This window comes from Rattus rattus, chromosome 3 (genome assembly GCF_011064425.1).
Source record: "Rattus rattus isolate New Zealand chromosome 3, Rrattus_CSIRO_v1, whole genome shotgun sequence".
NCBI lineage: Eukaryota > Metazoa > Chordata > Mammalia > Rodentia > Muridae > Rattus > Rattus rattus.
Genome location: NC_046156.1, coordinates 539,503 through 611,591, shown reverse-complemented (window position 1 = coordinate 611,591; position 72,089 = coordinate 539,503). Strand labels below are relative to the sequence as shown.

Here is a 72,089-nt window from a genome sequence, read left to right as displayed (position 1 = left end):
TCTTTATGAGTAATTAGTACAGCCAAATATATACATAGCCAGTGACTATAGTGACTACAGAGCTATGGGTCCTGGATGTGGTGACCCAAAGCTTATACAGGATAATCATTCTAATGTGACTTGTAGTAGGTAAAGGTTGGAAACACCTCAAATTTCTACCAAGGAATAAATAAATAGACCAATGTAAATGAATGTCTACTGCACGAAGCAATGTGGGTGATTATTACAAATGGTCAAGAAAATAAGACGCATTTAAGACTTATTTTAGTATGAACCATAAAGTATCCTTATCTATTGAAGGCAAATCTGTCTATATCAGCACAGACAATCTATCCTGATACTTTACCCAGTGAAAGGAGATTTTAGACTATTTAAAACACGGCAGAGACTTAGGAATCAGAGTACCTGGGTTCAAATCCCAGTTTTCTCAATATCTGTGACACTTTGAGTAAGTCTTTATTTGAGCCTCATATTCTTGTTTATAAAGTGGTCATAACAATATGGCCTGCTCCTTTTGCTTGGTATAAAAAGTAAGGAACCACGGAATAGTCCAGGTGACGAGAAGATAAAAAAGTTCATGTATAAAAAAACAAACTCTTTGAGGGGAAATTACACACACACACACACACACACACACACACACACACACACACACGGAATACAAAGATAGAATTTGACCAAAATTTATAAAAGTTGGGTTGTATATACAAGAGTCAATTCCCACAAGATTTTGTTCTAAAATTAAGACAATTTATTAAATATTTTAAGGTATAAAACTATTATTATAATTACATATGTAAAATACCGCTCTAGTTAACAGTATGAGAGCAGATTACAGGAAACAGGCTAAAAGGACAGGAGACACTATTGTTTTACCCAAGTTTCTAGAACAATGACTGCATAGCATCAGCCACCACCTGATGAACTGGAGCAGATGAAGTGATAGATTTGATGGTGACCAGGAAAATAAGTTGACCAGGAACTCAGTTTTTAGTACATTCTTGTTGAGATGCTTATAACACCTGAGCAAATAGAGAAGCTGTTCAGAGTCAGAAGCTCCGGTGTGAGGAAGTGGAGACATAGGAATCTACCCTTGGTTCCTTTGATTACATAAGTAGCATACAAATTGTAAGGTGATGGCATCACCATCAGCTGAATATAGAGTATGAAGAGAACTGAACACCATGCGCCTGAGACCATGCTCCTAGAAACTTCCAACATGCCACCAAATCCAAACAATATTGTTGATACTATGAAGTGCAAGCTGACAGACGCCTGATATAGTTGTTTCCTGAGAGGGTCTGCCAGAGCATAACAAATACAGAGGCGAATGCTCGCAGACACCATTGAACTAATAACTGGGTCCCAGTGGAGGAGTTAGAGAAAGGATTGAAGGAGTTGAAGGGGTTTGCAGCCCTATAAGAACAACAATACCAAACAACCAGAGCTCCAAGGGACTAAACCACCATCAAAAGAGTGCTCATGGACAGACCCAAGTCTTCAGCTGCATATGTAGCCAATGATGGCCTTGCTGGGCATCAAAGGGAGTAGAAGCTCTTGGTTCTGCCAAGGCTTGACACCCCATGTAGGGGAGTGTCAGGGCAAGGAGGTGGGAAGAAGTGGGTAGGTGGGTAGGGGAACACCCTCATAGAAGAAAGGGGAGGGAGGATGGGATCGGCGGTTTATGGATGGGAAACTGGGACAGGGGATAACATTTGAAATATAAATAAAAAGAAATCCAATAAAAAACAATAGGAAAAGATTTTAAAAAAAGTTCATTTAAGCATCTGTATTAGGAGTGATAAGTACTACTCCAGAGGACCTAATCTGAGTATAATGCACCTTTGGGTAACTCCTTCTGCCAAGCAAATGTATGCTTTCAGTCAGATCTGAGCTCTTGTCACAGTCAGGCAAAATATGCAAGTACCAGTTCAGACCAGAGCTCAATATTTTGTGAGTCTGGGGACATACTGGGATGTAGTCAGGGTCAATGTCAGAGAGATGATGATGGGTACATTTTGTTTCGATCATGGTGATGGTGATGATGATGAAAATGAAGACAAGATGTAATCATATTAGAGGAATGCTATTTGAATGAGAATGTCCCCTAAAGCCTCATGTATTTGAACACTGTGTCCTCAGTTGGTGGTGGTGTTTGGGAGGAAGGGAGTCAGATATAGCCTTGTTAGAGGAAGTATATCACTGTAGGTGGACTTTAAGAGTTTAAAGACTCATTACATTCCCAGTTGCTCTCTCTGATTTTTGCCTGTGGTTCAAAATGTGAGGTCTCAGCTCATTGCTCTTGCTTCCATGACTCTCTACCATGATAGTAACATACTCTTATCCCTCTGGCATCATAAGCCCAGACAGTCACTTCTTCCTATAAGTTGCTATAGTCAGGGAGTTTTGTTGCAGCCACAGAAAAGTAATGAATATGGGAGAGAAGAACGAATATTCTCAGGCATAAATCTGCCAACAGACATTCTCTGATCATATTACTTTTTATTAATAATATTAGAAGAACATACCTATTTATAGCTTAGTTATTGTATTCCTATTTATTTAACCATCCTTTCATGGTGTGAATGAGGATTAAAAAAAATAGCAAAAAGCTCCAATGTTCTAGTTTGGACTGCTAGGTGAATTCTAGAGTACTTTTAGAGAGGTAAATATTAGAAACTCAGATATTTATGCTCAGAAATATATGTGTATATATACTTGAGAGTTGCTATCACACAGAAGATATTAGAGATAAGAGAGGGGCTCACATAACCAAGATCAAGGAAAAGAGGGCCCCAATAAGAACAGGATACTTTTGTTTCTCAGAGCGGAATGGCAGAGTAAGAATCTATACAAGAAACATGGAGTAAAGAGAGCTAAAAGGATAGGGAGAAAAGCTAGGCGTCCAAAAAGGAAGGATAACCAATAGACTCAAGCAATTTTAATAGGACAGTAAGTGAAGCATGACCAGAACATTTTAAGTGGCAGCTCAGGAGATAGATTAGAACAGAATAGGGTGAGGTTCTATAGAGAGGAGCTGAGGGAATGTCTGGATTCACCAGGACTGGTTTGCTACCTAGAGACAACCTGGACTAGACTCACCTGAGGACATAAGAGGCTGTAATGAAGGATGTCTTGCTATAGAATTCTGGGTGTGGGTATGCTGGTGGGGAAAAAGCAAGGTTGAGCACATGCTTCCCAACATCAGCAAAGAAGCCAAGGCTGAAGTCCAGACTTACATTTATAAGGCTTCTATGGGTGGACCTGGACTACTCATATGAGCGCCATGCCCCAGTTACAGAAGTAGCCACACCTGAGCCTTTAATGGCACAGAGGCTGAATCAAGTGCAAATGGTTGAATCAAGTCCAAATGGCAAATGCTCTTTAGGTCAGGAAGGATTCCATATGTGGCAACTCCTCATAGTTCATTTCACTCATATCTGCCTCTGTGGCTCTACTGTGTTCATGTGGAGTAGGAAGCAACTCTTCCATATTGTTCTGTAGAATCCTACATACATGATGCTTGCCAACAACATTCTCGCACACCATGTGCCACAAGCATGTGCATGTACACTCAGAACCAGTACAATGACTGGATAATGAGACCAAGTCTCCCTTGCCCTCCTTGAATCAGGCCAAGAACGTAGAATGTGTGGGCCACAGATTTCATCTATGTTGAATCAAGTCCCCCTTTCTGATGACTGAGTGATTACCATCAGGAATTCTCTTCAATGCTGGCAAATGTGTCATAGCCAAGCTCAGGAAGGTTTCAAGATAAAGAGGTAGCTATCCTTGCCTTCTATACAATAGAAAGACCCAAAGCTGACCCTAAGGTCCTGTTTGAGGAGCAAGGAAAAGCTCCAACTCAGAAGACATCCCAAATACTAATACCCCCACAAGACTTGATGTCATCTATCCCATCCATACTCACCATCACTCATTTCAAACTCTATGTTTTATTGCATAAAATATCAATAAAATAAAAATATTGGCTCACTAGTCCATACTGAAACTAACACCTCAGTCCTCAAATGACAAATGTGTTTTTCTAGTTATTTATTGACTCTTCGGCTTGAGGTAAAAATAGGGCCAAAACATTGACTCTGGACTCTAGTACTTAGATAATTACAGCTTAATTTATCTATCGTTTAAAACTATCACACAAATTTATCTTGAACCAATTTCAAATGCAGAAATTTTGGGCTCAGGAGTACAGCAGGGAGGTGGGAGGGACTAGGGATGTCGAGGGTCACACACCCCTGGAAAAGACCTGATGAAGCCACCACACTTCCCAATTCTGCTCCCCTTCCCCAACTCTGCAGACTAGGAATAAAAGACCTGAGAGGTGGCTCAGTAGGGTTGACTCATGGAAAGGGCTGAAAGAGGCGGCCTTGACAAAGAGCTTTTAACATGTTGTAAGAACTTGTCAGGTGAGAGGCAACAATAGAACCAGCTGGTAATTATCAATACTTCGGCTAGACCCTCCAGTTGACAAACACCCTTCAGTGCGTGTATCCCTAGATGCTGTTAAAGATAAAGGTAGGTGAGTATCACTAACTACTCAGTCCACCCCTTCAAGTTATGTTAAAGATCACTCTATTTCACACTACAGAATGGTAGTGAATCTGTGAAAATAAAAAATATTGGCAGCTAAATACAAAGGTGATTACTCATCAAACTGGCACGATGTGTCCAATCATCTATTCTTTCACTCAATAAGCATGTAATGGAATATTTGGCTTGGGATTCATCCAGGTCCTAGAAGTTCTGAAAATAATAACACAGTTCTCCTCTCCTTTTACATCATTAGAGCTCACTAAGAGAGGAATATACAGAAACAGAAAAAAAAAAGAAAAAAAAAGAAATGACAACGTTCTAAAAGAAAAAAAATGTCATAGCAATGTTTACTGCTTAAAAGACAGCATCAGTTAGCCTTTGCTTCATGGTAATATACATTCTGTGCTCTCAGGGTTATGATTTATAAATAAAAATTTTATTTTTTTCAAATAGAAAATTGAATGCTAAAGTTTAAACTCTCAATTACTTTCTGATTTATAAATTTTATAACATCAAAATTCAGAGAAATTACTCCAAGCCCAAAAGTACAACTTGAATCCTTTAGTTGTAGAATTAAGACAAATGTTTGGAAAGATGGAAATATTTTCATGTGAACCGAATCTTTGAAATGAAAAACAAATGATGTACTTTCACAAAGGATTTCAGGTAGAGTTCCAAGAGAGTAGGTCCCATCCTCCATTGATCATTCATGAAAGCACTTATCTGGGAAAATTCTGCCCTTTGGAAATTTAGTTAACACAACTCCATGATGCCTGTTTTTACAAGGAGGCTGACACTGGAGACAGTACGGTGGAGACCACTTGCATTTCTTCAGTAAAGGAGTGCTGAGACAAGCCAGCCAGAGCCTAGAAGAAGGTTTTGGGTTTTTGTTTTCTTTGGTTGTTGTCTTAGGTTTTTGTTTGGTTGTTTGTTTGTTTTTCTTTTGTTTCAGTAACTAAGCAACCCTTTCAGGATATTTTTTTAAGGACACAATTATCAACTAATGCTGTAAGACAGAAGACTCAGCCAAAGATTTATGTAAAGTTCCTAACTAAAGAAAACCCAGCCTTCTCTGTGGGTGGCCCCAAAGCCTAGCTCTATTCATAGGCAGATAGACTTCCTTCTTGATTAGAGCCCTGGTTTGTCTTCTTCATTTCCATGTTTGATTATCAACCTAGCCACCAACTAAGCAAATAGCCACAATAAGTAACAACTGTCTACAGTGTTCCAGGTACAAATCTGAGAGGGGAACTTCTTATTCACAGAGGCTAGAAGGTTCAGCCAAAAGAATAGTGATTACCACAACCAGTACTTTTGTGCACCTGTAGTGTGCCATCTCATTCAAGCCACACAAGAGCTGCTTCTTTGATTTTTTTTAACCAACACATCACATGCATTTATTTAAGATGTAATGTCAAGTGTTAAAATTGTCATGATTAAGTCTTAACTGCACTAAGAAAATGTAGTCATTTACGTACCTTTAAAGTTCTTCCCGCCAGATGTGTCTATCCTTCCAAAGACTCGATGTGCCAGGGTTGGGGGATACCCAGGGGTCCCACACATGCTCAAAGGACAAGGGGAGAAGGAATGGGGGCAGAGTTGTAGGACCAGGAGAGGGACAGTGAACAAGATATAAAGTGAATATGTAAAAAAATTAAAAAAAATACATTTAAAAAGTTATTCCCTCCAAAAACTGAGCTTTTCCACCACCACACGCCATACTTCCAAATAGTTCTCTTTTTGGAGGACTTTCAATTAATTAGTGACCTGCTTTGGAGACACTGAAAGACTCCTTTTCCTAAATAAAAATTAACCTTGACAAATTATATATCACATAGGTCTCTTTACTTTCAACCCAAAATGCAAATGCCATACAGAATAAATTTAACTTATTATACCACAGTAAAAACTGTCTGCCCTGAAAAGTATGATGGATATAATCTGTTATCTTTCAGTTAATAAGCATTATTTTTATCATTTATTTAAAACAAAAAATAAACCCTACAAACAACATGCCACACTACTTTAGTACTTCCTGACTCAGGCATATGGACTAGTTCCCATTTCTACCTCTACCATATCCCCCTCTTATGTAAGTGGATGGAATTTTTAACTCTTCAATATGAAGTTTGCATTTGAATGATTGGCCTTTTGCATACATTTAAATTTTAGGTTAAAATCAATGACTAGTGTGGAAAAAGATCTATGATGATAGATGATAGGGAGCCTTGACATTCTATTCAAGCTTTATTATTTGTTCCTCCTGTTTAAGCAATGCATATTCAATTGCTGTGAGCTGCCTCATCTAGAAGTTAGGCCACTGTGGTACAGACCTAGTGAAGATAGGCAACCATGTTTTGAACCCAAGTATGTTGGCTCTCAGTTGTTTCTACTAAACACTGGGCAACATAGTCTGAAGAAGTTACCATTCTGCCCTTTTAACTTCTATCTGCAGGACAAATTAAGACACAGTAAGAATGGGTTTTTGGATTTAGGTCAGTGGAATAACCATAATAAGGTCACTGTAAGACTAAGTAAGAAAAGGCATCAATGAAGAACGTGCCTTGAACAACCATGTGTTGAGTGGGAATTTTATGTAGGTCATGGTGAAAACTGTGATAAGCTATTCCTGTATAGGCCCCTATACTCTTGATGGACACTCAATACGCCTCTCTAAAGTTATGCTAACAGATGTTTCTTAGTAGGGAAAATGCCTCCCTCAAGAAAGCCAATATCCCACAATGGATTCAAATTTTCTTTTTGCTGTAGCCATATTAGAAAAATGCCCGATTTAATCATGAAGAACACTTGAGACAAATTCATGTTAAAGAACACTCTAAACTACTGAGTAATGGTCCTTAACACAGTCAAGGATGTCACAAATAAACAAAGTCTAAGAAACTGCCACAGTCTAAGAAAGGCTGGCAATTAACCCATTGTCTTAAATGGATTGCTGAAACTCAAGAAGAACAACAGGAAAAACCTAGTTGACTTCAAACAAAATATTGGCATTAGTTCACAGTAATGTGTATTTTTAAAATAAATCTTTTAAATTATTTATCTTTTTTATGTGTATGTGTGCGTGGTTATGTGAGCTTATGTGTGCCCCCATGTCCTATGCATGCAGTATCCTGCAGAGCAGAAGCCAGCTTCAGATCCCTTAAAACCAGAGTTACAAATAATTTGAAACCTTCATGTGGGTGTTGGGAGTCCAAGTCTGGTCCTCTGGAAGAATAGTCAGTTCTCTTATCTCCTAAGCTATTTCTCACAAAAATGCATATTGAATTTGATTCCAGGGCATGACAAAGTTGCCATGGTAATATAAGGTATTAGCAATAGGAAAACTATGATATACAAAAATACGCTCAACTCTACTGTAATTCTAAAACTATTGTAAAATTTAAAATTATTTTACACTTGATTAATGATAAAGAACTTCTGTGTGTATAGATAGGAAAGAATTAGCGATCAATATATGATATTTCCCAAATTAAGTAATGAATATAAGTGGACTGAAATTAAAGGACAATAGACTTTATTTGTAGAAACAGCAAAATGACAATAGAAATAGCAAATGATAAGAGGAAGAAAATATTTCTATGTCAACTGTGGTTCCTCATGCACAGTAGCATTCGATATACCAGTGTTATAAAAAACTAAAAATATGAACACAAGAAAAGACAAAGATTAATGGAGCAGGAAAGGCAACTTGGGGAGGGGCCATAAGAATGTCTGATTTAGAATAACTAATAAATAATCTAGCCAAAATGTGGAGAAACTCTTTAACATTTCAGACTAATTTTCCTTTAATCCCAAATGTAATGGTTAAAACCTTTGGACCTAAGAGATGTCCCCATGGTTATGAATACTTTCAGGTCTTGCAGAGGACCCAGCTTTGATGCCCAGTACTCACAAATGGTGGCTCACAATCATCTGTAATTCTAGTTTCAGGGGATCCAGTGCCCTCTTCTGGGCTCCACGGCTACCAGGCATACACATAATACACATATGTACATGCAGGTAAAACCTACATATTAAGTAAATAAATGCATTAAAAATAGCAATCTTAAAATTAAACATTGCTAAAAGATAGGTAATTTAAACTTAAGAGTTTCTACGTGAGGAAAGATAATCACTAACAAGAAAAACACAATTTATATGTCTAGAGATATAACATAATTGTATAGCACAGTACAGGAGGTAGGGAGAAGCTTCAGTGCCAAGAGTACTTGCTATGTAAGTGTGAGTAGATGAATTCAAATCCCTAGGACCCACATAAAGAGCAAGGCAGAGCTGTGTATGCATCTATAATCCCAGGACTTGGGTCAGGGACCACAAATGGGAGGATTACTGCTTCCCAGAAGGTCACCAGCCTAGTTTCTCTTGCAGAAGATCCAGGTTTGGTACCCAACACCCATATCAAGCAGTCAACAGCCACCTGGAACTCTAGTGCCAGGGAATACAGTATTCTTTTCTGGTTCCCATGGCAACTGCATTCATGAAGTACAAATATGGACAAACAGAAACGGAAACATGAACAGACAGATAAACAGACAGATAATAAATCTCTTAAAAAGACTAAGATAGAGAATGATAGAACAAGACACTCTGGCCTTCATACACTCAGATACACCACACAACACATTAAAAAAGATCTAGGGATTAAAAACATATTTACAACACATAAGACAAGCAGTAGAGTAATATCCCCAGTGTATCAAAAAAAAAAAAACTAATAGTAAATCGAAAGCAAGAAAAAGTAGTCAGTGAAAATTCATAAATGTACTAAAAGTTAATACCAATAAAGATGCAAAAACTGTTAATCATTAGGAATCAGAAAAAATATATTAAAGCAACAATCTGGCTTTATCCAGTTGACAAACAACACAATGAAAGGTGTTGACAAAGGCATGTGGAAATAATACTCTTATACAATGCTTGTGGGAGTCTAAACTGGGACATTCTTTTAGAGGATACATTTGTAAGGATAACAGCAACAATAATGATGATGATAGTCCAGGGATTTAGCTTGCTATGGGTCAGAGCACGACCTACGTGTTTACTAGGAATTAACCCCCTTTTGTTTCATAGCAACTCTGTAAAGGAAGAGTGGCTGTCATCCCACATTCACCAGGGAGGAATTCCTCACCCTGAGACACCTTTAAGGCCAGCCAGCCAGCAGGTGGCAGCGGTGGAATCTAATTCTAAGTGGAATGATTCCACACTGTCCTTGCTGGAACACAAAATAGGATATATGTATACTGAACTCGGTACCTACTTCTAGGAAATTGCAATAAGAAAACAATTAAGGGTCTGAAGATGGCTCAAAAGGTAAAGGTGCCTGCTGGCAGGCATGAAGAACTTAGTTCAAAAGAGAGGAGAGAACCACCACCCCAAAGTTATTTTTTGACTTCCACAAGTATGTTCAAACATATAAATGCACAAAAATAAATAGGTGAAATAAAAGTAAAGAAAAAAGGTGAAGAAAACAACTGATGTTTATTTATTAGAGCAAGTATGCAACACAGTAAGGGGAAAGTAATCACATGAACTATTAGAAGAGCATTGATTAAATATTGTATTTGTAGAATACACTAGTATTTGGCCATTGAAAAAACTATAGATAATATGATATCGCATTGTTAAATGAAAAAATATGTCTTAAAATAATAAATATGGAATTATATATATTAATGATGAAATATTACCAATGCAATCTAGCCTTAAAATTGTTTCTCTTTGATGGTGCCTATATCTTATAAATGTTCTAAACAAAAATTGCTTTTTTAATCAAAAGTTAGATATTTTATTTGTTTTTTAGATAAATGAAAATAAGTTAGAAAGCATGCTTTGATGGTGGGAGTTTCTACATTAGTTCATTTTTTAGTTAAAAAACTAAAAATTAAATATATTCATGTTCTAAATTTTAAAATGTATATCCATCATGGAATTGCTAACTCAAGTTTGATTCATTACTGATCTTTTTTCTCAATGCTGTTTTTCTTCTGTGTTTCTATGTGATAAAGTTTATAACATGCATATTTTATTATAAAGTATAAGAATGGCTTATTAATAAATAAAATATAATGAAAGATTCTTGACTCAGACATCTGAAGGAACAGGAGATGACAGTTAATTACAAACTAATGAATTATTGGTTGATCAGTGAGGTTCCTCTAATTTTCTCCATCTGCTCATGTACTTCCAGACTTTTGATCACAAGTATAGACAAAGATTCATGGCTCAGAGGACAAAGGAGATCTCTGCCCACTCTGGAACAAGAGACTGTTAGGACCTCTGTTCTGCCAAGAAGCTACAAGGCCTGATTTAAACACTGTAGAAGGTTTTAGAATATTTGGGTGACAGAGGGTGAGAGAGAAAAGGAATCTCTTCACAGCATGTGGAAATTGACTGTTAATATTATTCCCTGTCTGACTCCAGAAGCCTTGAAAGCTGATACCATTATCAGGGCAAAGCAGCCCAAGCAATAGGGCTCGGCTTTCTAGTCCACATACGGCAGTGTTGCACAATGTTTGCAACGCACTGAACCTTTACCCTTGGTAGGATGTCTATTTCTAGTGGCAGGCAGCTCTTTGTGATGAGCCAAGCACACTCATGCCCATCACCCCACTTGAGGCTGCTGTCACCAGCTTTGTCACTGTGCTATCTGTTGTCTCCTCACCATTCAAAACAGTACATGCTCATGTGAATTGGGTGTCAATGGATACAATTAGCAATGAACATAACAGATTTTTATCTGTGAAACATAAAGAATAATACCTAATTTTCTTGTCTGTTGTTGAACTTAAGTCCTGATTTAAAGTGCTTGACAAGTGACTGTCACATAACAAAGGGTAAGTGTGGGTATTTTAAGAGAGAGGCGGTGGGAGGGAATAGTTAAAATGTTGAGCTATGGAACCCCAAGAAATTATTCCTTCCTAAATGTGTGGGTTATGGCTGCCTCAGACTTCCCAAGACCCATGGGCCCCAGGTGGCAGAAAGCCTTGCAGAGCCAGGTGGGGCCACCTCGTTCACTACAGTGCCCTCCACCCATTTATCCTCCCAGCTGAGCAGGTAAGAAACCACTTTGTCTTGTCAGAAAGAACTAGAAGGGCAGCACATGGGAGAGGCCAGGTTGCTAAACCTGTTGAGCTTCACCAGCAGAGCAAGGCCTCACTGGGAGGGAGCAGTGTTTCCACAATGGGTGATGGATGGAGTGTTGCCCATCTGGCCTATCCAGTGTGATGAAAAGGAGGAGGTCACTGGCCCCCTTGAGAAGATTCGAGTTTTGCATACTGCGTTCACCCTAGAAGTGTTAATTTTAGCAGAAAATGCTAGTGCTGTTGCTTTCTTGGGTCCCTCCAACTCCAAAAGGACCTATTTATCCCTCAGGCCCCAAACAGGGATCATAGTCACTCTTCCACAGAATAAGTCCTGCCTGGATACAGAGCAACATATGCTCACAGGGTCTGCTTTCTGCAGCTATCCAGGGTGACTTGGGTTATGGCAGGAAGAACAACCTCATTTCTTTCTGACTTCTAAAGACAGTGGCTATACTGCAACAGAACTTAGAAGACAGTGGAGTCCAATGAAGGTACCAGCATTTTCATACTGCACGTACTCAGCTGGGAGTAACCACATGTCAAATTCACACTTATTTTAAGAATTAGACAAAATAACTACTGCATCTCATTAGGACTAATCTATTCAATTGCTTACTCATTTGCTTCATGTGACATTGTCCCACAGGCCAAAGTGACCTGTCAAACTCAGTCATCTTTACTAAGATCCACCTTCTGAATCTGCTGGTTTCGATGCATCAGGCTCTGCTCTCTTTCCTGGTAATAGGCCTAAACCAAGCTCAAGGTGGCTCAGTTCTTCTTTAGGATGTTGTTATTAAAAAAGAAAATACATCTATCACACTAAATCGCTTCCTTTATTTAAATCCTCATGAGTAGTCATCTCCTTTAAAGTGAAAATTAAAACTACGATCTACAGCAGTGACCTACCTATGTGATATGCTATTGTGGTAGTGGCAGGACTGTGTGCAATTAACCATAAACTCTCTGATTGGAATGAAGGACCATTCCATGAGATAGAACCCACGCCTGACTGCTTGGGTAACCAAAACCCCAAGACTGGATAGGGTATGGATCTACGGGAAAGCTAAATAGTATTGTTCTTCTAAAGGAACAAATCGATTAAAAACTCCTAACTACACTCTACTATACCCATAGATCAGAGAAGCTTCTTCCTGCAGCAATCAGAGCTGACACAGAGACCCACAAGTGGGCAATGTGCAGAGACTTTGAAACACTCAGTCCTAAATGGGATGTTTAATCAAACCTCTTCCCTCATGGTTCAGAGATCCCTGGGCAAGATGATGCGGAAAGATTATAACAGTTGTCGTCTTACTGATCTTTTGCTTTGTTGTTTCTTGTTTGGATTGTTTCTTGGTGGCTTTGTTAGTTGTATCTCTGTGTGAGTGTGTGTGTGTGTGTGTGTGTGTGTGTGTGTGTGTGTGTGTTTGTGTGTGTGTGTGTTTGTGTTTCTTGTGAGTCTTATTTTCATTTCTATTTTAATATTCTTTTTTTTTTTTCCAGAGCTGGGGACCAAACCCAGGGCCTTGTGCTTGCTAGGCAAGTGCTCTACCACTGAGATAAATCCCCAACCCCTTATTTTAATATTCTTGTTTGTCTGTTTGCCTGTTTGTTTTCTAAAGAGAGAGAAGAAAGGGTGTGAAATTGGGTCCTGGGGTAAGTGGGAAGGATCGAAGAGGAGCTGACCGGAATCCATGATTCGAATATACTATATATAAAAAGATTTGAGCGGAAAAAACCACAAAACAAACTAACAAACAAAAGAACCTCTTAAATTTCAGATCCCTCTGTGATGTGACCTACTTCATGAGGTATCTTTCCATACCCTTGCAGTGGTGTGTAAAAGTGTCTCACCACAGCCTTTCGTCCTGTGAAGACTTGATGCCCTGGTGGAGGGGAACACCAGGACAGCAAGGTAGGAGGGAGTAGGTGGGTAGGTAGGGGAGCACCCTCACAGACTCAGGGGAAAGAGGGAATGGGATAGGTGGTTTCCAAAGGGGAAATTGGGAAAGAGATAACATTTGAAATGTCAATAAAAATATCCAATAAAAAAGTGCCTCACCACTAACACATTTCTACACAGCCTTTTCCCTCCACCTGCCTTTGCCTGTTTCATCCTCTAACATATCTCTGAAGAAAACTGGCCTGGGCATTTTTTCTTTATGATACAGACAGGCCAATGAGACCATTACAATTCAGTCATCATTACCAAGATCAGAAGGTATGCTCATCTTCATTTCTAAGATGGTAACAGCTCCTAGATGTGTGCGTATATAATATGCAGTCTTGCTATCATCAAACATCTAGTATGTTTTCCATGTAAAAATGAGGCACTTGAAGACAGAAATCATGTCATTCTCTGCTTTGTAGCTACAGCTTCTTGTCCATAAAACAATGAATGAATAAGGTCATTTCTTTCTTACTCCAGCACGAGTTTCTGGATCACCCCTTTCATTCCAGCCTACCTATAATACACTACCATCCCACAGCAACTGGTCTTTACTCCAGTCCTTATTTATAAGGCTTCCCACGTTAGCTTCTTGGACATTCAGCACAACAGCCTCACTCACCAGATTCACAACAGGGGTTCTTGTGACTCTCCGCTGACAATGATATTTATATTTATGTCATATGTGAGCAAACACAAAGAATTCCAGATACGTCAGTTGTTAGTAGATAGTCCTAGTATTTGAGAATATGTCCTGGAAATAAATTTCTGTCTTACAAAGATATTGCACAGTAACATATAGATCTTCACTTATCTTTTAATTATTTCTCGTATGTACAATCGTTTCTACTTCAGCTAATGTCATCCACGATGAGACATGGAAGCCTCTTGCTTTCCTGGCATCTGGGACTTTCTGGTGGCTACCCCCAGTTTCCCATCCTCCACTGCCACAAGACTCTGTTCAGTTTCCTGACCCTTTGTATGTCTCCCCTGTCTCCTCCCACACCTTATCTGGCATCAATGGGAGCGGAGGCCCTTGGTCCTGTGAAGGCTCAATGCCCCAGTATAGGGAATGCTAAGGCAGTGAGATGGGAATGGGGGCTTGGGTGAGCACCCTTATAGAAGTAGGGAGTGGTGGTATGGGTTAGGAGGGTTGCAGAGGGGAAACCTGAAAAGGGAGTAAAATTTGAAATGTAAATAAATAAAATAACCAATAAAACATTTTTAAAAAAGTGTATCTACTTTGCCTAACTTGTATCATTTAAAACAACCATGGCAAAAAGAAAAACATTGGAGTTTTGGCCAAGAAAAAAATGTAGTTAAAAGCAAAATTGGGGAGTGGTATTTACTAAAAGGAACAAATGTGTTCTGTAACCATAGAATAGTACGAGAGATCATTGAACTAACTTGAAATGCATCTCACTATCACTTTAATGAGACAAACCAAATGACTTCTCCAGACCGTAAACACCTCATATAGCAAAGATAATGAGAATACTAGCCATTCTATAGCCCTATGGCCATCAGTTAGCCCCGGAATAACACTGACATTTGTTGAGAGTATTCCAGGCTCTGAGCAAATACTGAGTAATGCATGCAGTGACAACATTTGCAGCAGTATACAGAATCTACTGTTTACAGCTTCTATCCTTTTATGTCTCCATTTTCTTGTGAATAAAGCTGGAGAGTCAATTATGTGGATGTTCTTAGAAGAGAGTGAAGCATGTACTAAGTCTCCCAAGCTGTGGCTATCTAATATACTACCAAGTTGGTGACTGGTCCTGAGGGATTTTTTCCCTATAAGGTCTGTGGCTCAGACTACTTAAGTATCAAATTAAAAGCAACAGGAAGCAGACACTTATAAAACATTACTGCATTTTCATTTTTAGTTAATTGCTTTAGTGGTTTGTGAGAGACTGTGTGCGTATGAGTGCGTACTTGTCTACATGCACACTGAGGCCAGAAGTGGATATCCTCTTCTAACACCCCTCCTATTCCTGTGAGGCCGGGTCTCTTCCTGAACTTGGGGCATGCCTTCAGTTTCTTCTTACCAAGATTGGAACCCAGAAAGCCCCAGTGACCTTCCTGTGATGTTCCTCTCAGAGGTGGAGTTGCTGGTGTACCTGGGACACCCATCTTGTTTTATGAACCAAGGATCTAAACTTTAATCCTAACTATGCAGTGAGTGTTCTTAACCACTGTACCACCTCTCCAGCCCCACCCAACCATTGTATTTTTTTAAACTAAAGCCTTCATAGTAATATAACAGTAGCAACTTATATTGCCTCTTATGTTTTTTAAAGACATAGTCTCACAGTGTAGCACTGGCTAGCCTAGAACTCATTATGTAACCAAACTGTCCACAGAGTCAAGAGAGCCAACTGCCTCTGATTCTTGGGCACTGACATTAAAGGTCTACCCAGCACATCTGACTATTTCTTGCCCACTGTTATGAAACTACATCATTAGCATAAGGATACATTTAAACATTGGCTTGAGCTTTGTCTGCAATCATTGAAATCAGAGCAACCTGTACGCCTATCAACTTAGAAATAGCTGTGTAACGAGGGCAGATGCAACTTACATTATGAAAAAATAGTGGTAAGCAGTAATATGATATTATACCTGTCAGCACTGTGGACCCCAGTATGGCTCCAGATAAACATGTTAGCTGCTAACCCCAAGGATATAATTACACTGCAATCCTAATTTTCAAAAGGGGAAACTGGGTCTAAAAATAGCCAATACTTCAAATCATGTGACTAAGGTAACAAGGTACAGTAAGTCTATCATCTGCATCTAGTCATTCCAGCCCCAGTATCCATCCTTTTCACTGTTGTGCTAATTTATTACTGAATGAAAACATAAAAACAAACAAGGAAAATAAAGACAAAATAAGCTACTCAGGTAACATAAGATACAAAAATCATATCGCTTATAAATACATACATAGAGGTAATGAAATCAGAAAAAAAAGCCCATCAAATTATAACATTGGTAGCCTGCATGACGGTGCTATAGGACCAAGACTTGGGAATGATGGTCAGGAAGAACCTCAACTTACCTAAAATAGATTAATGATTAAAAAAGAATAAATCTCAGTACCATAAAGTAGTTTAAATTTTATCAAATAAAAATAATCAAGAAATAAAAACATACTTCTGCATTAAATGTGTTGTCTAATGTTTTTATAAAATGTCTTATTCTACTTTTGTTAAGGCATTCCTGTTTTAAGGTACCCTGTATGGGATTCACTCAATAGGGGAAAGTATCCATAACTTCCCCAATAAATTTCTCATAATTTCCTTGTAGACTTTCATCCCACTATCTTTTCCTAATTCCTTGGAAGACTTTACTTCAATGTTAATTATAATATCTTATAGCTTTTGTCCTTTTTTCTTCCTTTTGGTTCTCTACTGGTACTAAGTAATTTTAACTTTTCTTACAAAGACTTTTAATCATGTGGAAATGACTGTATATCATTCAAGTGTATCCTCTAGCTGGTTGTGATAAGCAGTGGTAGAAATAGAGGTAGCACTACCAATGAGAACAGATCATGGTGAAAATGAAGGTGATTGGGATAGTTCTACTGTCTGAGAGGGTGATTATGGAGGTAGAAGTGGTAGTGGTAGAGATGGTGGCATTTAAGATGGTGGTGGTTGATGGCAATTGTTCTAAGGAGTGATGGTGCTGAGGTTAGTCATGACGAAAATGAATCGAAGTAGCACAATAGTGATAATGGCACTGGGAATGGTGGCAGTGGAGGTAATATTGGGACAACAGAGGTAACGTCACCAAAGTGGATATTGCAGTGGAGGTGATGGTAATGATGATGAGAATGAGTGGAGGTGGCACTGATAGTCCTAGTGGTCACAGCTGTAATGATGAGTGGTGGAAGTGGCGGTATTGACAGTGATGATGAGTAGAGGAAGTAGCAAAAATCAGGTAAGAATGCTAATGATGGAGCAAGCAGATGATAACCATTCTGTGCTTGACATCTGGCATAGAATTGAAAGCAATGGCAGTGTAGACATAGTGTCGGTGATTATGAATATAAAAGTATTCAATATGAAAGGTATGCAAAGCAAAAAATAACAGTAATAACTCTACTCTCCATCTACCAAAGTGCATACAAAGTATATGAAGAGATTGGTGACCTCAAATATTATGGCTTCCAAGTTGGGCACACTACTGGACTTTACTTGCTCCTTCCTAGATTACTCTTAATCTAAGGCTTCTGTGTCCACTCAAGTTGGGGTTCATATATGAGGTTAATTTTATATTTATACTTTAAAAAAAGAAAAATTGAAGAGAGTAAGAAGGCTATATCAAGAAATCCTGCCCATAGCCAACTTGTAACAATAATGGCAATAATGATAGTGATGGTGTTTCTCTTAGCTCACCCTGCAGAAGCTATGGCCAGATCTGCTAGAGCCTGGCCACACTAATTGTCACTTCCTATGTGGGAAGGTCACCATGTAGGAGGTGAGGCTACATTCCAAGGATAGTAGCAATACTCTACTGGGCACACCTGTACCAACATTCCCACAGACACTGAGCCCTGTTAAGGACAGTTGTCCTATTCTATAACAACCATCAAAGTAAGTAATTAGACTCAAGAATCAGAAAGCAATTTATTTAAAAGAAAGAAATATAAGAAAGGGGAAGAAAAAAAGAGAAAAGAGACAGAAGGATGGAAGAAGGAAGGGAAAAGGATAGAAGAAGAAAGGAAGAGAGGCAAATCCCCATGTCTGCAACAGCCTGTGTAGGCATGGAGTAAACACACCAGCCATGGCATCTCTGGAACTCAGAAGCATTTCTAAAACTCATTTTAGCAAAGGCAAGAAGTGATTTGGACTGAAACCAGCCTAGTTATATCTTTGTCAGCAAAAGGTTTAGTTGAATCACATCCATTGTCTTGCACTTGAATCACAGGGATTAAGTAGAATAGGAGCAACAACTAATGTCACCATGCTCCTACACGCCCTCGGTTCCGTCCTCTGAATTTTATTGAGCTTCTAGAACTGACATTATGCTCAGCAAAAATGTGGATTAAATGTGACACCAGTATGCTCTGTCCATAGCCAACTTGCAATGGCAGTGATAATGATGGTAGTAATGGTAATATGTCACCATGGACTGGATCTCAAGTACAACTGGGTGATCTGGTCACCAGGGCAAGTTCACCCTCCAATGTAATTGCATCCTTGTAGGGGTACAAATGCAAAGCTCCTCCTAAAGGCATCACTCATTTGTCAATGTCTTCCTGTTTTGAAAAATCTGGCCAGCAAGCTCTCCCTGAGCTCTCTGTAGTCAATGCAATGTGTGTATGGCCCACAATTGTCTTTTTTATTTTCTCATGGAAGATTAAGAGGTCAGCTAGAATTTCAGCCTCTATGGGTCCTCAATTATCTGGATCCCTCAGAGAATTCAGCCTGGAATAACCCCAAGACTAAAACTAACTCAGAGGCTTTGGGATATAATCTTTAGAAATACTCAGCCCATATACTTGAGCATTTCCAAGCCACTGTGATTATCCATCAAATGAGAAAATGGGCTGGTAACAGATGTGTGAGGGATTTTAAGAACAGGAATATCTTGGCTTTCTGACAGGAAATTTGAAGTCAAAACTAGAGGAAACTTTAGATCAACTCTTCCTATTCATTTCTTGGTTCAAATAAGAAAAGTAAAACAGTGCTGCACAGAGTGAGACTCGGTCTTTTTTACCGTTGAACTAGAATGCGTGTTCTTAAGATAAAAAACAAAATGTGTTTGTTGTGTCTACCTAGAACAATGTACAGCAACTACATAGTTCTTAGAACCTATCTATTGACACCGATTTGATAAGAACACCATCATAAAAAAACATAGAAGTTGCTTTATTAAAACAAAACAAAACAACAACAACAACAACAACAACAACAACAAAAACAAACCTGGGAGCCCTGGATCTTGGAAAACCTGGCTGCCAACCTTATTAGCCAGGACCGTTATTTCTGAATGTGTAACCTTAACAAACTTTTACACCCCATACTTCACTCCTATCCAAAGTCTGTGGACAGCAGTGACATAGATGGTGATGAGGGTGGAATAAAGCATGGGACATATAGAAAGCACTGTGCATAAGGTACAGCATATAGTGTGAACGCAGTGATTGGCCAGTATTACCACAGGCAATAATAGCACCAAGCGACTTAAACGGGAAAGAAGGAACTAAGAACACAAAGGGAAAGGTTAAGCAGAACTTTGGTCCAACATGAACCACAGAGAACACAAACCCACCAGAGAAAGCCTCTGACCACACTCTATATCCCATAATTGACACCTGACAATTTGGCAGCTTTTTTCTTCTTTTTTTGTGCTACAGCCTTGTCCCTTATTCTTAATAGGCTGAGTATATAGAAAGCCAACTCTGAGCCATCAGATGGCCTCCCCCTAATTTAAATGAATTTAAATGAATTTGGAGTTTTAGTCATCCCCAAGTCTTTTCCAGGCTTGTCAGATTGTCTTTGGTCCTTACAGCACTTTCAAGTCCTCAGCAAAACAAGCCCCTTTTACATTTAAAGAGAAGGTTTAGAAAAGTTAAGGAGCACAATGTAGTCCTGCAGCAGGCAAGACACTCAATCAGGTTTCCATAATGCAGGGATCATCTTTAGGAATGAACTGGAAGCATAATGGAAGAATCTGGGACACTCCAGGGTACACCAGAAGCCCTCAGATACTCTGCCTAAGCATGCCTTTGTCCTTGTCCAAAGAGGCCTTGTCAGTGTCAGCTGCTCTGAGCTCAGCAACCTACTCCTGATGGAGGTGGGTCTGTGTATTCCAAGAGAAGGGAGCCTGCTTACAACCGTGGCTGAACACAGCAGGAACCCTGCATTACACCACATTTTCCGGGAGGCCTTTGAACCCTCCATGGGAAACAATAGAGAAAAGCAAAAGAAATGTACATTTGTCTCCATTGTGGTTTCTTCAAGATCCATGTACCACCACATTTGCTATGTATTTTATATACCTCTCCAGGCCAACTCACTATTTTCACTTGCTGAAATTATTTTAAAAGACATTTTTCTGCAGTGTTACTTTCATTTACCTCACTCCTAAGCAATCATATCTATAAAATTATAGACCTGGAGTACTTGTCCTAATGCATATCAAAAGAGATATACAACTATTTGAAGAAGGAGAGCTCGTGATTCACTAGTCCAAGCATGGTCTGGTTCATGCAACTCCTCAGAAGTACATGAGGGAAAAAATGTGCTAATTAGTGTGAGGTGCAATCAAGTGCCAAGAATAATTTAATCCAGATACTGACATCACATTTGTGTTGAAAATGAAAGAACAATAGTTCAAAAGCCAGTGATGAAAAATACTTTAAAACTTACAGAGCAATATGATTTCAACTTACCTCTTATGACTAGGGGGTCAACTGGTCTTATGGCTAGAATGAAACCAGAGAACCCTGATCTTCTGAAGAAGAGGAAGTTACTATTTTCTGTACATTAAAACCAACTTTGTCACCAATCTAGACAAGATTTTTCTGACCTTCCCTACCTTCATTTTCTCTTTCTTTCCCTACATTTCCTTCTTTATTTCTCATCTTTTTATACACTCACTATGTGTCCACAGACTCTGAACTCACTAAAAGATACAATTATATCCCTGCATATCAGAAACAGCCTCGTTGGAAAGGTGAAAATTAAAAATAGGGAGAAAACTTAATATTGTTTCATCAAGACTGAATACCTGGTATTCAGTCCAGGATGCTAACAATTGAAAAGTTGCAGTCATCCACTTTTTTTTTTATCTACTAGCACTCATTATGGCCATCTCAGACATTGTGCTAGATACTTGAGATGCAAGACATTGAACAAGTCCTACCTTGGCTTCCTAGTGAAATCTTAGTTTAATGGGTAACAGGATTATTGGGCTGCAAAAGAAGGTATTTTCTCCATCACGTTGTTACACCATGTAGTGAGAGCCTGCATGGATGGATGTTTGATAAGAGTATTGAAATGTAAATAGAAATTACAATAATTAAAGTACAGCAAACTATATGAAGGCATAAAAACCCCGACTCAACAGGAAGGACAGAGCTGTACTTAGACGGAGAATATTAGACATAAATCTTTACTTGATTATGAAATGAAGACACTGAAGAATTTGAGTAGAAGAATAGTCATAACTTTGGCAAGTCTACTGCTTTGCTACAGGCAGAGATAATGAAGAACCATGTGCGATGTGGGGCAGTTCTAGACCAGCACTGCTAACAGTAACAATGCCATTACTAAGCACACCAAGAGCTAACAAATGAGAACCAAAGAGAAGCCCCTGGGCCAGGGAGGAGGCTGACAACCTATCTGCTTTCCCGGGAAAGGGAACTAGTTCGTAAGACAGAGTGAGAGGAAAGGAGAAAGGCTGATACCTAAAGAGGACAAGAGTTATGTACATACAACACACATGTATTATACACAGACATATATTCACATCTCACACATACAAACATGTCCATACACACCTCAAACCCAGCCATTTGGAAATGCATAGACACATTTATATACATCACATATACACATGCTCGAACCTATGTATGAACCTATGCATGCTTAGGTATCATTCTTATACACAGATATCTGCATATATTTGCACACAAAAGTTAGTGCCAGACTTAAGACTGAAGAGATCAGTTTTCCATTCTTCAGTCTTAAGGAAAATGTCACCTATTCTAAGAAGCTCTCTTCCCTCCTTTGTACTCCCCAAGCCTCAGCATTTAGCTATCAAGCATTCTAACCCATTTCTTTTCCAAATTTACCTCTAGACTGTCTTCTCCCTCTCCTGTCCTTCATTGTGTCCTATACCACACATCAAAAGAGGTGGCTTCTAACCTCACATTCTCAAGGGAATTCTGGCCCAGGAGCTTGTGAAGAAGGGATGACATTTAAGGAAATGAGATAAAATCAGCACACATAGAGAAATCAAGTATTCTGTGAAGGAAAACAAAGGCTAGGGCACAAGATTATAACTAAAATTCAGGGCTGCCAAGAGGAAGATTTGAGAGGAAAGAAGGCACTTTATACACAATCAGTCTTCCTTACTGGCCTTATAACTTTACTGTGCATGAAAGGGAAGATTGCTCACAATCCACAGTAGGGCAGAGACAACCCAGACCAAAAGAAATCCAAAAGAGTTCCCAAGGTCCAGACACTGCAAAGCAGCTGAAGGTCTAAGTGTTAAGATGAGGAGTGAGTAACAGAACTCAGTAAAGTTTTATTGAGACCACAGAGGGTTGCACAGACCAAAGAGTGGCACTGAGTTATCTGGCTAACATGTCACATGAAAGTCAGCTTCCAAAGTTGAAGGTTGTAGAAAAAGGAAGAGAAAAAAGAAAGAAAACAAAAGAAAGAAGAAAAGAAAAGGGAAAAAGAAAACAAGATGAAAATACCAAATTTTTGATGCAGACTATACTTGGATAGTAGAATTTTAGGTCACTGCTTTTCTTTGCTGTGTTTATTGCTATTGCTTTTTTGTTTGCTTGTCCATCTGATTTCCAGCAAAGTAAGCAAATTACTAGTAGCCTAGATGCCACCACCAGAGGATTCACTCCCCAGAGCACATACGCACAAAAGTTAATCTCGCTCCAAAGCACCATAAGCCAGTTTAGGAAGATGGGAGCAATGCAGACTACCTGCATGCCTTTCTTAATCCCATACGACTGTTGACACCCTTGCTAATAACACTATTTAGAGGTTATTCATAGCATAGGTCACCTTCACTCACCCACTCTTCTTGCTGTACCTCCCAGTTCCCTCATCCTCAACCTGATCGGAAAAAAAATGCTGTCAGGCAGAAAATATTATCAGAATTCTCAACATTCCCGATTCCAGGTCAGGGCTGGCTGGCACTGAAGGAAGGCTAAGGTTCCCAGGCTTTCTTCTCAGAAGTTTGTAGTTCTCTCTTTCACATCCAGTTTCTTCTCTACCTCTGCTGCATCCCATGTCTCTCTTCTTTCTGTTCAGAGAGGGGTGCCATAAGAAAGGGGTCAAAGGGACTGGATCATAAGTGTGGTAGATGACTTTATGGATCCATCCATAACTTTATGGATGACAAAACTAGAGACTAATATCTTACTGACTTTACAAACTTCTGGTGGTGAGGCCAGGTTTACAGCACACACACATACACATTATCAAGACCTTAGCCGAATAGAGTTGATGATAACTTTCTTCAGACTAGACCAAAGACTAATAGGTTTCCTGTCTGTACTTTCAGGCTTGATCCAAAAAGCCAACAATGCACTAAATGTAAGTAGCCAGAGTCTGATGCAAACAATATTCTGAAAATATACAGGAAACAAAAGGCAAGGAGAAATTAGGTACTTTGCATGAAAGGTGGTAGATAATAGAAAATAGATGTGGCTGATTTATTTAAGATGGTTTAGTGAAAACTTAAATCAGGTTTTATGTTACAGGACCATCCATTTAGTTGATGAACAGATGATTATCAAGCATTTACTCAGATCCAACTTTGAGTTGAATGACACTGTTGGGTTTTAAGCAATCAAGTCTCCTCTGAGTGACATGGAACCCACAAAACTCTTACTCCAAGAACCAAGACATTGGAACTCTCTTTACTAGAGATCCAGCAACTAAACTGTAATGGTTCTTATGTTTATGAACAGGGGGCAAGTTTATCCAGAGGTCATCCACCTGAATTCAGCAGGTTCAGCTATTCAAATAAGGACTACAACTTGAAGAATACTCAAAAATTAAGAATAATCAGCAAGTTTGAAGAACAGCATTTATTAGTCAAGACAGAGACTGGATCCACACCCCATTTGTGAGCTTTTTATTAGTTGTGGTAATAGAAAAGTGACAACCAAAGCCCACTGCAATAACAGGGGAGTCTTAAGGGCCCCTGTGTAATCCAACTTGACTCTGCACTCCCTAGAGTGACACAGAAGGGTCGGGAGTCTGAGACTAGCCTGGGCATCAGGAGAGACCATGCCTCAAAGGAAAATAATCAAATCAAAATGAAAAGAGCCCTTGTCCTCCTTTGTTTCTCAGTGATCTTGAGTAAAGTAGAAGCATGAATGTGTAGGTCACCTGCTGAAACTAAAAGACATGGGTTAAGGCTTTCAGGACAAATAGGATAAAGGCTGTGGGATTGAAATGCTTCTGTTCTTTCCTTTCTGTCCTATTGATTTCCAGATTCTATTTGACTTTAGGCTCAGTTAAAATAACACAGATAAGCCATTCAAAGAAATAAAAGGATAGGCTGGTTAAGGAGCCAACATTCTTCAGCCACTAATAGTCATCATACACCCAAGAAGCCTCCATTTATGCTCCTCATCTCTGAACCAAGCTGGACCACAAAGCAGATGCCACTCAAAGCTCCTCCCTTCTTGTAAAGTTTATTTATGAGCTCAAGATGTGGGCCCTGTACCCTCAGGCTACATAGCAGCTGCTTTGTTGTAAAAGTGGGGCCTTGCTCTTATGGGATGTTTTTCCAGGACAGAAGTTAACCTGCTCAGGCTAGCAGCTTCCTTGAGATTGTCAGAATAAGCTATGAAACATTTTCTATCTTTTTAACTACACCTTCTTGTTCTGTTAGTGCAACCAAAATCTAAAAAGGGAGAAGTGTTACATGATACAAACAGGAATCCAGAGTCTTTGTGCCTGGAAGGATAATTTAACCTGTTTCTGCTGGGGGATCTTCATCTAGTTCTATAAATGAGGAATGAGTGGATATAGTAACATTAGCTTCTAGTATCTAGAGTGGATAAAACTGTCCCAGAAGACATGGAAGCATTCATGAATGCGTCCTGGTCTCCCAGAGATATGTATTAAGAAGCCTGAAACTGGCTTAGTTTCTACATTCATCTATTCACTTTACACACACACGTGCACGCACGCACACACACACAGACACACACGAGCATGGACAAGTGCTCTAAACCTGTCCTCATCACCAACAGTTTGTGACCTCAGCAAGATAATTCAATTTTGTCTCCAGGCTTCAGTTTTGTCATCCATAAAGTCAATCTAACTCACTTCTGACTCAGGCTCTTCAACCCCTTCTTCCTGTGGCACTCCTCTCTGGACAGAAAGAAGAGAGATATGGCAAGGGGCCAAAGTACTGAAGAAACTAGATGGGATGATGAAAACAGCACAAGCACACATGCTTGTCAGAGGAGCGCGCTTAGGTCGCTTGGCAGCTAGCCCCTTTACTTGCTGAGTCATCTCACCAGACCTGATACTATCTTTGACACCTTAAAGGCCATGAGAATTTGAGCAAATCCAACACCTATAGAGATACTTCATCATCTGAAAATGAGGATAATGCATGACTAAGAGTGTGGGACTATTGAGAAAAATCAAACAGCATCAGTAGTATAGACAAGCCTATGATTATATTTACATGAAAAAGTGTACAGGTCCAGGTGAGCAGTGTGCCTAGATACACTGTCCTTGTGTAAAATAACTCTATCCTTCTGAAATAATAACCTCCACAAATGACCTCCGCTCAAAAGAAAGCCAACCTGAGCCCACATCCTGATGAAGACTCAGCACACAGGGGCTTTAGGATACAGAGTAAAAGAAACAACTGGAGGCTTCCCCGACCAAGCTGTAACTCAAAGACAGACCAATCCAACTGATGTGCATGAACAAGCTATGTAACTCACAATAACTGCAACAACTGTAGTACTAATAACCATATTATGCAGTACACAGTAACTGCAGTTCCTCAAGGCTTCAGAAAGAAAAAGTGATGAGGTATATGGAATGGATTTAATGGAGTTTCCAATTGAAATTCTCTCCTAGAGAGGAAATTCTACCACAGAGACAATTTCTCAGACCTCAAAGCCATTCTCTCCACTTAACACCCAGAGATAACCACCCCTTCACACTACCAACCAGGAAGTCTGAAAAGAGGGAAAAAAATAGTAGCCTTAAAAGGGGATACCTGAACTCTGAGGTACTTCCTCAGAAGAGAGACTTGAAAACCATTCCTTATCCAACAAAGTATAAAAATGCCTCCTTCCTGCAATGCTGAGTTCCCAAACCCCCACCCTGTGTGCATTTTACTCCTCACCAACCACTTCTCTAACTTCAGTTACAGAAGCAATTAGAGTTCAGTCAGGAGGAGTGGGAGTGAAACTCTAGATCCTTAAAAGTTGTGATCAGCAAGCTTATAGTAGACTGAAATCTATTGTAATCAAATAATATAATCTTGCCTCAGTTTTTAGCCTTAAGAACCAGGGGCCTTGTGAGAGGTGCAGCCTTCTGAAACAAATTCCAGGCCCTTCCTTCCCTAAATCTCTTCCAAGAGAGCATGTAAATACTGCCTGATTTTGCATCATTGTATCTCTCCCTGTATTGTCTTCTCTCCTTCCCTATCCCCTGCTGGAAAGAAGACGCCTGCAGAAGGTGGGAGCTCCTGCAGAGATAAGTTAAACTTGGAAGGAGCTTTTAACATCTGTGTATTTATGAATCAGGGGTTGAGATTTCTTCAAAGATCTCATCCAGGATGGTATCTGAGACCCTTAACACATGGAACTGCAACATCTTACTCCTAAATGTCTCAAAGTCTCAAGAGTCCTCATTTTCAGGGAGTCTCACTGAATACCTGTTCATACTCAGAACCATTTACTTAAATCTCTATCCCTTCTACAGATTCAAGTAGAGGTAGGGTCAGAGACCGTGGTCTAATCTGTCATTTTGGCTAAGTGAGATGTGCTAGTGAGCATGCATTTGAGGTTAAGCTGTCCAAAGGCTATAAACCTTAAACCTTTGGTGGACCAAGTCTTACAAAACCCTAAATATGTACCTGTCATAAGTTTTCAAAAGCCTATTATTTCCCAACTAATGTGATACAACATGGTAATCAGCTTTTTATACAGATATTCCAGTAGGAAGACTGTTGGTCTAGGGGATTACACAGTGCACTTGTAGTACACTCACTCATGCAAGATTAGCTGAGAGCTATAATCCACAGATCTGGTACTACTGAAAGACCCTGTCACCCATACTGTCTCTCTGGTAACAAAGTAGATAAACTACTTAAAGGTTTTTTTTTCTTTTTGCAATAAATAATAGATAGATTGACAAAAGTAATCACAGAGTTCTCTCCTGCCTCATCCCCAACTCTCCCAATGGCATTCCCACTCTTGTCTGTCTGATGTCTAACATAATGCCCTGTCCACTTGTGCTAGCTGTGCCAATCAACACAAAATTAACTTTTCAAATTTTACCTTATAGATTAGAGCAAACAGATTGATAGTTATTATATAGGTGAAAAGGAAGTAAAAGGGAGCAGCCAGAGGATGGATAATAGCAAAATATAGTTAGGAAAAAGAATATATTATATTTCCAAGTTCTTTGCCATGGTAGGGTGAGTTCTATTTACAGTAATATGTTTTATACTTCAGAATAATTAGAAGCTCAAAGTTCCCAGAATAATAAAACATTAACTATCTTGATCTCATCGTTTCACATGTATCAAATTATCATACTCACGGCTGTAGAGCTATCCACAAGAACATGGGAGACCTACTTGGAACGAGTATGTTATTGACGGGGATATAGAATTGGGAAGGAGTGTGGTAAGGTCTGAAAGAAATTATGGTGGTGGGCAGGGGGTGAACTTCAGTATGATCAAAACATATTGTATATAAGCACTACATTCTCAAAGAATATCTTTTAACATAAACAACAATATTTTTGAGACAGTCTTATTGGCCTGGAACTCATTATGCAAACCAATTTGGCTTCAAATTCACAGACATACATCTACCTTTGCTTTGTATGTGCTGGGACTAAAGGCTTGCTCCACTGTACCATACCCAGTTTAATAAATAATATTTTTAAAGAGAATTTTGGGACATGAGTAGCCTTCTTAAAATTATTCTTTTGGTTTAGTTTTATTCAGTTATCATTAGAAACTGTGTTATCTGGAGAAATCATTGATTATGATATCAAATACAGAGCCCAGTATGATCCAATCCAATCTGTTTCCAGACTAAGGACCATGACATTGACAACAAAAGGTGTTATTATGGCTGCCTCAATAGTGACACCATTTAACAAATGGCTGGTCCTAATTAAGATGTGCCACTAGCATAATATACATTGGTTTCAAAGACTAAATAAAAGTAATGCAAAATGTCTCAGTAATAATTTTATATTTATTACATGTTTTGGTGTTAGTATTTGAATATAGTAAAGAAAATAAAGGACATCAAAACAAACAAACAAACAAAAAAAGAATTCATCCCTGTTTACAACGAACAAAAAGAGGGTATAAAAATAGGACGCAGGTCTTAGGAAAAAGAAAACTAGGGAAAGCAGGGGAGAATGAGTGTGAAAAATGACTAAGATTCATTGTGAGCTACATAAAATTGCCAATTAAAAATGGAAGAATTATCATACTCTAATCCATAAAAATACAGCAATCGGGTGTCAAAACTAAATGTAGTTCTTAGAGAGTTTGAACTGTCAGCTATTTGGAGTCGATTGCACTTGAGTTTTCCAAGGTTTAAAATTTCATAAAGAAATATTATGGCCCTCAAAATCTCTGGGGCTACATAAAAGACTGAGAGTGAATTCCTAGCTCTCACCGTGTGTAAAAACCAACTCAAAATGGAACTGAACCTGTAACTTAAGACCTAAAACTTTGAAACTACTAAAGGAAATACTTCAAGATAGAACACTGTCGATGACTTTGTGACAGAGTCCAATCCCTCAAGGAATTAAAGAAAAAATAACAAATGTGATTACAAGAAATACAAAAGGTTTTGCAGTACAGAGGAAACAATAAAAGAGACAGCTTTTGGAATGGTGGGAGGGGGAAGCTTCATGAGCTACTCTCACCCAAAGGACAACTAAGATAAGAATATATAAAGAGCTTTTAAAATTGAACACCGAAAGAACAGATAATCTAGTAAATAAATTGGAAAAAAAAGAAAACAGGCATTTAAAAAGGACTTACTTATTTTATGTATTTGAGTAACCATCAATGTCTTCAGAATGAGCAGAAGGGGAAATCAGATCTTCAGATGGTTGTAAGCCACCATGTGGTTGCTGGGAATTGAATGCAGGACCTCAGGAAAAACAGTCAGTGCTCCCAACCACTGAGCCATCTCTCTGTACTAAAATAGTCACTTTTAATACAGTCAAAAGTTCAACGTGTTAGTCATCCTGGATATGAAACCTAAAGCTACTTTGAGATTCCCACCTCACTCTAGTCAGAGTGCTTTTCAACAAGAAGGAAGGAGGCTAACGAGCAAAATGGTAAGGATTTGAAGGGGTTGAGACCACCAATAATGCTAATGAAGATGTAAATAAGTCCAGCCAGTACAGAAATCAACGTGGAGAGTTTTCAGAATATGGAAACTGCAACTTGCATATGACAGTTTTACCACTTCTGGGTATACACCCAAGAGAATCAAGTCAGCTCACGCCAGAGTTGCCTGTGTACCTGAGTGTACTGCATCACAACAGCCAAGCTGTGGAACCAGCACAGGCGGTGGTTGGAGAGATAATGTGGCATATTGCACAGTGGAATTTTATTCATCCCCAAAGAAGAATAAAATATATCTGTTGCAGGAAAATGGAAAGTAGGGATCATATGTCAAGCAAAATAAGCTAGTCTCACAAAGTCTTATATCTCTGACATCTGGAATGTGGAAGAAGAAAAAGGAGATTAAAGTCAAAGAGTGTCTATTAGGGATTTGGAAGGAGAAAGATGGAAAGGATGCAAGAAAGAATGGTAGTGGGAAAGAATATGATCAAATTACTTTATATGTGTGTGTAGAGATGTAATAAACTGCTTGCTTTGTATAATACATGATTCATTTTTAATAAAAATTAAACTATTCATTTAACACCTTCATGAAAGTACCTTCCAGCTCAGTCATTTTTTTAAAAATAATATATGAGACATAACCACAAAAGAGGAAGGAAGGCTATGATTTCTGAATTATACTCCTCTTACCCCCAAAAACCTACTGACCTCATGCTAACGTGGATTTTTCCTGCAGCCTGATGAGTGCATTGTAATGGGCTGATATGGTCCTATGGTGCTAAGAGCCACAGTTCAAACTTGTTCCCATGTTACCTGAATAAGCAAAATTACTCCTACCCATGGCAACCACTGTTAAAAGAAGGTGCTGTTTCCCTCCAAAGTCACCATTGTGTCTCTTCTTCAAGCTGAGAAACATGCCCTCTCCAACAGATCCTGGCTCCTCTCCCTAGTGTATCCTCCAAGGACAGGAACACCCGGGATCCTCCTTGGTTCACCTGAGTTCATGCTGTCCAAACTGGAACAAGTGCCACAAGTTTCTGAAAGCCGAAGTCTAATCAGGATAGTTTAGATCATTAATGCTCCCCCATAATTAAGACAATTTCTGATTAGAATTGTTCTTTCAACACAGCTGGGTGGAACATGGTTCAACAGTGGTATCTTAATAGTAACTGAGTTCCAATGATGAAAGAAGGGAAAAACACTTTGTTCTTCATACACGCAGGGGCTGCTCTGGGGTCTAGGGTTATCAGAGAACTGAGTTAATCTCGTAGGAGAACAGTTGAGACAGCTTCACACTCCTTCTTTCCCATAGGGTCCAAGGGCAGGCACAATTTGACGTAAGAGTGTGCTGGCACATGAGGAAAAGGCAAAAATATCAACATCGCACAGTACACAGCACATTCACACTTCTTCCCCTTTCATGTGCCCATGAAATAAATATTCGAATTCCTGTGCGGTAGACAGAATGAGGATCAGACAGCTCAACAATCAACAAATACTCAGTAACTCCCTTGTGGTGGCATGAACTACTGAGACTTAGGCCCTGGTGACAGAGCTGGCAAATAAAGGAAAGACCGAAACCCAACTACCAACCTTAAGTCCATTCCATTTTATGGTTGCATCTCAGAGGTCAGAGCCACTGTGCAGCAACACAAAGGGTCGTGGTGGAAAGGCCCCCAGGATCTGTCTTGTTAGTTTTCACCTTTGCAAATAAAATCAGTAGTCAGTACCAATGATCAAAACACCTGCTCTCACTAGGAATTACTTAGAGTCATGTTACAGTGCTGCCCATGGTATACCATATCAAACTAGGTACTGGGGACTCATAAACTCCCACAACCAATAAGCTAAGCAGGACAGAAACACCCCAAAGAAGCATTCCTGTAACTGCAGTAGAGAAACTGTGGCAAAGGGGAGATAGATTTCAAAGTTTTGAGGATTTCCAACATAATGAGATCAAAACCAAACGTCAAAATTTGCAAGATTCGACTGCATGGGCTTCTCTGTCTTAGACAATGTCTTAGATCTCCAGATTCCCTTAGGCTGCTTCACAAGTCTGGAACCTAATCCTCTAGTATAGTCCTCTAGTTATGGCACGCAATCTATACAGAAGTGTTGAAAACAATTTCTGCCATCCACTCTCCTGGCCATCACTAATGACCAGCCTGCTCACAGTTACGTCAGAGAAGTGGCCAGTCATACACTAAACTGCCTATCCCTAACCCAAGAATTTGAAATCTTCATGAATGGGTCAATCCTTTGCCTGCAATCACAGGGAGGAGGTGCCTGATCAATAGATGAGTCAGAGCAGGCAAAGTGTATAAAACATCAGGAACCCCAGTGTCTCTCACATCACCACCATCTCCTTCCCTCACTCATCTCCCTTGGTGCTTCAGGTAAGTGTGGGTTCTCCTGGTTCTCTGGTCTCTCCAGTTGGCCTTGCCCAGCTTGCAGAAAGGTTTAGGGATGGGGCCCTCACACAGTTCAAATTGAGAAGGGCTTTAGGAAAGCATTTGGGAGAATGGTTAGCTGCTGCTGGTCAGACGATGTGTCTGGTGTTCTGGGCAGAATGTTAAACTCCATGAAGATAGGACTATCTCCTACTTCTCTGGCACCACAGGGGCTGAGGGGTAGAACACTGTGGGGCTGCAGTGGCAGGCCACCATGGGCTGGATGAACCTTTTGAACCTGCAGGGCATGACTGAATCCACTATTGGCGAGAGAGTAAGGAGAATAAGTCATGGAATGGTGCTGATGGGAGATATTTGAGAAGCCACAAAAATCCAAGCTCTGCTTTACGGGGGCACACGTTTTGACTGATAAATGACTTGTGAGATGCTGAGCTACAACTTCCTACTAGCTACAGTTCTCTACCAAATTTAGACTCCTGAGTATCCTCAAAAAGATGTCTACTCTCTTCTAGTTAGAAGTTCTGGTCCAAAGAGTTCCGAGTTCTTCTATCTGTTTGCAGACAGGACCACAGTAAAGCTGTCTTGTTTAATAACTGGCCCTTAGAACAAATCTCCCCTCAGTAGAACAGATTAAGAGTTTAAACTAAGGACTTTTTGCAGAAAATGTGTCCCACAGTTAGCCAATATCCAAACAAATCTTTTCTTGTTGTGCTGGGAATGGGTAAAATCCAGGTGGAAATTTTTGCAATTTTCTACTGAACTTAAAGAATCAGGGTTGAGATTTGAGAGTGCCCTTAAGAGATAGAGTGTTCCTTAAAGGAAGATAAAAAGCAGTTGGGAATGTGGATGCTCTGCCCTCCAAATCACATAGCAGAGAAAGGCAGAGTCGAGGAGAAAGGGAGGCAATATTAACAGGACTTTTGAAGAGCTATCCAGTCCGTGAATGGAGTCCAGACACCTGGTCAGCACAAAGCTGGGAGTCAGAAAGATGTTGGCTTGAATGCATCTGCCTCCTTCGCAGCATAATCTTGCTGCTGGTCCAATGTTGCTCTTCTGCTCTTCTTCCAGGGTTCCCCTTCTCCTTAAACAAGATGTCTCACCAGAAAAAGCAGCCCACTCCATGTCCTCCCGTGGGTTGTGGAAAGACCTCTGGTGGAGGAGGAGGCGGCGGCGGCGGTTACTATAGCGGTGGTGGTAGCGGTGGAGGCTCCAGCTGCGGAGGCGGCTCATCTGGAGGAGGCTCTGGCTGCGGAGGCGGAGGCGGAGGCGGTGGTTCCTATGGAGGTGGTTCCAGCTGCGGCGGCGGAGGCGGCTCCGGTGGGGGCGTCAAGTACTCTGGTGGCAGCAGCGGTGGCTCTAGCTGCGGCGGCGGCTACTCCGGGGGCGGCGGTGGCTCCAGCTGTGGAGGCGGCTACTCCGGGGGCGGCGGCGGCGGCTCCAGCTGCGGTGGCGGCTACTCCGGGGGCGGCGGCTCCAGCTGTGGAGGCGGCGGCTACTCTGGGGGTGGCTCCAGCTGTGGAGGCGGTGGCGGCTCCGGTGGGGGCGTCAAGTACTCCGGTGGCAGTGGCGGCGGCGGCGGCTCCAGCTGCGGCGGCGGCTACTCCGGCGGGGGCGGAGGCTCCAGCTGCGGAGGCGGATCAGGAGGCGGAGGCTCCTACTGCGGAGGCTCCTCTGGAGGCGGCAGCTCCGGTGGCTGCGGCGGCGGTTCCGGAGGGGGCAAGTACTCCGGCGGCGGCGGCGGCGGCGGCGGTGGCTCCAGCTGCGGAGGCGGCTACTCCGGCGGCGGTGGAAGTGGCGGCAGTGGCGGCGGCTACTCAGGCGGTGGTGGATCCAGCTGCGGCGGCGGCGGATACTCCGGTGGCGGCGGTAGCAGCTGCGGAGGTGGCTCCTCCGGTGCGGCGGCGGCGGCTCCTCCGGGTCGTCCCAACAGTATCAGTGCCCGAGCTACGGAGGCGGATCTAGCGGTGGCTCCAGCTGCGGCGGCGGCTACTCCGGAGGCGGCGGCTACTCCGGGGGCGGAGGCTCCAGCTGCGGTGGCGGCTACTCCGGGGGCGGCGGCTCCAGCTGCGGAGGCGGGTCCTCCGGTGGTGGCTCCAGTTGCGGCGGCGGCAGCGGCGGCGGCTATTCCGGTGGAGGCGGTGGCAGCTGCGGCGGCGGCTCCTCTGGTGGCGGCGGGGGCTATTACTCCTCGCAGCAGTCCAGTCAGACCTCCTGCGCTCCCCAGCAGAGCTACGGAGGGGGCTCTTCAGGCGGAGGTGGTAGCTGCGGAGGTGGCTCCTCCGGCGGCGGCGGCGGCGGCGGCAGCGGCTGCTACTCTAGCGGTGGTGGCGGCGGCAGCGGTGGCTGCGGTGGAGGCTACTCCGGAGGCGGCGGTGGCTGTGGCGGCGGCTCTTCCGGGGGCAGCGGCGGTGGCTGCGGAGGCGGCTACTCCGGAGGCGGTGGCGGCGGTTCCAGCTGCGGAGGCGGCTCCTCCGGGGGCGGCTCTGGAGGTGGCAAGGGTGTGCCAGTCTGCCACCAGACCCAGCAGAAGCAGGCGCCCACCTGGCCGTGCAAGTAAAGTCCCCGGGCTGCAGCGGAGACAACGGAGCTGGAAGAGTTCTCCGTGGGCGCCTATGGGCTTAACTTTCTCATGAAATTGCCCGAGGTTTCCAAATCCCCCATTTTAAGCTCACCCCCTCACCCTCACCCCCAAGAAGAAGCCTTTGAGTCGCTCAAGTTGTATCTTGTTCTGTCGATTTTTCCTCTTGGTTTCTGAATGACTACCTCCCAATTCCAGTGCCTACTCAGTCAATAAATTTGCAATTCATGGGACTCTCTGAGTGTCCTGTAGTCTTTGTAGTCTGTAAATGTATTCACTTTATTCTGTTCTTGCTTTTCCCATTCATTTGTTTATATTTAAATTCATTGAACAAGTGTTCTATCCAAAGGTGGGGGAGTAGATTGAAGGAACGGGGCAAATGATGACCAAGGATATGAACAGTCTGGTGTGTGGCTCAAAATCATGAGATGGTTCCCAAACACAAAGAAAATTCTTCACCAGACACTCTCCACTTCTCTGAAGTTGGGTCTGCCCAGGCAGTTTCTAGCAGTGCAGGGCTTACTGAGCTTACTGTACAAGTAAGTTCTGGCAGCACGGTGGCTGTGTTCTGGAATGCTACGGTAGATGGAGGACTAAAGAAAGACAAATCAAAAGTTCCCCTAAAACTGTTCTCTCCCTTCACTCATGTAGCTCTTCTGCCCCCTCCTGATCCTCCTTTTTGCAGAGAAGAACCCTTTTTTCAGATTACTTTAGCTACCAGAGACTCAAGTCCAATGACATGTTCTGACCAAAGAAGAAGGATAAACTAAACACCTCTGAACAACAACAGCAACAACAACAACAATAACAACAACAACAACAACAAAAGTCCATGTAAACTTTCTGAACACTGTGATCACATTCTTTCTCCATGAATCCTTATGCATGACCTATGGTAGAGCTTTAAGGCAAAAATAAAAGAGACATAGAGATGTCGTCTCCAGGTTGCCAGTTCTCGAATAAGCCTGATAACCTTCCTACCAGTGCAGCTCTCCTAAATACTGATACTGAACCAGGGGAAAGTCTGGGTTTGTTATTCTGTTAGCAAAATCAGATAATCAAGAGCCTCTACAGCAAGTGAGGCATTCTACTGGACATCTACAGGACTAGAAGACAGTCCTCTTGAAGGACTGAAGGGGTAGCTTTTGTCCAACTTGAGAAGGTACATCATAAATATTTAAGATGCTTAACATCAGTATCACAGAGGTCATTGGACACATATGAGGCCTACTCATTAGTAAGCAAAAAGCTAGGCTTGCTCAAAGGGATGTGAGATCCTGTTTTACAGACAGTTTTTTTTTTTTATCAGCTTTAGGCAAATGCTAACTTACTGACTTACTCAAATTAATTGTGCTACATTAAAAAGCCAATGTACCTTCCTATATATATTTAGCTAATGATAGAAATAAAAGGACTTCACCTGACTACTCTTTATGGAGTCATCACTACCTTCATTGTTTGTGTCAGAGACAGAGAGTGCATACCAAGTAGCAACCTCAGTGACATGGTAGTCCTACCACCATATTTTTATGGATTAGATGTTCTTTAACATGGGTTATGTGTGCATATAATACATTCTGATTATTCACGTCCCTATCCTTTCTTATACTCTCCCAACCTCTATCAATCCTCACCACCCTAAAAAAAAATCCCTTTACCATGTTTTATCATTTTTGCTTGTTTGTTTCGTGACCCACAGAGTTAACCAGGGCCATCTGTATGACCATGGGTTTGGATTCTGATGTATCCCACTGGATACACAATTGAAACTAGTGACTCCACTTCACAGAATCTATCAATAGACAATAATGGTGAATGGTGGGGCTCTCTCCATTCATGGCTAACTATTGACAGGACCAGTCTTGCACAGGCCTAGCTCAGGTAACCATAGTTGTTGTGAGCTCATGTTTGCAAGGGCTGTGTCATGCATAGGAGATAATATTTTGGAGGTTTCTCTGTGTCTGGCTCTTATATTCCACTTCCTCTTTTAGAATGTCCCCTGAGCCTTTGAGGAATGTTTTGGTTAGGACTGAGTGCTCAGTTGTCATTTATTTTCAGAATCTTAAGCAGCAAAGGATTTCTACACTTACTAATGTTCTGTGCAAAGAGGCTTCTTTGATTGAATTTGAGATTAGCATTTGTTTATGTGTGTGTATAAACATAGATTTATAGAGGGCAAATTGATTCTACATCAATTTAAATCAGAAATGTTAGTAAGATTTTCCATAGGGCAGTGTTTCTCAACCTTTGGAGGTCAAATGACCCCTTCATAGGGGCTACTCAAGACCACTGGAAACACAGGTATTTACATTATGATTCAAAATAGTAGAAAAATTACAGTTATGAAGTAGCAACAAAAATTATTTCATTGTTCGTGGTCACCACAATATAAGGAACTATATTAAAGGGTCACAGCATTAGGAAAATTAAGGACCATTGTCTTAGAGACTATGATTCCCTATCCACCAAGTTTTAATACCAGGTATGAATTCCCTCCTCTGGATCAGGTCTCCAATCTAGAGGGCAGCTACTTTTGCCATAACAGTTGTGCTACTGTCACACAAGTAGCACATCTTGTCTTATTAATTAATATTATAATCTGAGAGGTTCATGGAGTAAGAGCACTGATATATTTTGTCCCCTAGCAGCCTGTTTAGTATCTCCCAGCACTATGAAAGCTAATAAGAAGATAGGAACTTATTAGCTCCTTGATTTCTACATTGCGATTTCTTCCAATTAAGGTAGGTTGTAGCCTCAGCAATAAGATTTGATCATCTAGTACTAGTGTGCAGACAAAGAAATACACGGACACATATGTGTATGTATATATGTGTATATATATGTATATAGGTGTACATATATATATATATATCCGTATATGTGGTGTGTGTGTAGAGGGGGGCATATCTGATATGGTGTTCTATCAACCAGCTTTTGTTTTAATTGCCTGTGAGTATGACAGGAGCTTGGTATTCTGAAAAATTTTTTACAAATATATGTGAAGAGGTGAGTCAGGCTTCAAGCGAGGCAAGAAGGTGGAAAGCTTGTTTATTGCCATTATATCATCTTTGATTACATTAATAGCTAGCAACATTGCTTCTGCAATTCAATTATTTGATACAAGAAGCTAAGACAGCCACTTTTGTCAATCATATAGCAAAACAATGTTACTAGTGCTCTGAGTACTAAAGAAGATTTAGATAGGTGTTTGGAACAATGGATTGATGCTGTTTATGATATTACTCAATTTATTGGAGAGGAGATTCAGAGTTTAAGAATAAGAAACCTCAAGTGTCACGCTAAATACCAATGGATTTGTGTCACCTCAAATATTTACAATGACTGCCACTATAGTTGGGAGAAAATTCAAAGACACTTGCAGAATATTTTGCATAATTCTAATACCTCTCTAGATATTTTAACTTCGAATTTTGATATTATGAATTTAAAGAATGTCGCTCCACTGAGTTTTGATGCTGCAGAGACTGCTTATAAAATTATTTGTTGCTTAAGGTCAGCATTTCCATCTTGGTCAAGCTTTAAGAATGGCATATATAGTTTGATCATGTTGACCCTTCTTGTCCTGGAAATACTTTTATTCCTACCCATTTTGATAAAACTTGCCTTTAACAACATCAAAATGTTAGTGGCCAAAATACATGGCTTGAAACTAAAAATTAATCCCCAGACAGTATCATTAATTTAACAGGCTAACAGTCAATGACAGGCAAGATTCTGCACAAAGCATTACTAACCCAAGGCAAAAATGCATTGCTTTGGATAATGCATATTCAATTACAGTTAAGAAAGGCATTCTTGTCACAGTAGCTTAAGACAGATGTAGTCTTTTTTATGAAACAAAAAAGGGGGATATGTGGTGAGTTCTTGGGGCTGCTTCCAGGAATTTGGAAAGAATATTTACATTGGACTAGGGTAAGGGAATAGGCTCAGACAAGAATTTGACATTGGGCTAGGATGAGGCTCAAGATCAATACAGTTGAGAAATGTGTTCTTTGTGTCTTGATCATCTCAATAAGTCCCTGAATACAGTAATAATGGGACCTATGTTTATACCTTGATTATTCTGTGACTACTTTGTCTTTGCCTTGTTTGTTCCTTGACTACTTTGTCTTTAATTTAGAACTGATTCTATTCTTTGCATGTGCCTAGAATGGTATAAAATCAGACTGGAAATAAAATCTGCTTCAGCATTTGCAGAGGTCATGTTATAATGTTGTCTAATTGTCTTTTCTTTTACTAATCCTCACTCCCTCCTTTAAGGCCCTGTTGACTGACTGATCTGGTTTGGTCATATATGTACACACATGTATATGCGACACATACATATAAGTATATGTATTGTGAATATACATTTGCACACATGAGATAGAGAGACACATGCTGAGAGAGAGAGAGAGAGGTTTATAGGGTTATATAGATATCGTTTTACAATAATGTGTATGGATTTGGGTAATTCTTAGGTTTCCCTAACCAACAACTCATAAGAAATTATTCCATACAGAGTCCTGGGAACTTTGTTTCATAACCACTGATTCTAGAAGCGTCAGTATTCAAACATGTAGATTCTGTCCCTTAAAACCCCTTAAAACCCTTTAAAATACTATGTTGTAGGATACTAAATCACACAGATTCTTCACACACCCTTCATTTTTTCTCCTCTATCATACCACTGCTACCTCAGCAGATGAAACCTTTCAACTTTCATTTTATCTATATTGTATAATCTCCATTCCCTTAATCTATCTTCCTACCAAGAGCACTTTTCTAAACTGGCATCCTACAACTTTAGTTCTAGTACTTGAGGCACAAATAGATGGAGCAATGTGAGTTCAAGGTCAGCCTGGTCTATATAATAAGTTCCAAGTCAGCCAGGACTATGTAGACCCTGTCTCAAAACCAACCAACTAAACCAACCAACCAACCAACCAACAAACAAACAAACCAAAACTCCCAACTATTTCTGTCTTCTAGTTTTTACTTGAACATCAAGTTAAACAAGCAAAACTAAAAATAGGATCCACATATAAACGAGAACATGCTGCATTTCTCTTTGTGGACCTCTACTACTAAAAGGACTTAATCCACTCCATTTTAGAACAGGGAGCTGTGTTAGGCCTTAAGATTAAATTTCCTAATGAAGCAGGCAAGCTCCTTAGGAGAGCCACAGACAATGGGTTATTTGTCAACTGTAGCATCAACATTTGGCAGAGTGGGAAGCCAAGCTCAGACCTGAGTCAGTTACTGGGACATCTTGTCTAAAGAGATAAAGCCCTGAATTGGGGTAGATCCCAAAATTTCTCTAAGGCCTAACAGAAAGAGGTAAAACTAATATAGCAAGCAACCAGAAATTGTACTAATGTAACAGCCGCATACCTAGCAAATCATGTTAGAGATTACCTAACCCTTCTAGAAAAATCCCATAGCCCTGCATAAAAAGGAACCTCTGAGTTCCTCTCCTGGTCCCTATTTTGATGAATGGTTGATTCCACGTGCTGGTTGTTCCTGCAGAATAAACATTATTTGCCTTGCATGCTATTTGAGTCTGGTGTTTTCCTTCAACAATTCTCAGATGCTAACATTACCTCATCCAGTATAGTTTCACCTATTTTTATTACTTTACTTAAACTTTTCATATTTTGGTTTTTATTTATTTTTTTATTTTTTAGTTCTGAATGAAATTGTACTATACCAAGTGTGTCTATACCAAGTTTTCACTAGTCTTTCTACAGTTGATGGACATATAGGTGTACTGCATTTTGTAGCTATTGTGTACATAGCAGTAATGAAGATGAGCATTAATCTTTCTGTTAGAATATAGAGTCCTTCAGCACAAGTTCAAGAGTGATATCTCTGGGTCACTGGGAGTTCTATTTCTAGTTGTTTTTATTAATTACCATATTATTTTTTTAAAGTGGTTGGACTCCTTTATACTCCTATGAGCAGTGATATATAAAAAATTCCCCTTACTCTACATCAGTATTTATTGTTATTTATATCCTTGAAAATGGCCAGTTCTTTAGGGGTAAATTAGTTAAACCACTTTGACTCGTGCTGCTGCACTGTGGATTCACAAATGAAACACACACACACACACACACACACACACACACACACACACACACACACCAGCTAATTTTGATATGCCTTGACTAGCTCAATGGCTGAGCATTTCTAAAGCTCCCTGAGGCTAGCACATATTTCCTTCCATCATTCCTGCCTTAACATTTTTTAAAAATCTATATTTTCATTTCTGCTACTCTGTTACCTTCCGGGATGCCACACCCATAGGGCTATGTTCACTTTCCACCTACATTGTTGGACAGTTTTTTCCTGCAGCTTTTAAATCTGACACCTCTGCCTCTGAGTCATGGCAATTCCTCTTCTTCTTCCCCTTTCTCTCAGTCCCTGTCCACCCTTCCTGTCTAAATTTTAAAAGGCTTTCTCTCAGATACAAATTGGGTATAACCATAACAATTATGTAAATTACAGAGTATGATATATAATTAACATCCAGCCTATCTCGCTTGTCAATTAGATAAACTCTACTATTTATCTTGACTTAAATAGTTTACAATTTTGTATCTCAGGATCCTTTCTATATCATCTCCCTTAATGTTGAACACCTTGAACTTTCATTAGGAGAGTATAATTAGTCTTCAACCAATTCAGAAATCTGGGAGTGAAGTAAATATTACCAGAAGATATAGGAAGCACAATACATAGCTTCTGAAATGTAACCAATTTGTAAAGACAGTTGGCTACCTGGACAGTCCCTCATTCCACAAAACGGAGCATTAATCTTCACCCTTCTCGCCCAGCGAGAAGACCATGAAACAGACCTTGAAATGAAGCAGGAACTATGAAGGACTGTTATAGCAGGTGAAAGATGATGACATTCCCTGATTTTTCCTCTGGCAGTTTGTGAATATTAGGTTATGTTGAAGTATGTGATCCATTGAAAGTATTTTTTTCAGAGTGGAAGATAATGATCTATTTCCATTATTCAGCATGATGATATATAGATTCCCCAGAATAATTTGCTGAAGATGCACTTTCCTCAATGTTTACTCCTGGCATTTTTGTTAAAAATCTGTAGTTTAATTTGTTCCCTTTGTTGTAAAGGTAGGCTTCTTTGATGAAGGATGATAGTTACAATTATCTGTGGGTATATGGATAAAATTTAGAATATAGTAAGGAATTGTGTGGTTAGGCAATCTGGTAATAGATTCTCTTTTAAAAACTCGTGACATGGGGTTGGGGATTTAGCTCAGTGGTAGGGCGCTTACCTAGCAAGCGCAAGGCCCTGGGTTCGGTCCTCAGCTCCGGAAAAAAAGACAAAAAAACAAAAACAAAAACAAAAAACAAACAAAAAAAACCCCAACAAAAACAACAACAACAACAAAAAACCTCATGACATCACCAGCCCCTAGAAGTTGGCTAGGTTTTTAATACCACACATGTTTTCCCTGAGCCTTAAGCCCAATTAGACAGCTGTTGTTACCACAAATGTGTGAATGTCACTTATTGTACCTGTATGGATAGCTTGCTATGCTGTTCACTGTTACGGGTTATAAGTGTTGGAGATAGGTAGGACTATTAATTGTTTTCCTTCCTTGGCAGCTTGTATAGTATTTTTTTGATACCATGAATGTGAGACTACAAGAAGGCTTTGAAATTAGATCCAGTTCATACAATCTGAGCCTATGTCCTAGCAATACGAAATTATTTTTAGCCTCTAAGAGAGCAGGTTGGCTTTTTCCTGTTTTTACAAGGCCTTAACATACGTCATTAAGTTATTTATTTGTATCTTTTAGATATACTAGTTAATTTATGCACTTAACAATTAAAAACTGTTTTCATTGTGTCAAATAGATTTCAGTATGTTCTGTTTTGTTTTGATCTAATTTTGATTTGATTCCATAAATTTTATGGTTCACTGTTAATTTCTTCATCATTTAGTAATATGTTTGTAGTCTCCAGAATTTTATATACTTTTTGAAGTTTTGTTTTCCTGTTCATAACTTATTTTATGCCACTGTTAAACGATATAATGTAGAATATTGTTTCCAATATCCTTTTATTTTCTTAACATTTGCTTTGTGTCTTAATTTGTTATTATTTGGGAGAAAGTTCAATGCACTACCAAAGAAATGTATAGGTTTTAGTATTTTCACAAAATGATCTATAGGGTTCTGCTATGTCCATTTAACTGATAATGTCATTTAACTTAATCATTTTTCTGGTTTTGTCTGGATGGCCAGTATACTAGTGAGAGTAAGAAATTAAAGTCACCCACTATCATTGAGCTGTGATTAATCTGTGGCTTTACATGTAGTAGTATTTATTTGTTTTACAAGATTGAGTGACCTGTATTTGACACATGTATGTTTAGAATTATAATAACCTCTTGGTGAATTCTTCCCTAAGGTAATATGGAGTAGTCTTCTTTATCTCTTCGAAATAATTTTTTTCTTCTAAATAATTTTGACTTGAAGCCTATTTTGTCAGTTATTAGAAGAGCTACACCTGGTGGATTCCCAGTTACAGTTACTTGGAATGTCTTTTTTCTATTCATTCACATCACTTTGGTGTCTGCCTTCGATAACAGAGGTGCATTTCTTTTGGCAGCAAAAAGATGAGTCTTGTTATCTAATCAAATCTGCCACTCTATGAATTTTATTGGGGAACTAAGAGTCTTAATATTTAGAGTTATTATTGAAAGATAAATATTAATTCCAAAATTTTACATGATTTTTCAGTTAGTGTTTTGTTAGACATCTTTCAGTTACTAGTCCTAATAGTGTTGATTTTTCACCTCTGTGGCCTTGTAGGTATATTTTTTGTTCTTTTCATTCTGAAGTATCCTCTGTAGAGCTGTCCTAGTGGTCATAAATCTCTTTAGTATGCTTTTAGAATAAATATCATTTATGTTTGCTCCACGTAGAAGACATATTTTTCCTAAGTATTGTACTTTGGACTGGCAGTTTTTATGTTTTAGAGCTTGAAATAAATCCTTCCAAGCCCTCCTAATCAAATAATCAACTGTTATTCTGATAGGTATGCCTTTATATGTGACCTGGCTATTCTCTCTGCACTTAATTATTCTTTCATTATAAAATACTTAAATTATTTTATAATTTAAAATAATTATTTTATAAGTATTTTGAGTATAATAATGTAGAAAATATCTTTTCTAGTATTACCTATTTGGTGTTTTGTAGTCTATTTTCAGATGCATAGGTTATCTCTCTCAAACTTTGGCAAATTTTCTTCTATGATTTTACTGAAAAACATTTTTTTGTGCCATTGACTAGAATTATTCTCTTCTTTCTGTGATCAAAATGCATAGATTTGATCTTGGTATCCCAAAGATTCTGCATGTTTCAGTTGTGCTTTAAAAACATTTCAAAGTATCTTTTTGGATTGTTTGTGTAAGTGAATGATCCAGTTCTACCAGCTCTTCAAGCCCTAAAATCTCTTGTGATCCATTTTCTTGGTGAGATTTTCTATTGAGCTTTTTATTTCACTAGTTGAAAATTTCTTTCCTGCTTCATTTCAGCTTGGGTCTTCTTGTGTTTATATTTCTTAAATGGATTTTATTTTAATGCTGGAAGTTTGTCTTTCTCTTGTCGTTCAGTTTCTGTGCTTATTCCTCACTTATATATGGCTTCCTTATGTTTTACTCATTCACGTCCTCCTTGTGTTCTTTGAACATCGTTATAATTGTTCCTTTGAGTTGCATATCTTAGATTTTAGGTTTTCCTTGATGGCCATCATTATGGGATTAATGATTTTGTAGAAGATATGCTAAATTGTTTGTTTGTTTTTGTATAATGACATGTAGGCATCTTGAGTTAGGTTGATAGTTGTGTCTTCTGCTATTTTCAACACAACTGGCTTCAGTTTCAAGTCAGAGTGGTGGCCTGAGTGTCTTTTAGGAGTCTCAACAAAACAGATCTTAAGGAAAGTGGTCTGTTATGAGAACCACATGGAGAAGAACAGATGATGAACGGTCTCATCGTGGTGAAGTGGGTAGAATCATGTTTGAAATACTGGCCCCTTACTGTGTCTAGTGGCCAGGCTATGTGGCGTGGGGTGGCTGGGAAAGTAACTAAAAGCAAGGAAGTGGATGGAGCTTGACTAAATGGAGGAGGGCCCTTATTAGATACACATGGAATAAGGTAACTGATGAGGGTTACTGTGGGTCTGCGTTCTGCTGGGGTGTGGAAGCACTGCTGGAGAGGTGAAAAGCAGGCAGCTAGACTGCTTTTATTTATCCTGCACCGCCAGGTGTTGGGCTTTAGAGAAGCACCAAGACACTGATTAGGGGGTGGGAAAACACAGCCCAGTATGTATGAAGCCAAAGCCGAGGTTCCTGGATGGAAGGACATGGAGTTTCTTCTGGAAAATCACGCAGAGAAGTTGGGAACAAAGTGTCAGGGACTACAAACCTGCGATTAGGCAGGGGTCAGGTGCTCCCAAACTCTTAGACATCCAGAGTCTTCTGAGTTGCAAAGAGTTTGAAACAAAACTGGGGGCCCCCACTGGCTGAGGACAAAGACAATAATGAACCAGTGGCTGGGAAAATGGGAGCTCCTGCTTAGCTCATCAGAGAAAGTCCTTAGCTTAGCGACTGTATTCTGGAAGCTCCAAGAGATCTTCTGTGGGAGACTTAGGTAGAGGCTCAGTAGTTGAAGGCTTTCTCCATCCTCCCCACAGCTATTTTTGATGAAAGAGACAGTCTTGATTCCAAACTGTTTATTGACTGTTCATCATGGAAAATAGTTACATTTCAACTTTTCACAGTAGACTAGAGATTAAATATATTTTGCAAGGAAGAACGTCCGGCAAGGGAAATTTATTGACTGAAACCTTAGAGCCTCTAGATACCTCATTAACATAGAGAACTCTGTTGTGGGCTACATGAACACAGGTCACATTTCCTTCTGTGGGAAGTGTGACAAGTGTTCCAGGCTTCGGCAGGGAGCAAGAAGCTGACTACTGTCTCAGTGGGGTTCCTGGGTAGTGCTGGGGATTATGAACCCTCTCAGATTCCCTAGTTTCCTGACATGGTCTGCTGTCCTACAGGTTACTGAGGTAGGAGACTGGGCATATCCCAGCTGAGGAGAGCGGGTCCGTTACTGGGCCCTCAGTGGTTAGTCCCTGTGGAGCAGTTTAGCTGGTGAAGGCTCCTGAGGGAAAACAGTGGGCAGGACTGGGCAGGGAGGAAGGGTTGCCTTACGAGTCTGCAACAAGATGAGCCCTCAACACGACAGGCCATAATACCATGCCATTTTCATTCCCAACAACATGTACTCTGGTATAGTCAACCACATGAATCTCCTCAAATACCCCTTTTCTGTCCTTTCCCACTGTTGTTCTTCCTATATAGTAGTCTTCCTTGAACTTTCATGTGAGATATATGTCTGTCTATATATATATGTATATAAAATATCTGATATGAGAAAATATCTGATATTTATCTTTTTGGGGTTGGATTATTTTGTGCAGCATTGTAATCTGCACTGCTAGCTACACTCCCCACAAATACACGATTTTATGATCACCTGTTTCATCACACACACACACCCAAGGCTTTACTTATGTATACGATTGTTTTACTTGTATGTACATGCACCATATGTATATGCTAGGTGCCCACAGAGGTCAGATGAGGTGCTAGATCTCCTGGAACTTGAGTTACAGATGGTTATGAGCCACCATGTAGGTGCTGCGAACTGGGGCCTACTACAAGAGCAGAAAGTGCTCTTAATATCTGATGGTTTTTCCCACCTGTAATCTATTCATCTCTTGACTGTTACTGGGCACCTAAACTAAGACTATAACTTGGGTATTGGAAGAAGTCTATAATAATAGTAATCAAACTAATTTACTTTTCAATGAGCAACATGTAAGTCTTCCATCTTTCCCTGTATCTTTAGCAACTTTGTTATTGTTTTCACTGATAGCTCTCTGGCTGGGGAAAAGTGGTAACTTAGTGTAGTTTCTTTCTTTAAAAATATATTACAATTCATTTTATTTTATCTATGTGTCTGCCATATGTTTTTTCCATGTTTTTCTAGTATTCTTATAGTTTCATGTGTTATATTTAAGTCTTTTATTTAGAAGTTTATTTTATATGTGATATGAAATGAGGTTCCATTTTCATTCTTATACATGTGGATACCCAGTTATACCAATATTATTTAATATAAAGATTTGTCCTTTCACCATTTTGTGTTCTTGGATATATTTCAAGCATCAGCTCACCATAAATGAATATGTTTATCTTGTCCCTTTTCTGTTTGTGTATTTCCAATTATTTTCTTTTGCCCCCTTGCCTAACTTTTCCGATGAGGACTTGGAGCACAGTGTCAGGCAGAAATGGCAAAGGCTATCCTTACTTTGCTCTTGCTTTTAAGAGAAGCTCCCAACTTTCCCACACTGTGACATGGCACTGTGTTACATGTGTTACATGTGGATTTGTTATGTTGAAGTGCTTTCCTTCCACACTGTATCCAATGATAGTTTAAATTTTTATTATGCTTATAAACTTACTTTTTTATGTTCTTGTAGAGAGGGTGCATGAGCCCATGACACTGTGTGTTTTAGTTAGCGTCTCTATTGTTGTGACAAAACATCATCTCCAGAAAGCAAGTTGGGGAGGAAAGGGTTTATTTGCTTTCTACTTCCACCAAGGGATCAAGACAGGATCTCAAACAATTAGAAGCCTGGAGACGGAGAGGCCTCGGATGGGTGCTGCTTACTGGCTTGCTTCCTATTCGTTGCTCACTCTGTTATCTTATACAGCCCAGGGCCGTCAGCCCAGGGATGGCACCCCCTACAATGACCTGGTCCCTCGCACAACAATCACTAATTGAGAAAATGCCTTACACTCGGATCTGTGGAGGCATTTCCTTAACTGAGGCTCCTTCCTCTCTCATGACTCCGGCTAGTGTCAAGTTGACACAAAACTAGCCAAAACATTGTGTATGTGGAGATCAAAGGACAACTTGTGGGAATTGTTCTCCCCTTTCATCCTATGGGTCCCAGGGATTGTACTCAAGTTGCTGGCCTTGGCTTCCAGGGCCTTTGCCTACTGAGCCATCTTGAAGTTTCTAATGGGAGGTTTTAATTAAGAAAACGTGTCAATTTTTGTTGGATAAATGTTCTATATCAAGTAATGGAATCATGTGGTTTTGTATATTGAATAGTCCTAGCTTCCACTTAGTCATGATGAGTGCTGTTTTCACTGAGCTGCAAGCTCCTGATTAAAACCATTTGTTTGATGGATTTGTAATTTTCTTTATTGGGTGTGTTGGAATATAATTTTCTTCTCTTTTCTCTTTTTTTTCTTCCTTTTTTTTTGTAAAATTTTTATCTGGCCTTCATATTAGGAAAATATTTGAATCATATAACAAACTTGGCAGTATTCTCAGGCCTAAAATTTTCTTAGAAAAGCTTAAGAAGAATTTACTAATGGTACTTAAATGTTTAGAAGTATTGAGCAGTAAGGCTGTCATCCCAGGACTTGGATTTAGTTCATTCACATTCTCTAATTCCTTGAGATATTCCTGATGTAGGTTGTATTTTAGGGGGTGGGGTAGGAGAGTCTTCTTTTGCATGTAGGGATTTCTTACTATAAACTTCCCCCTTCAACTGTTTTTGGTATATCCCGTAAGGTTTAATTTATTTTATTCCTACTTTTGTTTCTTCTTTGACTTATTAGTTACTCAAGAACATGGTTAATTTAACTTAATATTTAAATTTTCAAAAATTTCTTTTCCTGATTCTAGTTTTAGATAACTTGATATAATTTCCATCTTCTTAAGTTTCTTAAGACATGTTTGCTGCCCAGTATCTGACTTTCCTAGAGAACATGCTGTTTGCATTTGAAAATAATTCATACTTGCTGTTGGATTATATAATCGCTACATAGCTATTGTGTATATTTGTTCTGAAGTATAGTTATAGCTTGTGTGTTTTTATTATTATTTGTTTTAATCTAGCTATATCCATTGTTAAAAATGGAATATTGATATTGCTCACTGTTTTTTTTTTGTATTTGTGTTAATAATTGGGATAATTTTCTTTCAACCTGAAGCATTTCCATTAGTATTCTTTATATAACAGATAGGCTCTATGCTGATAAACTTTTTCCACTTATGGTGTTTATTAGCATTTGGTTTGTTTTCATTTGATTTGGTGTTACTGTTTCTTTGTTTGCCTGGAAAAGTTTTTATCTCTTTTATATCTTTGAAAGACAGCACTGCTAAGTAAAGTTTATTTGTTTAACAAGTTTTCTGCCTTAATATTTTGAATATATTATGCTATTTTTCTGAGTCTCTAATGCTCCTGGTAGAAGAATCTGAGATTAGCTTTGCTTTAGTTACTTTTCTAAGACAGCATGTCCAAGGCAACTTAGAAATTATTTATCTCGAGCTTATGAATTCAGAGGGTTAGAGTTCACAATGGTGTTGCAGGAGAATGGCATCAGGAACTGCTGATGGTTTACATCTTGTTCTATGACTAGGAAGCAGAATGAGACACACACTGGGAATGGCATGAATTTTGAAACCTCAAAGCCCATATTAGTGACACCCTTTTTTTTCAACTAGGACAGACCTCTAGTGCTTCCCAACCATTTCATTATGAAACAAATATTCAAGTATATGACCTTACGGAAACATTCTCATTAAAAAAAATAAAAATCAGAAGCCTAAAATTTTATGCTTCTTTTTTCTTATTGCCTTCAGGCTTCCTTTTGTACTTGATTTTGGCAGTTTGCCTATAGTGCATCTTGGTGTATTCGTTTAGTTACTTTCTTTGAATTCAAACCTTCCGAAAGATGAAAGCAAGCTTCATAAGACTCAGAAACTTAAGATAACTTATAAAGCTTAGGATTCATTTGCCTGGCTGAAGTAGTTCAGAAAGTTATAAAATGAAGCTGGGCCTGGTAGAACACATACCTTTACTCCTAACACTTAGAAGTCAGGGGCAGATAGATTCTGTGAGTTTGAGGCAAGCCTGATCTACATAATGAGTTCCAGGACAGCCAGAGTTATGTAGAGAGATCTTACCTCAAAAAGAAATCAAGGAAAAAAGCAAAGAAGGAAGGAAGGGAGGAAGGGTACAAGGCCACATCCTAGGTGTAATATATATATATATATGCAATTGCTGGAAGAAGGGAGACTCTTTCCAATGGATTGTGTACAGAGTTCCAAGAATGCAACCTTAATGAATTGGCACCCATCCTGGAGCAAGGTTTTTAGAGATATAGCCTTCTTTGAGTCACTCTATAAGTATCCTCTTACCAATACTCTGGTAAGAAACTCAAGTGCAAATCAAATACATTGCTTCACTTAGCTAGATTTTGGTGGAATCATTGCTTTGTCATCAGTGTTTTATCTGGTATGTACAGACATCTGATAGATTGGGAAGGATTGGTTGCATGGCTCCTAAAATGGATAAGACAGGTAGCCAAAGATATCTGTTGGGAAGTATTTGTAATTTGGATTGAGTCCTGTATGAGCCTTGGATTTGACAACGGAGGTGTGTGTGTGTGGTGGGGGGGCACGCAGTGGAGGTATTGACTTGCCACTGCTTAAAATTTGAGGTTAAATCTGTGCTAAAGAGTTCTTCTTCAGATCCTTAAACTTGAAACCTCTGAGAAGAATTGGACATTGAATAGGGAAGGGAGATCTGATACTCTTCATGTCAGACCAGTAAGAGGAAGGGAGAAGTCCATGATTCAGGATGTATACAAGAACATGTATTCAGTACAGAAAATTATGATAATTATGGAATACATTGCATTTGAACTGTTGGAATTGAGAAGGATTTTTAAGTAGTAAATGAGAGAGCTTACAACTTGCTTGATGGGGTTCTGAGATAAGGGGAAAGATTGTAGAAGCAGAGAAACAGTAATTTAACTATTCATCCTTCTTTAATATAAAGGCTACATGGTATTGTTATAGCCACAGATCTGCGTCCCAGGGAAACATAAAGTTCCAGAATCACATGCATAAGAGCAAAGACCTGGACAAGAAATATGTGGTTAGAAATTGACAAAAGTCTATTGAGTAAAGTCTATTAAGAAGGAGAAAGGAAAGAAGGCTGTGGTGGCATGTCCTTTAATCCTAGCACTTTGGAGGCAAGGGCAGGTGGCTCTCTATGATTTTGAGGAGAGCCTGGTCTATAGAGGAAGTTCCAGGTCATCCAGAGCTACCAAGAAAAATCCGTTTTCGAAAAGCAAGCAAACACACACACGCACAGGCATGCACACATGCACACGCAGAGAAAGAGTTGAGAACAGGAGTGGAGTTCACACACTCAAGAGGGCAGAATCCTGAGATTCACGACTCTTTATAGGTCATCCACATAATACCCTCTTCTGAATATATATATATACCATGGACTTTCCTTGGGCATGCTCTGTTTGTAGTAGTTTTTCTGTTGTAGTAAATAATAAAAGTATGATATGGGGCATCAGGTACCATGCCATGCTGCCACTTGGTGCCAGTTACTCTCTGGCCCCAGCAGTAGCCACCCTCTTGTGACTCTCTGTTGTGAACTCTGCTCATATTACCAGCATCTGTCCCCTGTGGTTATAGTCACAACCTCAGTAGCCCATTAAAATCAAAACTCAAAAAGCTCCTAATTTATCAATCAGATTTATATCAGTAAATTCTCACCCAACAAAACGTCTACACAATAAACTCAGAGCCAATTGATATCGATATAAACTGCCCACCTTGATGAGACAAATTGTGCTGGAATAATTCATCTCTTATAAGATATACATAACTACATGTGGCTATTTAAAGATACATTGGGCTGGGTCGTCCTTCTCCTACTCCATCTTGGTTCTTCTTTCTTCCTCATCTCTCCCATCTTACAAAAACTCTGTCCCTGTCTTTCTTTTTCACTGCTCAAACACAGACCTTGCCTTATCTTGTGCCTGCCATCACCTGACTGTAGACATCAATCCACAGTATTCCCAGTGGGGAAGGGCCTTCCAGTGTTTCTCTCCCGCCTGGCTTCTTTCTTATGTAAATCTTGATGTTGCTTTCCTTGGCTTCTACTCTTTTGCTGCAATCCCAGGCAATAGATGAGAAAACAATCTCTAATGAACTGGCTTATTGAAATGATTAGGAATACTTGGTTATCCTCAGTTAGTCAGGGTCTCCATGGATAGCAGCAACGGGAAAGACTACAGAGGAAAGAGGATGTGACAGGGAGAATTCGGTATGAGAGGTGCTTGATTTCTGGCTCACTGGTGCCATGTGGAACTGTGTTCCTAAGACAATTAAGAAAGGATTTGATTCATCAGTGGCATTGGGACTGGTATAAAGCTTTAGTGGTGCTAATAGGTTCTGTTGTGGAACATGATCTTCATGATCTAGGAAAGGTTTAGCAAGACTAAGTTAATGGGCCAGTGTGTAAATTTATTTTTTAAGGTGCTAAGGTATTCAAGAGGAAATGGAAAAATACAAGGTAAAATAGAAAAGTCCTGTCTGACTACCTCAAAGGAAATGTAACAAAATCTACAGGCTCATACTGGGAAGACAGAAAGCTAAATTCTTGGCTTTTGAGTGTTTGGAAGGCTTCACAGCCTGACTGCACTTCATGCAAAGGTCTGCAGGAGTGAAAGATGAGGCTATAAGAAGTCATTCCTTTGTGGAAGGAAAGCCATTAAAAAGAAGTGAGAAAATTAATGGGCTCCGATCAGGGAATTTTTGGAAGTCTGTTCCAGAAATCTCAATTGGTAAAATCTTACTTCTGGCTAATCTGAGAGCCAAACAGTTCTGTAGACTAATGTCTGAAAGCTTCAGCCCAGACCCTGTAACCAGAGCCTATGACCACAGAGTTTCAATGAACCAGAAACTCCCTATTTACTAGTCTTCATCACTATGACAAAGGCTGCAGAGCTGGGAGTAAATGCACAGTAGCTATTTCCCACTTGCACCAGCCAGTCTGAATTACACTCATTCACATGGCAAGAAATTCATGTGGGGAAACCACGTACCAGAACAAGTATGTTGTTGTAAAATTATAGATAATGACACTGGTCCTGGTTCCTGAGAGTTCCCACTCCCAATTATTTCTCAAAAGTGGAGACCCATTCCCCTACAGCCCAGTGGCTAATGTTGCAGCCACCAGTGCTCTTGAACAAACCTGTTCAACACCCAATGTAGTGTATTCCATAAAGTGTTTTTCCTATTTTGTTATAAAGGGTGAATTAGTTCACCCTACCAATTCTTTTGAACTGTGGTTTGGTTGAACAATGTGCAGCAGACATAAAATCCTTCTAAAGCACCAAAAGCAATGGTCAGAAGAAGGCAGAACTGTACAGGTATAAGGGACCAAGTCTGTCTTAGGGATCGCCTGCTGTACTGTACCACAGGAACGTTCCTTCTGTATTTCTCTGTAGCAAGAGAACATTCTTGAGTGAGATGTACGGATACAGCATACCCTACATACCAGTTAATTTCATCTGAGAGTGTGGAGTTTAAAGAGTCAGTCATTTTATCCTTGAGCAAGGTGGGAACTTTTACAGTTGCTTAACCCAAAGTAAGACTATGAATATCGAACACTACAGACTGCCCTGGAGGTGGGTGAATTATGATTATATTAAAGAAATCATCAAAGAGTTAGAAATCAGCAAAGAGTTAGAAAGTGTACACATTTTTTTATCCACCCAAGTCTTTTCAACATCATACTGTGTCCTGTGAACAAACCAGGCAGCTCCAGTAGGACTAGATTTTAGAGAGCTAAGTAAGTTAGCCCCATATTTATGTTGCTGCATTCAACACTGCTTCCTTTTATACACGTAATGAGATCTTTTTCAGGCTGCACTGGGCTGTGTTAGTCCCTCATTTTCAGTATTCCCTCAGCTTTCTATCCTAGCCTACATGTACTTGTTGTAAGTACATGTAGTGTTGGCAGTGGACCTTCTGAGTACTCTACCAATGTCACATTTCCAGGTCCACTACCTGTCATGGTATGGTGATATAGGACCTTGCCTTGTTATCCTTCCCATTCTCAGAGGAAAGATTTTGTCATAGATGATATGATGCTAATATTTATGTGTTTTATAAATGTAGAAAGCATTTGAAAGGCACATAGTGGTACATAAAGGAACAAGGATTGGAGCGCAATGTGCAGTTGATGCAGAGGCCAGACACAGGAATAAAATTACTGTAAGTACTCTCTTAGGGTAAGGCACTTACAAAAACTGACAAAAATCATTAAAAAAATTCTACAGTTGTGTATTCCTATATATGTAAGAGAACTGTAAGTATCCTTGGAGAAATTTTAGACTTTTTAACTGCTGTTTAGTAACTTGTTCTTTGATTCAATGAACTCATCCTCTGTGGGATTTTACAGCAGGTCATAGTACCAGTAGACCTAATTATCCTCAGCTTGGGTAAACATAGAAGTATTTTATAAATGAGCATCCTTGTCACTCTCAGTTCTCTGTAGACACATGTCCTGGTTTCAATCCTGTTGGTGTGATAGAATACCCCAATACAAAGGAACTGGAGGTTTGTTTCCTTACCAAACTGTTCTACCAATTGGAAACCAACCATTCAAATACATGAGACTATGGAGCCTTTTCTCAAACCAACCACACCATAAAAAGAGTAAACATATGATTTTCAAGGATTTGTGAAGAATTGAAATAGAATTTGAAAGAAATTTATAAAAAATTCCAAATGTAAGGAAGTTATGGATTTTTTTAGTATGCTGTACTTGCATGTGTGGAGATTATGGGACAATTTTTAGGAGTCATTCTTTTCCTTCCAGAGATTAAATTCAGGTCAACAGGCTCAGAGATACATGCCTTTACCAAATGAGCAATCTTGCTGGCTGAAGATTTAAATGCTGAGGTACAGGAATGTAAAAAGTTTCCAATCAGATTAATTTCAAACATGAGTACTCTTGTGTGAGTTTTCTAGGAATAAGTGACTAAATACTTGTTTGTTCAAGATGGGGGCCAATAACAGAACAAAGCAATGTTTCCAACCAAGGTGAACCAATGAGTTTATTGGAGTTATTTACTGGATCATAGATAAGGAGTTACCTAAAAAAGTGTGTGTGACTCAAGTGTAGCAGCAACATCAAAAAGCTTGTGCCAGCATAGGTGATAGCTCATGAAAGCTACCTCCCTGGACTTTCCCTGTACAACGTATGGTGAACTCTGCTAAAAAAAGTCTCCTTTTCTCCAAGCAATTGTCTTAAGGGCTTGCGAATCTTGTACCTTTCTCAGTTTTCTGAGCCTGGTAAGTTTTTTGAGCCCTCTAAGTCTCCATAGCTTATTTTACCTTGTGACTTTTGTTACATTCCCAAATCTTATGATACTCCTTTCTCCCTCTAGGAGGGAATACTTCAATTTGGAAGAAATAGCTATGCAAAATTCCACTATTTCATCTGGTTCTTCCACCCTTTCCATCTCTTCTTCTGTAACGTTTTCTGATTTTGAAGGGGGTTAACCATTCCACTATCGTGCTTCAGTGATAGTCATTTATATTTGGGAAATTGACCAGTAATGAGTCTTTGCAGTAAATACTATCTATAGAAGGAAAAAGACGAAGAGGAGGAGGAGAACCAACAATGACAACAGCAGTAATCTCTGTTCATAAACACAAATGTTTAAGAGAAAATTTAAAGGCAGAACATAGCCATTTAACCAAACAACAGCAGTTACTTTCCTATGAGATATTTGCTCTCAGAATTTTGTTCCGGCTCCTACTACCAGTCCTCTTGGTATCCAGGTAAGCTTAGAGTGTGTAGGGACCAGCCTAGAGTTGTAGGAGCTTGTGTGCAAAGGGATCTTAAAGGAGACATCCAGGATTTGAAGTCACAGGCAAAGTCTGATATTCATTTTCTTCTCATATTCACAAGAAGAGGTACCTTTTTCCACAATGCTGTCTGGGGTTTGGAGAGAGGAACATAGATAATGTGAAACTGTCCTTCCCACTACATGCTGCACCTAAGTACTAGAACCACTTGTTTGGTTTGTTTAGCTCTTATAAACACATGGACAGTTTTATTTTTTATTTAACTAGTGTGTTGTTTCAACTCATGGCAGAAAAGGCAAGAAGAGCAAGAAAAGGTATCACACTGATTTATAATAATCTGCCCTCATGGAGGCCAAACCAGTTCTTCATGAGCAAGGATTGACACATTTTTTTTTGTGTGTGAGATATTCTCAGTCCACCCATGGGGTCTCACCCTTCTCAGAAGGCCCTTTCTCACTACTTCGTGACATTGCAGAATTAAGCCACAATTTAATTAGCTAGGGCAATTGTACACTCCTGCAGTCCAACACTCCAGAGGCTGACAAAGAAAGTGTAAGTGGCCAGACTGTGAGACATATCAAGATTGCGAGATCCAAAACCAGCCTTCAGGGCTGGGAGTTAGAAGCACTTGCTGCTCGTGCAGAGAGTACCAGGGTTCACTTCCTAGAACCCACATGGCAGCTCACCACTACATGATCTGATGCCCTCCTCTGGCATCCCTGGGCACCAGTCACACACATGGTACGGTGTGTGTATATATAGTATTATTATATAATACTATATATTATAATATATATTATAAATAAATAAAAAATTTAAAAAACCTCAACTTGAATTTTAGTGAGGAAAAAAATCATATCAAAATCATAGCAGACAGGGACAAATTCTGTAAAGCTTTAGTTCTTTCAAGGTTATGTAGATTTTATTGCCAAGCATGATCTGTATTGAATATTTCTTGAGCTGAATATAGTAATGCAGACCTTTAATCTCAGCACAAGAAGGTAGAGCCAAGAAAATCTCCATGAGTTCAAGGCCAGTTTGGTCTACACAGTGAGACCATGTGTTGTGGAAAGGAAAGTATTTCATGTATAATAAAAGGAATGCATGCCTAATAATTTATCTGTGGTAAGCTGCATATTTATTAATAATGAAATGCTTCTTAGTTTTTAGGAAGTTTTACTTTCACCTTTGTGTTCTATCAATTACATAGGGATGCTTAAAACTCACCAGCTATAGTTGTTACTGAATGTATACCATGGTATTTCCTTTCTCTGAAGTTCATTTTGCCTCATTGTAATAAAGGTACTCTCATCTTAGTTTTATTTTTTGAATAATATTTTGTCAGATTACAACTTTCAGTTTCTCTGCAATTTCATATTGGTAAGGATTGTCCTCTAAAGATGATATTGAAGGTTACATGTTTTAGTCACCTCTGCATGCATAATTCTCTTGAATGTAATGTGTGACTTTTCTTCAATTGACTCTTAAGGTTTTTTTTTAACTGATATTGATCTGTAGTTTTGCTTAGATATATATGGGAAGAATAATGGGTGGAAAAGTTTAGTTATATAGATTAAATCTGGACACCTATGCCATAGTGTGATGTCATGGCTAGCAATATTCTTGTTTTTAAAATTAATTAAAAATTATTAATTATTTTATTTATTTACATTTCAAATGTTGTACTCCTTTCCGGTTTCCCCTCCATGAACCCCCCACCCCATCCACCCTCCTCTTCGCTTCTAAGAGGGTGCTCCTTCACCCACTTGACCACTCTCACCTCCTATCCCTCTAGCTTCCCCTTCTCTGGGGCATCAAGCATCCCTTGGGACCAAGTACATCCTCCCACAACATACACTGAGGCCAGACAAGGCTATATATGTAGCAGGGGCTATGGACCTTCCTATATATGCTCTTTGGTTAATGGCTTAGTCCCTGGGAGCTCTGAGGAGTCTGGTTGGTTGATACTGCTATTTTTTCTATGTTACAGTTCCCTTCAGCTTCTCCCGTCCTTTCCCTAACTCTTCCATTGGGGTCCCGGGCCTCAGTCTAATGGTTGGCTGTAAGTATCTGCATCTGTCTTAGTCAGATGCTGGCAGAGTCTCTCAGAGGAAAGTCATGCCAGGCTCCTGACTGCAAGCATTTCTTGGTATCAGCAATAGTGTCAGAGTTTGGTGTCTGTGCATGAGATAGATCGAAAGGGGAGTAGTCTCTGGATGGCCTTTCAGACCATCCAGTCTCTGCTCCATTTTTGTCCCTGCATTTTCTTTAGACAGAACAATTCTGGGTCAAAAATTTTGAGATTAGTGGGTGACCCCATTCCTCTACTAGGGGCCATGCCTATCTATTGCAGGTGGTCTCTTCAGGTTCTACTTCCTCACTGTTGGGTATTTGTCTAATGTCACCTCTATTGGGTCCTGAGAGCCTCCCACATCCCTGGTGTCTGGGACATTTTAGTGGTTCTCTGCCCAGTCCCCACCCTGTACTACTGCATATTTCTATTCATTCTTCTTGTCCTCTGGGATTCTCCCCTGTTTCCCCAAATACCTGATCCTGTATCTCCCTTTTCCCTCCCCGTCCCCTCTCTGAGTATTATTCTATTGTGTAAATGTGCCACATTTTTCCACGAAGGGCATCTGGGTTGTTTCTAGCTTCTGACTATTATAAATAAGGTTGCTACAAGCATAGTTGAGCACATGTCCTGGTGGTATGGTGGAACATTTTTTTGAGTATATGCACAGGAGTGGTATAGCTGAGTCCTCAGGTAGTACAATGTCCAATTTTCTGAGAAACCTTCATACTGATTTCCAGAGTGGTTGTACCAGCTTGCAATCTCACCAACAATGGAGGCGTGTTCCTCTTTTGCCACACCCTCACCAGCATCTGTCACCTGAGTTTTTGATTTTCACCATTCTGATTCGTGTGAGGTGGTATCTCAGTGTTTCTCTGATTTGCACTTCCTTGATGACAAAAGACTTTTAACATTTCTATAAGTGCTTCTTGATCATTTGAGATTCCTCTGTTATGAATTTACTGTTTAGCTCTTTATCCTGATTTTTTAATTGGGATATTTGTTTTTTGTGGTGCTTAGCTTCTTGAGTTCTTTTTATATTTTGGATATTAGCATTACATTGGATGTGGGGTTAGTGAAGACTTTTGTCCAATCTTCTTCTATCATTTTGTTGAAGATGTTTTCTGGCCCTTTGAACAGGGAATCTCCATCCTCCTCTATTCCTATCATTCTTAGGTTTGGTCTTTGCATTGTGTCCCAAATTTCCTGATGCTAGGAACTTTTTACCCTTCGTGTTTTCTGTGACAGTTGTGTTGATATCTTCTATGGTATCTTTTATAGCTGAGATTTTTTTCTTCCATCTCTTGTATTCTTTTGGTGATGCTTGCATCTACAGCTCTTGATCTCTTTCCTAGGCTTTTCATCTCCAGGGTTGCCTCCATTTGTGATTCCTTTATTGTCTCTGTTTCCATTTTTAGGTCTTGGACAGTTTTGTTCAATTTCTTCACCTGTTTGCCTGTGTTTTCCAATATTTTTTTAAGGGATGGATTGTTTCCTTTTTAAGGGATTCTACCTGTTTACCTGTGTTGTCCTGTATTTCTTTATGGGAGTTACTTAATGTTCCCCTCAAGGTCCTCTACCATCTTCATGAGATGGGATTTTAGATCAGAATCTTGCTTTTCGGGTGTGTTGGGGTATCTGTGACTTGCTGTGGTGAGACTGGGTTCTGATTGTGCCAAGTTGCATTGGGTTCTGTTGTCTATGTTCTTGTGCCTACCTCTCACAGTCTCTGGAGTTAACTGGACTTGTTGTCTCTGAATGGTTCCCGTCGTCCTTCCTTGTAGGCAGGTAGAGCTCTGTGACCTGGGTTAGACCAGGTCTTCTGGGAGGCAGAGTGCTGTCTTTCTTAGAGGGACTTCCTGTTTCCTTAGTTAGGGCAAATCTCCTGTGATCCTGGACACATGGCAGACCTTCTGGGAGACAGGCTGTCTCTGGGTTGTAGGAGGGGGCAGGAGCAACCGATTTTCCCTCGGTGGGGTGGCAGAGAAGAAGGAAGATGTGTCTCTGGCTAGGCAGATAGTGCCTATGTCCAATGGGCTCTATTGGGATGCCAGCTGGGGCAGGTATGGATTTGGGGGAGTCTCATCTGTGATCCTGGTTATAATAGACATCCTGGGTGACATATTGTCTCTGGTGGGGGAGGGGGCCAGGAGAGCCTCATCTGTCCCAGATGGAGTTTCAGACTGGGAACATGATATTTTCTTGTATATTTAAGTTTTAATAAGAGAATTCCTCCCATTATAAATGTACTAAAAACAAAAAGACAAGACAATAAAAGCAATTATAAAGAAATAGAAAAAACTACAGGAGGTAATAAATTCATGGATGTGCTTATGGTTTCTATGTTGGTGATAGTTTCATAAATATATATTTACATTCAAATTCTTCAATATATATAAAACAGTTCTTAATATTCATTTTATTTAGTCATTTATTAGTTGTATATTTGTGTGTGCATGTGCTTGCAACACATGCTCAAGTATGTGTACAAACAGAGATATACCCCATGGTACAAATGTAGAAGTTTGTTCTCTGAAGTTGGTTCTCTCCTTCCACCTTTATACCTTTTAGTTCATACGTGATACTTTTACAGAAAATACTTTTACATACTAAGCTATCTCACTGGTCCCCAACGTTAGTAGTTTTTATGTCATTTAACCCCAGTAAATAGGTTTAAAAGTAAATCTGGTATAAATTTTACTTCAGTTGGCGCTATCTAAGGTTATCTTTGGTGCTATGTATTTTAAATGTCCTTAACACCAGTCTGAATCCTCTCTGTTAGGTCTCAGCCCCTTTAGCTGCCTCTCTCTTTCTCAGGAATCAGGCCACACACCCTGCAGTTTGTTCTGTAGGAAGAACTGATGGTCCCTATTGTAGGCTCCAGAGGTGAGAAGGGGAAAGCAAATCTAGTTACCTCTAAAATTATGATCCTTCAAGTACTTCCTTCCTTAGTATGTCTTGGCATGTGAACCAGGCCAGACTAAATGGCATGGGGTAGAACTTCTAATCTCTCCATGAAAACCTCTTTCTTTTTCTGCAAATGTATGAGTCTGTCTGTCCCTTTCCCATTTTGTTGTAGATGGCAACTGTTGTTCCCACTCTCCCATTTGAAGTAATCTCTCCTAACGAAATTTCTATCTTTTAAGGAGAAAATGCTCTCCCTTTTCAAGCCCTCATCCTTGTGTTCTTGTGATGATGCTCCATCTCTCCTAATTCCTATTTCACTTCAAGACTCAGTCATATCCTTACCTAACTGACATAAGATGCTCTCCTAAGGACACTCATTTTGTAAGAATTATCAATCAGCCTGCATGTTTATAATATGTTCCTGTCTTGAAATTCTCTCTGCCAAACAAACTAGAATGCTATCTCTCAATTTGGCAGAGTACTATATCAATTTAAGCTGTTTTATCTTCTGTACATACCCAGATCCCCTACCACTCACATTAAGAAGAAGGCAGAAGAGAAAGAGGAGGAGACAGAAGAAGAAGAAGAAGAAGAAGAAGAAGAAGAAGAAGAAGAAGAAGAAGAAGAAGAAGAAGAAGGAGGAGGAGGAGGAGGAGGAGGAGGAGGAGGAGGAGGAGGAGGAGGAGGAGGAGGAGGAAGAGGGAGGAGGAGGAGGAGGAGGAGGAGGGAAGAAGGAGAAGAAGGAGAAGGAGAAGAAGACCGTTTTGTAGTCTGATAGTATTCTGAATAATGGAGTTGTTGATGTGACGTCTTGCCCAGCCATCCATAATCACTTTAACCATTTCTAACTCCCACTTTTGTGTTTTGCTAAACACAGCAACACAGTATATGCTTCAGCAGACATTGTTAGATTCTGGAGGCTTCTCATTCACATAGACAGTCAGAAGTACTTAAGTGTGCTGTACACCACTTCCCAGGACTGCCTAACCTGAGACTGGAAGGTGTAGATGCTCCAAAGCTAAGTTCCTTTCCCTTAAGGGGTCAGGCCTATGAGTAGCAATTTGTACTCTAGAGCTTCTTGTGGGTTCTACCTGTGCCTATGGTCTCATTATTTGTCATTGTCTTACGGTACACCATTGACTCTGTTGCTGGCCTCTCCTGTTGGAAGTGTAGTCATAAAATATACATAAAAATGCTCTGTAAATTGAAAATGAAATGTCACGCAGAGTTCCTATCACCCTTGAGTTCACCCCAGGAGGCAGTACCAGTTAGCTTTTCAGGAAGAAGCTATCCAAATGGATATGTAATATAGCTAAAGTTTGTACAAAAAACCCAAAGGAAGGTAGTTTTGTTTGTTTGTTTGTTTTTGTTTTTGTTTTTATTTCAATGCCCACTGGAAAGTTCCCTGAATTTCTCTGGATTGCTGAAGCAGTTTCTGAAGGAAAATGTGGTGGCGTCCCTATCTTTAATAGTGTCATATGGGGCTGGATAATTCTTTGGTTACATGGAAGGCATAAAAAAGGATGACAGGATAGTTTTATTGAAAATGTGTTCATTCTGCTGTCAAGTCTAAAAAAAAAGTCTGTGTGGTCTAACAGTGAAAGACTAAAATTCGAAGTAAACACCTTGTGGACCAGGGGTTCCAGGAACTGACCTTGGCCAAATCACTCAACATTCTGTGCTCTGAAAACTAAGAGTCCAAAACACCATCCGACACAGCTATAATGTTTGTTTAGATAAAAGAAACTCATCCGGGACTGACATTGCATCCTTTGGAGACTAGAGGGAGGACTCCAGATCCTGGTTAGCACTCTCCCTTGCTCCCTAAAGAAAAGACTGAGCTGATCCAGAAGGCCAAACTGATTGAGCAGGCTGAGCACTAAAACAACTTGGCCACCTGCATGAAAGCAGAGCTGGGTGCCATTGCCGAGCTGTCCAACTAGGAGTAGTGCAATCTGCTGTTGGTAGCAGAGTGGTCAAGGGCCACAGATCTGTCTGGAGTGTCACCTTGAGCATTTGGCAGAAGACCAATACTTCAGACAAGAAGTTGTCACTGATCAAGGACTTTCGGAAGAACACAGAGTTGGAACTGAGGTTCATCTGCACCCCATTACTGGAATTGAAATTATCGGATAGGTATTTAATAGCCAATGTACTTAATCCAGAGAGTAAGATCTAAGTGAAATTGAAGGGAGGTTATTTCTGGTATCTTGCTGAAATAGCTTGTGGTGATGATTGAAAACAAATGATAGAAAATTCCCAAGGAGCCTACCAGGAGGCATTTGAATAACCAAGAAAAAGATGCAACCTACACATCCAATTTGCCTAGGATTAGCTCTTAACTTTTCTGTGTTTTACTATGAGAGCCTTAATAATCGAAAGCTTACTCACACACTGGCTAAAACAGCTTTAGAAGAGGCTGTCACAGAACTGGATATACTGAACAAAAACTCCTACAAAGACAGCACCCTCATCATGCGGTTGCTTAGGGACAACTTAACATAATAGAATTAGACAGTGCAGGAGAAGAGTGTGATGCAGCAGAAGGGGCTGAGAGTAGGCATTCAATGTACCAACCTCCTTTCCCTCAAGAAGTTTTATACATTTCTATTCCTTATTCCACTTGGATTTCCTCTAGCAAGGAAGCCCATTCATGAGTAGGAGTTCAACTGTCTATAGTTTTTTCACACTGCAGCTTTGGGAAAACTCCACATATTGGTTTGTGTTGTCTCTGCCTTCCTGCTGTGCAGTTACTGTTGTAGAAAAATATCAATAGCTTCATCTCATAAAACATGAGTAACTTCCAGACACTTGTGTAGAGGACTGACAGCACATTTGGTTTGAAAGTAATGTGAAGCACTTCTACAAGTGACTGTGTGTTTTATTACTGTGAAGATATGGAAATGTAACACATCAATATAATTTAAAGTAATAGTAATAATAAATTTTTGATTTCTACATTAATTTTCTGAACCATCTTGGGGTTTCCGTTCAGAAGTAACTTTTGCATGCTCTTACTACAAATCCTTTTTCACTAGGCATCCAGAATTAAATTGAATGGGAAAGTGTTTAATGTATCCGGGCTTGGGGATCACAGATCAGACTGTTTCCTGTGTCACATATTCTGGAGGTTACATCTGTCTGTGACAACAGGGCATTTCCTTATGCATCCTTCATTTGTTGCTATTTAAGTTGATAACTTCCTTCCCAAATAAAAATTCACTTACACCTCCTGCTTTTGTGGCTCCGGTATTCACTTCACCTTGTGTTACAAGAAGCCTGTTGCTGCCAGAATACAAGCATTGTTTTGGGAAAATTAGAATGCATGTTCTTTTTTATTTTTTTAAATATATGGCTGTTATTTGGCTAAATGACAAAACCCAAAATAATTCTGCACAAAGTATGAGAGTAATGTCTACACTGAACTTGGAGGGTAACTCCCTATTGACATTGGTGATGTCATGGGTGCCATTTTCCAACAGTGTTTTCTGTTCAGAAGCTTCAATGCAAAACACACAAGCAAGCCACTCTAACCATTCTGGACACTCAGTTTCTCCAACAAGGTGGAAGGTGCTCACTTCAAATCTAGTGAAATCCAACCTGGGCCATCCAAATGTTAATCCTGGCATTTCTGTTCTCTACTCCAATTTCATGCCAACAGAAAGTTCTGGCAAACTGAATATATTTTTTTTTCTTTTAGAAGAGTTAACTTTTGGTGGTTTAAGACCAAGAACATGTTCTACTTGTTTAATTTGGAAAAAAGAAGCAAGGGGCCCTTCTTTATCCCATGATAATCTATTCTGTGAGAGAAAACAATCATTGAAAAATAATCTGAAAAATACTTTTAAAAATACTTACATTGGTATGCTTAAAAATACCATTAGTCGAGGGCCTCTGGGAAACAGAAATAGGGGTACTCAAGTGGCAGGTCCCTTGCAGTCCAGACACCGCCCAGATCTGAAGGGACACCATTAAAAGGTCCCTGCACCCAAATCCTGTGGGAGGGAGAGCTAAACCTTCAGAGGGGCACACACGCCTGGGAAGCCAGAAGAGACTACACTCTGCCCAAATTTTTGACTCCAGAGGAAAACACCTAACGCCATTTGGGACCCTGGTGCATGGGGGCCCCTGGAAAAGGTGACACAGACCCTCCTGGTTGCCACCCTCATGGAGAGCTCAAAATCAGCCCCCCCCCCAGGAGCAACTTCAGCTGTGGGACCAAAGGTAAGACCAAATTTTCTGCTACAAGCAATCTGACTGGTGGACTCAGGGCACAGGCACACAGAAACAGCTGAAGACCAGTAGATAGGAAAGACAACACGCCTGAAAGCAGAACACTCTGTTCCCATAACTGGCTGAAAGAAAACAAGAAAACTCGTCTACAGCACTCCTGACACACAGGCCTATAGGAGGGTCTAGCCACTATCAGAAATAGCAGAACAAGGTAACACCAGAGACAATGTGATGGCAAGAGATAAGTGCAGAAACCAAGACTACATGGCATCATCGGAGCCCAGTTCTCACACCAAAGCAAACACTGAATATCCAAACACACCAGAAATGCAAGATCTAGATGTAAAATCACATTTGATCATGATGATAGAGGACTTCAAGAAAGACATAAAGAACACCCATAGAGAAACGGAGGAAAACATAAATAAACAAGTAGAAGTCTGTAGAGAGGAATCAAAAATTCCCTGAAAAAAATCCAGGAAAACACAATCAAACAGGTGAAGGAATTAAAAATGGAAATAGAAGGAATAAAGAAAGCACAAAGGGAGATTACCCTGGATATAGAAAACCAAAGGAAGACACAAGGAGCCTTAGATACAAGCATCACCAACAAAATACAAGAGATAGAAGAGAGAATCTCGGGAGCAGAAGATTCCGTAGAAATCATCGACACAACTGTCCAAGATAATGTAAAACAGAAAAAGCTACTGGTCCAAAACATACAGGAAATCCAGGACTCAATGAGAAGATCAAACCTAAGGATAATAGGTATAGAAGAGAGTGAAGATTCCCAGCTCAAAGGACCAGTAAATATCTTCAACAAAATCATAGAAGAAAACTTCCCTCACCTAAAGAAAGAGATACTCATAAATATACAAGAAGCCTACAGAACTCCAAATAGATTGGACCAGAAAAGAAACTCCTCCTGTCACATAATAGTCAAAACACCAAATGCACAAAACAAAGAAAGAATATTAAAAGCAGTAAGAGAAAAAGGTCAAGTAACATATAAAGGCAGACCTATCAGAATCACACCAGACTTCTCGCCAGAGACTATGAAGGCCAGAAGATCCTGGACAGATGTCATACAGACCCTAAGAGAACACAAATGCCAGCCCAGGTTACTGTATCCAGCAAAACTCTCAATTAACATAGATGGAGAAACCAAGATATTCCATGAAAAAACCAAATTTACACAATATCTTTCTACAAATCCAGTCACACAAAGGAAAATAAATGGTAAAGCCCAACATAAGGAGGAAAGCTGCACCCGAGAAAAAGCAAGAATCTAATCATCTTCGCAACAAAACAAAGAGAAGAAAAGCACACAAACATAATCTCACATCCAAATACGAATATAACAGGAAGCAACAATCACTATTCCTTAATATCTCTCAACATCAGTGGACTTAACTCCTCAATAAAAAGAGATAGATTAACAAACTGGATATACTATGAGGACCCTGCATTCTGCTGCCTACAGGAAACACACCTCAGAGACAAAGACAGACACTGCCTCAGAGTAAACGGCTGGAAAACAACTTTCCAAGCAAATGGTCTGAAGAAGCAAGCTGGAGTAGGCATTCTAATATTGAATAAAATCGCTTTTCAACCAAAAGTTATCAAAAAAAAGATAAGGAAGGACACTTCATATTCATCAAAGGAAAAATCCACCAAGATCAACTCTCAATCCTAAATATCTATGCTCCAAATATAAGGGCACCTACATACATTAAAGAAACCTTACTAAAGCTCAAAGCACACATTGCACCTCACACAATAATAGTGGGAGATTTCAACACCCCACTGTCATCAATAGACAGATCATGGAAACAGAAATTAAACAGAAACATAGACAGATTAAGAGAAGCCATGAACCAAATGGATTTAACAGGTATTTACAGAACATTCTATGCTAAAATAAAAGGATATACCTTCTTCTCAACACCTCATAGTACTTTCTCCAAAATTTACCGTATAATTGGTCATAAAACTGGCCTCTATAGATGCAGAAAGATAGAAATAATCCCATGCGTCCTATCAGACCACCATGGGCTAAAGCTGGTCTTCAAAACAATAAGGGAAGAACACTCACATATACATGGAAGTCGAATAATGCTCTACTCAGTGATAACCTGGTCAAGGAAGTAATAAAGAAAGAAATTAACCACTTCTTAGAATTTAACGTAAAGGAAAGTACAACATACGCAAACTTATGGGACACAATGAAAGCTGTGCTAGAGGAAAACTCATAGCTCTGAGTGCCTGGAGGAAGAAATAGGAGAGAGCATATATCAGGAGCTCGACAGCACACCTAAAAGCTCTTTAACAAAAAGAAGCAAATACACCCAGGAGGAGTAGAAGGCAGGAAATAATCAAACTCAGAGCTGAAATCAACCAATATAAAACCAAAAAGGACCATACAAAGAATCAACAGAACCAATAGTTGGTTCTTTGAGAAAATTAACAGGATAAACACTTAGCCAGACTAATGAGAGGACACAGAGAGTGTGTCTAAATTAAGAAAATCAGAAATGAAAAGGGAGACATAACTACAGAATCAGAGGAAATTAAAAAAATCATCAGATCCTACTACAAAAAGCCTATATTCAACAAAACTTGAAAATCTGCAAGAAATGGACAATTTCCTAGACAGATGCCAGGTCCCTAAGTTAAATTAGGAACAGATAAACCTTTAAACAACCCCATAACTCCTAAGGAAATAGAAGCAGTCATTAAAGGTCTCCCAACCAAAAAGAGCCCAGGTACAGGTGGGTCTAGTGTAGAATTCTATCAGACCTTCATAGAATACCTCATACCAATACTATCCAAACTATTCCACAAAATTGAAAGAGATGGAGCGCAACCAAATTCCTTCTATGAAGCCACAATTACTCTTATACCTAAAGCACACAAAGACTTAACAAAGAAAGAGAACTCAGACCAATTTTACTTATGAATATCGATGAAAAATACTCAATAAATTTCTGGCAAACCGAATCCAAGAGCACATCAAAACAATCATCCACCATGATCAAGTAGGCTTCATCCCAGGCATGCAGGGATGGTTCAAAATGATCAGTATGGAAAACCATCAACATTATCCAGTATACAAACAAACTGAAAGATAAAAACCACATGATCATTTCATTAGATGCTGAGAAAGCATTTGACAACATTCAATACCCTTTCATGATAAAAGTCCTGGAAAGAATAGGAATTCAAGGCCCATATCTAAACATAGTAAAAGCCTTATAAAGGAAACCAGTAGCTAATATTAAATTAAATGGAGAGAAACTTGAAGCAGTCCCACTAAAATCAGGGACTAGTCAAGGCTGCCCACTCTCTCCCTACTTATTCAATATAGTTCTTTAAATTATAGCCAGAGCAATCAGACAACAAAAGTAGATCAACGAGATACAAATTGGAAAAGAAAAGTCAAAATATCACTATTTGCAGATGATATGATAGTATATTTAAGTGATCCCAAAAGTTCCACCAGAGAACTGCTAAATCTGATAAACACCTGCAGCAAAGTGGCTGGGTATAAAATTAACTCAAATAAATCAGTAGCCTTCCTCTACATAAAAGAGAAACAAGCTGAGAAAGAAATTAGGGAAACGACACCGTTCATAATAGTCCCAAATAATATAAAATACCTCAGTGTGACTCTAACCAAGCAAGTGAAAGATCTGTATGATAAGAACTTCAAGCCTCTGAAGAAAGAAATTTAAGAAGATCTCGTAAGATGGAAAGATCTCCCATGCACATGGATTGGCAGGATTAATATAGTAAAAATGGACATTTTTCCAAAAGCGATCTACAGATTCAATGCAATCCCCATCAAAATACCAATCCAATTCTTCAAAGAGTTAGACAGAACAATTTGCAAATTCATCTGAATAACAAAAACCCAGGATAGCTAAAACTATCCTCAACAATAAAAGGACTTCAGGGGGAATCACTATCCCTGAACTCAAGCAGTATTACAGAGCAATAGTGATAAAAAACTGTTTGGTATTGGTACATAGACAGGCAGATAGACCAGTGGAATAGAATTGAAGACCCAGAAATGAACCTGCACACCTATGGTCACTTGATTTTTGACAAACGAGCCAAAACCATCCGATGGAAAAAAGATAGCATTTTCAGCAAATGGTGTTGGTTCAACTGGAGGTCAACATGTATAAGAATGCAGATCGAGCCATGCTTATCACCCTGTACAAAGCTTAAGTCCAAGTGGATCAAGGACCTCCACGTCAAACCATATACACTCAAACTAATAGAAGAAAAAGTGGGGAAGCATCTGAAACACATGGTCACTGGAGAAAATTTCCTGAACAGAAAACCAATGGCTTATGCTTTAAGATCAAGAATCGACAAATGGGATCTCATAAAACTGCAAAGCTTCTGTAAGGCAAAAGACACTGTGGTTAGAGCAAAATGACAACAGATTGGGAAAAGATCTTTACCAATCCTGCAACTGATAGAGGCCTTATATCCAACATGTATAAGGAATTCAAGAAGTTAGACTGCAGGGAGACAAATAACCCTATTAAAAATGAAGTTCAGAGCTAAACAAAGAATTCACAGCTGAGGAATGCAGAATGGTTGAGTAACACCTAAAGAAATGTTCAACATCTTTAGTCATAAGGGAAATGCAAATCAAAACAACCCTGAGATTTCACTTCACACCAGTGAGAAAGGCTAAGATCTAAATTTCAGGTGACAGCAAATGCCGGAGAAGATGTGGAGAAAGAGGGACACTCCTCCATTGTTGGTGGGATTGCAAACTGGTTTTCCATTCTGGAAATCACTCTGGAGGTTCCTCAGAAAACTGGACATTGAACTACCTGAGGACCTAGTTATACCTCTCTTGGGCATATACCCAAAAGATGCCCCAACATAAAACAAAGACACATGCTCTACTATTTTCAGAGCAGCCTTATTTATAATAGCCAGAACCTGGAAAGAACCCAGATGCCTTTCAACAGAGGAATGGATACAGAAAATGTGGTACATCTACACAATGGAATATTACTCAGCCATCAAAAACAATGACTTTATGAAATGCATAGGCAAATGGAAGGAACTGGAAAATATCATCCTGAGTGAGGTAACCCAATTACAGAAAAACACACATGGTATGCACTCATTGATAAGTGGATATTAGCCCAATTTATTGAATTACCCTAGATGCACAGAACACATGAAACTCTAGAAAGATGACCAAAATGCGAATGCTTCACTCCTTCTTTAACATGGGAATAAGAATACCCTTAGGAGGGGATAGGGAGGCAACATTTAGAACAGAGGCCGAAGGAATACCAATTCAGAGCCTGTCCCACATGTGACCCTTACATATACAGCCACCAAACTTGATAAGATGGATGAATCAAAGAAGTGCAAGCTGACAGGAACGGGATGTAGATCTCTTCTGAGAGACACAGCCAGAATACAGCAAATACATAGGGGAATGCCAGCAGCAAACCACTGAATTGAGAACGGGACCCCCTTTGAAGGGATCTTAGACAGGACTGAAATAGCTTGAAAGGGCTTGAGACCCCATATGAACAACAATGCCAACCAACCAGAGCTTCCAGGAACTAAGCCACTACCCAAAGACTATACATGGACTTACCCTGGGCTCCAACTGCATAGGTAACAATGAATAGCCTAGTAAGAGCACCAGTGGAAGGGAAGCCCTTGGTTCTGCCAAGACTGAACACCCAGTTAACGTGATTGTTGGGGGGGTAGTGAGGGGAGGATGGGGAGGGGAACACAGATAGAGAAGGGGAGGGGCAGGGGTTAGGGCGATGTTGGCCCAGAAACTGGGAAGGGGAATAACAATCTAAATGTAAATAAGAAATACTCAAGTAAATAAAGATGAAAAAAAAAAAAGAAAAAAATACCATTAGTCATAAAACATTGTTAAGGAAGCTTTCTTTGAATCATGTAGGTTCAATATCAGTGCACCTATGCTGACAGAAATCCAGAAAATATGGCTTGGGGGAATTAAACCAAAGCAAGAAACAGCATTGCTTTGGGGAAGGAATGAAAAGTTGATAAGGGGTAGATTTCAAAGACAACAGGTCCCAGAATGTGAATTCTATAAGTGAACACGGGCTGGAAACAGTGACAAAATCCTTGGAAGAGCCACTGTTTTGGGGTGTCCTAGGCAGATGGTCACACGTGCGGCCTCATGAATAACTAAGGTGCTGCTGAGAAAAGTGGTCAGAAAAGTTTTCTCAATCTTTCTCTTTCTAGTAAAGATTTTCGACCTCCTCAACTCCACCTCTTCCCAGGAGCGGCCGCTGTGGCACTGGCTATCGATCTCAATGTTCTCTAAGTAGCAAACTCTGTTTTCAGTCTCCTGCTCAGCTGCATTGGTTCCTTCTCAACCCAAGCTACACAAGGCTCCTGTCTTCAGCCTCCTCCTTTGGCGTAGAAGCTGTGAGGCCAAACAACTTAAGGTTTTCCCAGCCCTTCCATGCTGTTGCTTTTTGACAGGACTCAGGTTGCACAAGAGGTGTGGATCACAATCACATATCCAGCATTACACAGCTTACCCACATTTAACTAGGTACAAGTGGCCGGCAGTGCACTATCTTAACAGTACCTTTTCCTAGTACCAAGGAGCACACTGACCCTCAAGTGCCTACCATGCAGTCACACCCCCCCAACGTTTTTGCTTATGTCTAAACTATCTGAGAGTCTGAGTGTTAGGAGAGAGGAAAGTGTGGATATGAGCATAGGCTAGTCCAAGCTATGTTACATATCTTGTCAACATAGACACCCTGATGTTTGAGACCCAGACAGTATACTTGAGTGACTACATGGAAGAAAATCATACATAAGCAGCTACCTTTGCCTTTTTACAGGGCACACCTGGGTGACATGCACTGAGACAACAAGTAGGTGAGCACCAGCAGTGACATCACTATCTCTCTATACCTGGGAGAATAAGGCAGAGCTATACAGATCCCCAAAGACTAAAGCTGAAAAATTAAAATGAGCCACACAGCAGTACATAATGTGAGAAAAGACTAATTTCAACAGGTTCAGAGAAAGGATTCCAGGAAAGGCCATCTGGATCAGGTCTGAGTGAAAATAGTGCTTCATAAGAAGTTAGCAATGGTGTTTCCACAGGTCACTGGGAC

The 72,089-nt window shown here is 39.8% G+C and overlaps 1 protein-coding gene and 1 pseudogene across 1 annotated transcript; both read left to right on the top strand.

Moving 5' to 3' along the window:
• Window positions 1-32,961: 32,961 nt before the first annotated feature.
• Window positions 32,962-35,126, top strand: LOC116896106 (loricrin-like). Its single transcript, XM_032897073.1, is given in 2 exon segments — window positions 32,962-34,210; window positions 34,213-35,126. Coding segments are annotated over 2 exon segments (1,464 nt in total). The 5' UTR covers window positions 32,962-33,406; the 3' UTR covers window positions 34,873-35,126.
• A 195-nt stretch (window positions 35,127-35,321) lies between these two features.
• LOC116895197 lies at window positions 35,322-63,353 on the top strand (annotated as a pseudogene).
• The last annotated feature ends 8,736 nt before the right edge of the window (window positions 63,354-72,089 follow it).